Here is a 60,948-nt window from a genome sequence, read left to right on the forward strand (position 1 = left end):
TTTTTAGCTGGGGTACCCAAACTTTCGATCCCCACTGTAGCTCAACCTTTGTCAGATTGGATGGGGAGCGTCTGTGAACAGCAATTTTCAAGTCTTTCCACAGATTCTCAATTGGATTTAGGTCTGGAGTTTGACTGGGCCATTCTAACACACATGAATATGCTTTGATCTAAACCATTCCCTTGTAGATCTGGCTGTTTGTTTAGGGTTGCTGTCCTGCTGGAAGGTGAATCTCTGCCCCAAACTTAAGTCTTTTACAGACGCTAATAGGTTTTCTTCTAAGATTTCCTTGTATTTGGTTCCATCCATCTTCCCATCAACTCTGACCAGCTTCCCTGTCCTTGCTAAAGAAAAGCATCCCCATAACATGATGCTGCCACCACCATGTTTCACGGTGGGGATGGTGTGTTCAGGGTGATGTGCAGTGTTAGTTTTCCACCACATAGCATTTTGCTTTTAGGCCAAAAAGTTTAATTCTGGTCTCATCTGACCAGAGCACCTTCTTCCACGTTTTCTGTGTTCCCCACATGGCTTCCCGCAAACAGGACTTCTTATGGCTTTCTTTCAACAATGGCTTTCTTCTTGCCACTCTTCCATGAAGGCCAGATTTGTGGAGTGCACGACTAATAGTTGTCCTGTGGACAGATTCTCGCACATGAGTTGTGGTTCTCTGGAACTCCTCTAGAGTTACCATGGGCCTCTTGGCTGCTTCTCTGATTAATTAGGTGGACAGCCATGTCTTGGTAGGTTTGCAGTTGTGCCATACTCTTTCGATTTTTGGATGATGGATTGAACAGTGCTTCATGAGATGTTCAAAGCTTGGGATTTTTTTTATAACCTAACCCTGCTTTAAACTTCTCCACAACTTTATCCCTGACCTATCTGGTGTGTTCCTTGACCTTTATGATGCTGTTCGTTCACTAATGTTCTCTAACAAACCTCTGAGGGCTTCAAAGAACAGCTGTATTTATACTGAGATTACATTACACACATGTGGACTTTATTTACTAATTAGGTGACTTCTGGAGGCAATTGGTTCCACTAGATTTGTTAGGGGTATCAGAGTAAAGGGGGTTGAATACAAATGCACAAAGCACTTTTCAGATATTTATTTGTAAAAAATTTTGAAAACCATTTATCATTTCCTTCCACTTCACAATTATGTGCCACTTTGTGTTGGTCTATCACATTAAATCCCAATAAAATACATTTATGTTTTTGGTTGTAACATGACAAAATGAGGAAGATTTCAAGGAGTATGAATACTTTTTCAAGGCACTTTATAAGGTTTAAGTGTGCCCCTTCTCACTGTCAGTGCAGTGAGGCCCCACCCACCTTTTTCCATGTCGTGCTATATCATTCTTATCCTTAGAGTGCCTAAGGGTGTCTTAGGTCTTTCAAAATCCCAGCAATGCTCCAGTAATAAAGACTGATCCTCCCATTCAGGAATCTGATAGTATTTTCATCAGAACAGAGAGCTATGAACCTGCAAAACACAGTTTGTTAATTTCCTCACATTGTATGTAGGATTGTACAGCAGATATTTTTTTTTTCCTCAACAAAACTGAAGTTCTCAAGAAAGAATAGAACCAATAAAAAATATTAGTCTATCTTAGTGAGCCACCATATGGCCGGTTTGTGAAAATAAGCTTTGCTATCAGGTGACCTCAGCAAAATGTATGATTTTCTGGACTTGTGGAATGCGCAAATTTGTGGTTTTCTGGCCCTGTCATGCATTCCCAGACAGCAATGTTAACATCCTGCACATAATGAGAGTTGGAGCTTCTCCAGGTTGCTTGCTGTACATTGTGCTTTCTCCCCATCAATACTGGTCTTCTGGTAAACTAATATACCTTAACCTCTGCAGTCATTTCCACCTCTTATTTATTGTTAATGGGAAACTCTGGTCATTTTTTACATTTACATTGGGAAATGGTCAATTTATGATGGACCTAACATTTATATTGTATTTATACTTTAAGCGCTGGTTTACACTGGAACGCGTGGGGGAAAGGAGAGTTTCGTGCTAGTTTCCTGCACCACATATGAATGGGCTGCCCTTGTGAAATGGGCACAGGTGCCATTAGTTGGTAATGGCACCATAAATGCGTCTCGCAAACGCAGCATGTTTGCAGCCACTAAACTGCATCTGAAAAAGGAGTGCTTGCACTATTATTTGTGTGTTCCTATGAGTTTGGCAGCACATTCAGGGAATGGACCACACGGCAACACGTGCGTTCCAGCATGAACCAGACCTGAGTGCACATGGTAAGGATGTGCTCAGGCATGTTCAGTTCCTAGTCCGAATCTACTTGAGCAAAGCCCGCCAGGAAGCCATCACTGTACTAGACCAATCAAAGTGGCCGAGGCATTCATTGCCCCGCAGCTTCATATATATATACACATCCATTGTATACATGCAGCTGCGGGACAGGGAATGCCCCAGGTGCAGATGACTGGCCCAACACAAGTTACAGCTTGCTAACAGGCCCTAGAGAATAAAATGGTGGATGTTGCAATTTTTAATGCAACGTGGTATTTGAACAGCAGTTTTTCAAATGCAATTTTTTTTTAAATAAACTTTTTAGAATTTTAATGCACAAAAACACAATATAATACCCAATTGTTTGGTAATATTTAAAAGACGATGTTACACCGAGTAAATAGTTGTTGTTCACGACAATAGCTCATATGTGTGGGACGATTGCTGTTTGTGCACGTGTGGGACCAACAAGGGCGATCGCCTTTGCATGCAAGCACGGGGGAGACAGGGGCCCTTTTATTTATTTTTTTTAATTCTTATTTATTTTTACACTGTCGCTTTACATTTTTTTTAAATCACCTTTTTTGTTATCACAGGTAATAAAAATATACCCTGTGATAGCAGCAGGCAGGGAAAAATACTTTATTTTGAGAAATCTGGGGTCTATTAGATCCCAGATGTCTCCTCTGCTCTTAAAAGCATATGATCACACCGAGATCGGTGTGATCAGATGCTTTCCCAATTTAAAAATGTGCATTGTTTATATCTAGGGAAATAGGAAGTGATGAATGCTCATCACTTCCTGTTTCCTATAACATAGAGATGTTCACAGCCTTTCTGGTCTCTGATTACCTCTATGGTTAGCCTGTGAAAGTGCTAGCTGGTCTCTTAGAGCCTCCTGGTGGGATGGGAGAGCCCTAGAGAGCTCCGGAAGGTGGAGGTGGGAGAACATCCTTTAATTAGCAGCTAGGATTGCTTTTACAAGAAAGCTGACCATTAGCTCTAAAAAGCAATACTGGGATGATGTCTGTAGCTGCAGGCATCATTCCGGTATAACCATTAGAAGTCCAGCGATGTATGGGTACACCGCTGATCATCAAGTGGATACAGATGTGAGCTTACGCAGATCAGAGCTGCTGCTCAGTCTATGATCAGCTATTGTAAAAATCAATCACACTCTCAAAAACTAGCCCCTTGCTGAATGTTATCTTCTGACCTGTCAGAACACTATAATGAACACAGTTATCACTGGGGGATGAAAATTGAGGAGAGCTGCAAAACACTGATGAAATCATTTTACCAGAGTGTTTCTTTTATGCAAACCATGAGAAAGTGTTACTAGGCACAGTCACTTGACTGAAACTGAAGGACTGCAGCTTTCATTTTTAGTTGACTGTCGCTTTTGCATTGTGACCTGACATGACAGACATTATTTAGGATAATATATACTGGACCAGATCACTCAAATGTTGCGTAATCAAGGGGGCATTCTTATCTTATTGTATTGCTTATTAAGAACAGCCTTTCTGCAGTAATGATTGGCAAATAGAGACCATGTGATGTAGGCTGCCTAGGATAGATAAAAGCAGTTTTATTCATGGCAGCACATAAAAAAATAAATAAAAGAAACAAATGTAATTGTAAATTGGCAGCAAAGGGAATTATTTAAGCCACCATGGACACCCAGGTTATTTTTTTTGAGCAATATAAGAGCTAGTCTGATCAAAAAAAAGAAAAAAAAAATCAAAACTGTTTCTGAATTGGTTGTGCTATTGCGGTCACATATGGATTCTGGTTACTATGGTACAGCCAGGGGCGGACTGACCATTCGAGCACTCGGGCACTGCCCCAGGGCCCGGAGTCAGTAGGGGGCCCCATGAAATGCCCCTGGTACCTTTTTTATAGGCTTTTTTGAGTGTGGGCAAGGACACAGGGGCCCCATGATCCCCTATTGCTCGGGGGCCCCATGAGTTGTCAGTCTGCCCCTGGGTACAGCTGTCATGTTTCTTATGATTTACAGCTCTTAGTATAATACACATTTTGGCTAATGAAATATCAGTCAGCTAGTATATTATAGACAAGGGTTAACAGTTTAGTGCTGCAGTGTAACATGGCCTTTGTAAATCTCCTAGGACTTGGCACAGTGTCAGGAATTTAGACAGAGGATCTCATCTTCCTAATTTGGTGATATCTTTCAGAAGTTACCTTGCAGGGACTGAATCAAGTCTTTCCAAAGCATGAAGGTTGAGCACTGTTGACCTCTGCAGGATCCAGGCTGATACTGCACTCAGCTTAGCGCAACAGACAACATAAAATCCTCTGCAGTGCAGATGCACAATACTGCTGTTATTTTCATCCAGACTAAAACTACATCATGTGATTCTGTTTCCATTATTCCTAAATGGTAATAACCTCTCCAATCTGTGGTGCATGTGCCCATCCAAGAGTGAGCTATAAAGAAAAATACGAAAGACACACCATCATGGAATTTTTGTAACTCATTTATGTTTAACCACTTCAATACTGGGCACTTATACCCCCTTCCTGCCAAGGCCAATTTTCAGCTTTCAGCGCTGTCGCACTTTGAATGACAATTGCGCGGTCATGCTAAATAAAACAAAAAACACCTGAAACTTTTGAAAAAAAAACGAACTTTTCTTCGTTTCTGTTATAAAATTTTGCAAATAAATAACATTTCTTCATAAATTTAGGTCTAAATGTATTCTGCTACATTTCTTTGGCGAAAATAATAATAATTGAATTTGTATTTTATTTTCAAATGTTTTTAATATTTTTTTTATTACATTTTAAAAATTTTTTACTATTTTATTTTTCAGCACACTGTGATGAAAGCAATACAATGTTACCATAGTAACATTAAACTACTCTGGGCAAGTGATCAGAATTTGTTTTTTTAATTTAACATATTATGATTGCTAATAACCTGCTATAGGCCAGGTGGGAAGGTGTTAAGCACCAATACATGTAAATTAAACTGTACTAAACCATTCCTAATAGTCCCTGCCCCTAAGGTAATATGCAGTACAACACCCATGACATGAGAAAGCATATAACATTCCTGATGTAACAGTTGATTTGGATATTATATCATTCAGGCGCCCCGATGCATCACAGTAGCACATTCAGAAAGGCCTGGTTCACACAAGTGCAATTTCAGATGCAACTTCAGTTGCACAGGATCACATGACAATGGAAATCAAATTGTGCCCATTCCCATCAATACAGCACAATTTTAGAAAAGAGTCCTGTACTATTTTGGTGCAATTCTATCATGGGTGAGACAAACCACTTAATACTGGCAGAGGTGATTAAAATGATCAACATTTATTTATTTTTGTAAAACCTTTATCCCAAAAGGGAAAAAAAATGTTTTCTGTGACAAATTATAAAGCTGAAGTTTGGCTTTTATTTATTTAGTGGTATTTAATTCTGCTAGTAAATTTAACATTACCCTTTCCCCCAGGGGCGGACTGACCATTTGGAAACTCAGGCACTGCCCGAGGGCCTGGGGTCAGTAGGGGGCCCCATGAGATGCCCCTGGTACATTTTTCATAGGCTTTTTTTAGTTTGGGCAAGGACACAGGGGCCCCATGATCCCCTATTGCCCAGGGGCCCCATGAGTTGTCAGTCCGCCCCTGCCCCCCCCCCTTCCCGATTGACAATGCTACTATGCCCCCTGTGCTCCTTCATTCAGAGTGAAGGCACTGTAATACAGGAAAATGTAAAAATTTTTATATGCCTGAAACTTTTTTGCACAGTATTGAACGTATCTATTTATATAAGATGTCTTTATCAATCTAAGATGGTGGAGTTTGTAGGATATATATATATATATATATATATGTTTTAGGTCTATAGGCCCTGTTTACAGTAGCGCAGCACCATTTTTTCAATTCCCTTGTATTCTATCCAGGTGTATAGTCAGGTGACAGCTGCTTCCTAATTTTAGGTTATTATATATGTAATTTTTGGTTAGTGCAGATGGTTCATATACAATACAGGAGGTGTGTTACTGGCCAGATTTTTGGTTTTGGGTTTGAGTCCCTGGCCACACTGGATGCGAATTGGCATGCGATTTGTCCACAATAGGAGCGGTCATATCCAAATCGGAACTGCACCGATTTCTAAAGTAGTACATGCACTACTTTTGGTACGATTTGCATAAACATCTGTGTCAAATGTCTTGCAAATCGTGCCTGATATCGGCATGTCATCCGACTTTGAAATCGTGTGACTTCACTGTAAGTCGCATGATTTCAAAGTGGGGTTCAGTGTGACTGGGGTGTAATTTCACTTTAAGCACTTTTACATCCAGAATTCCAACTCGTTATATTGTTCTAGATTATTTACTGACACAACTAGATAAACATGTTAGCAGTGGTGTTTGATTTCAGTCTGAAGTGAACAGATGAAAGTGAATGTTTTCTTTGGCTGTGAAGGTACACAAAAGAGTACCTTTGCCCCATTACTCACAATGTACTGTTACCTAGAAACAAGAGCATGTAGAGGAAGGCAAAGCTTGCTTGAATTGATACTATAAATTATAAGATATTTTAAATATAACACTGTTTGCTGTCAAACCTAAAAATATGAAACCACAATTACTGGTTGTCTTACAGTATAAAGCATGTGCCTAGCCCTTACACAAACATTGCAATCTATTCCCAAAGCTTTGTAGCTGAAGTAAATAATCATTAGAGCTCTTGCACACGGGCCAGCCGAGACCGTTCAGTGTGTTTCCTCTGCCAGGCAGTGTACGGCCTATCATTGACATGAATGGCTGTGTGCTGCTGTACTCAGGTATACTGTGGTGCTATCATAAACATGAGTACATGTAAATACTCACCCTATTTCCAGCATTACTCCCATAGAAACTGTACAGCCTTCTGGATGAACAACAGCCAGTGTCCTTAGCCCCCATTCCCACTATGTAGTCAGTGCATTGGGTATATGTGCATTTTATTGCATGTTTCCTGATTCATGCATAGGGCAGCATATTCCTTTCAATTAGCTGCCCTACACGTGAAAAATGCAGCAAAGAAACTCAAGTGTCTTTTTCGGCATTAAGTGTTTTTTAGCCATGCATTTCTTCACATAAAACCAGGTAGCTTGCAGCATTTGGGATGCCATTAACGACAAATGAAACCCCAAGCATGACATGCATTCTTTATGCATTTCGTGTAATATTGCACACATTCCCGCACTACACAAAAGTGTGAATTCAGCATGAAATAAACCCTAAAATAAAGCTGTCACTGAGACACCATCTGGGGATGCTTTTTTATGTCAGAGAGTGGTTAGAGTTGAGATACGCTAGTACAGCAGAGAGTGTTAGGATGTCACTCAAAAATAGAAGACCAGAGAACCTCACACGACCTGCCAAGAGACTACATTAACCCCTTGGTGCCGGCACCTCCCGGCCCTTTAAGGGTTCCAGAAGCTGGGAGGTGGGCAGGGTTTTAGGGTCATGTGACTGCCCTGATTCGCGGTCACATGATTGGGAAAGGTCCCGATCACAAGAGGAGATCGGGACCTTTCCGTGAGTACTGAACGTGTGTGCTGGGAGCACGCAGGGCATGCACTCTCAGCACGTTTTTTTTTTAATAGAACGCAAATGTGCGGCCGCTTGGCATCTAGGCCCAAACGCTGGGAGGCCGCACATTTGCATTTGGCCAGTGCCAAGAGATTAAAAAAAGGTATGAATAAAGGAAATTTTTAAAAAACATGCAGGAGGGGAGTGGTGATGCAGCAACATAAACTTCTCAGACTTTTGGCTTTTGATGTTTTTTTCTACAGCTAGCAAACTCCCCAGCATGTTATCCTATGTGTCTATGTACACATAGACTTTATAAAGAAAGGTGAGTTTTTGTTTGGGATTTTTTAATTTGATGTTCTAGTTTGATTACAGGAGGGTTGCTAAGCAGTCTCTTTCATGAGCTATAAATTGGAAACTGCCTAAGGGCCAGTTCACACTACATGCGTTTCTGTTGCTTTTTTCAGCATCCGAAACACACAGAAAGTAGGTTATATGGTTGTCAATGTCATAGTTTACATCAGTGCTTGCAGTTCCAGTGCATTCCGGATGCAGAAAAAAAGTAGAACAGGATGCTTTTTTTCTGCACCGAACTGTACTGGAATGTGGTAAAACGCATAAAAAAATGCACCGGAACATACAAACGCACTTGAACGCACGTGTCCCTATTTAAATGGAAGAAAATCAGAGGGAAAACATGAACTGGAACGCACCAAAAATGCATCGGAACGTGTTAAATACGCATCAAAACCGCATAAAAAGTGCATGGAAAAACACATCCGGAACACATCTGGACTGCGTTTCTATAGTGTGAACTGACCCTTAAAGAAAATATGTAATCAGACCTTCAGGAGTGAGTAGACAAACTTGAAGCACTGCTCCAAGCTATATAGCGCAAGTTACACAAAAGCACAAGAGAGGTCACCTCTGAGACTAATCCCTGGTGGGCAGGGCAAAACACTTCAGGGGATGTGGCTGGAGTGGCAGCTGAGGCCAGCACATACATTCCAACCTGATTGGGTTGGTTAGAGTGGCCTCCGTCTTCTCTGAAGACCTGCAGGAATGATGTTTGAAAGATGCTTTAGATAGCCATGCAAGCAGCACTCAATCACAAAGAAAAGTGAAAAAGATTAGTTTAACCATTTGATGCCCGGCCAATAGCTGTATGGCGTCCTGAAAAATGTACTAGCTTTTCGGGAGGCCGCCATATGGTGTCCTCCCGCACATGCGCAGTTCCCGCAGTTGCAGAGCCGCTCAGCCGCGATCAGTCACCGGCCGTGTACCTCGGACACAGGCGATGACAGATCTGAGTACCGGCCCCCGTTGCCGGTACCATGTGACCTGCTGTGACCAATCACAGCAGGTCACATGACAGTTGTATACAATGGATGGCTTCATTCATGCCATCCATTGTATACTAGTATCTAGCTGTGAATGGTCACAGCTAATCACATGCACATGTCATGTGATTAGCTGTGGCCAAATCACAGCTAAGCACAAAAAAAAAAAAAAACCCTGAATGAATCGATGTCATTCAGGTAAATGCTTGCTTATAGCAAAGTAATTCTTTGCTATAAGCAAATTGTGTAAAAAAAAAAAAATACTGATCACTTCCCCAAAGTAGTACAATGTTAGTATGGTAACATTGTACTACTTTGGACATAGTGAAATATGAAAACAAAATCTTAAAAAAAAGAAAAAAATTTTTAAATATAAAAAATTAAAAAATATATATATTTTTTTTTCATACTGTCACCAGTCAGTGTCCCTGATCACCACCATGCCAGTTATATGAGGACGCTGTACTGCACTGGTGACAATATGTAAAAAAAATTGTGAAAATAATTTTTATTTTTTTATTTTCCAAAAAATGATGACAAAAAAAATACAACTTCAAAAAACTCGCCATGCCTCTTATGAAGTACGTTGGACTGTCTACTTTGCAAAAAGGGGTCATTTGGGGGATATCTGTACTATTCTGACATTCTTGGACCTCAAGAAATTAGATTGGCTGTCAGTACTTCAGGATTGATCAATATTCAGATCTATACCATAGTTTGTGAACTCTATAACTTTCCTACAAACTAAAAAATACATCCTAATTTGGGTTATTTTCACCAAAGACGTAGCAGAATACATCTCAGCCTAAATTTATTAAGAAGAATTATTTATTTGCAAACTTTTATAACAGAAACAAAGAAAAACGTGTTTTTGTTTCAAAATTTTCAGTCTTTTTTTGTTAATTTAGCAAAAAATAAAAACCCCAGCGGTGATTAAATACCACCAAAAGAAAGCTCTGGTTGTGTGAAGAAAATGCTAAAATTTTAGTTTGGGTACAGTGCGCAATTGTCATTCAAAATGTGAGAGCGCTGAAACCTGAAAAATGGCCTGGGCAGGAAGGTGTAAAATTGCCTGGTATTGAATTGGTTAAGTGCCAAAATTCTTAACTTGCTTAAAGCGGAGTTCCACTCGTTTGTGTTATTAAAAGTCAGCAGCTACAAAAACTGTAGCTGCTGACTTTTAATAAACACACGCTTACTTGTCCCAGGGTCCGGCGATGTGCTCCCCCGCGCTGTCCCTTATCTCCATGGCTCCGGCATCTCAACTGTGGGCACCAGGCTGTGACAGGGGTTCCCACTGTGCATGCGCAAGTCATACTTTGCCTCCTAGTTTGTCCGGCAGTCTTCTGGGACCCGTGAAAGTTCCCAGGAGACTGCGGGAGGAAGGAGGGGGCCGAACTTCTGGCTCGCTTGGCCGCGGCGAACTGTGCCAGAAGTGGGAGCGGGTACCTGTCAAAACCAGGTACCCACTCCCCCCCAAAAGGTGCCAAAAATGGCAGTGGAGGGAGGAAGGGAGGAGGCAAGCAAACAGAGCTTCCACTTTTGGGTGGAACTCCACTTTAAAGCCAAATTCCAGCCTCGCCTTCAGTCTTGCAGAGTTATACAGGCTCCTCTCTTGTGCTACAATAGCTTACAATGATTACACCACACGCTCTTAATTTCTCACAATGTGCATTATAAGTCAGATAGAGCCATATTCATTTCCTGGCTTCAGGATGTCCAGCATCGCTTACAGCCCTGGCAAAAAGTTTTGAGAATGACACAAATATTAATTTACCTGCATGGAAACATGTGTAGTCATCATTGATTTGCACAAAAAGGGATTCACAGGCAAGGATATTGCTGCTACTAAGATTGCACCTAAATCAACCATTTGTCAGATCTTTAAGAACTTCAAGGAGAGCGGTTCAATTGTTGTGAAGGAGGCTTCAGGGCATCCAGGAAAGTCCAACAAGCACCAAGACTGTCTCCAAAAGTTGGTTCAGCTGCGGGATCGAGGCACCACTCATGCAGAATTTGCTCAGGAATGGCAGCAGGCAGGCGTGAGTACGTCTGCACATACAGTGGGGTGAAGACTTTTGGAGGATGGCCTGGTGACAACAAGGGCAGCAAATAAGCCACTTCTCTCCAGGAAAAATCATCAGGGAAAGACTGATATTCTGCAAAAGGTACAGGGATTGGACTGCTGAGGACTGGGGTAAAGTCATTTTCTCTGATTAATCCCTTTTTAGATTGTTTGGGGCATCCAGAAAAAACCTTGTCCAGAGAAGAAAAGGTGAGCACTACATCACTCCTGTGTCATGCCAACAGTAAAGCATCCTGAGGCCATTCATGTGTGGGGTTGCTTCTCAGCCAACAGAGTGGGCTCACATCCATGAATAAAGAATGGTACAAAACATTCTCCAAGAGCAACTGCTCCCAACCATCCAAGAACATCTTGGTGATGGACAATGCCTTTTCCAGCATGATGAAGCACCTTGTCACAAGACAAAAGTGATAATTAAGTGGCTTGGGGAACAAAACATCGAATGTTGGGTCCATGGCCAGGAAACTCCCCAGACCTTAATCCCATTGAGAACTTGTGGACAATACTCTAGAGGTGGGTGAACAAAAAAAACACCACAAACTCAACTCCAAGCACTGATTGTGCAAGAATGAGATGCCATCAGTCAGGATGCGGCCTAAAAGTTGATTGACAGCATGCCAAGGGGAATTGCAGAGGTTTTGAAAAAGAAGGGTCAACACTGCTAATATTGACTCTTTGCATAAACTTAATGTAATTATCAATAAAACCTTTGACACTTATGAAATGCTTATAATTATACTTCAGTATACCATAGTAACATCTGACAAAAAGATCTAAAAACATTGAAGCAGCAGACTTTGTGAAAATTAATATTTGTGTCATTCTCAAAACTTTTAGCCAGGGCTGACGTTTTTCATTCCTAGATGAACAATCCCTGGCCCATCCCTTTCAATCATTGGATTTCAGTTCTTTCAATCCTGGAGGCTCAGAATAACACAGAGTTGGCAGTACCTGGAATGGTCTGCTGTTCATAGGAAACTATGTGCCTTCCTTCCCACAAGCCATGATTTGCTAGCATTGCATAGAAAAGCACAGAGACCCAGTGATAACACCACTGGTCTAAAATAACATACTGAGTGTAAATGGAATGTTTTTTTTCAAAATCTTATTATTATTGATGGAGGGGAGGGATGAACCAGAGAAGCCAAAGTATAAGAAGATTACATCTTAAATGAAATCTGGAAGCTGTGTCCAAAAAAAGGCAGGCAGAGGACAACAGATTCATTATCACTATTGCCTTTGGTCTCTCTACAGAAGAAATGTTCCCCATTACTGACTTGCCATGCCTTGTTCTGTCCCTGTGTGGAGGTTTCCATCATGTCAGAGGCTCCAGGAAGGGGCACAATGGTGACACCACTGCAGACACACCGTTCTGATGCTGTAGGCATAGCAGTGCCTAGACACAATCATATACTAGTATGTACACTGCTATTTTTCAGGCAAAATACCAGAAAAAGTAAATTTTCAGGTTGCTGCTTAGGCATAATTAATATTTCTATGGCTCCATTTACATACAGGCGATTTGAATCGCGAACAAAATCACCGCAATTCTGCCCGAGATTTCAAAACGCACTGTTAAAATGTCAAATCACCCATCAGCGTGTTCAGGTGCTCTTCATTTCAATGGCTCCTAAAAACACGGGGTGAATCTGCTGTGATTGTTACACAAACAAAATCGTGCGAAGCGTGTCACCCAAAAGAAAACTTTTGGCTACACACATAGTGGGACTGCATGAGTCGCCTGGCATTTTTAGGTGCCTTTGAAATTAACGGCACCTTAACACGCTGATGAGCGATTTAACATTGTGAGTTTTGAAATCGCAAACAAAACCGCCCGTGATTCAGAGTCTAAAGGTTCCCTATACCAGTGTTAATCTTTTTCATTTCAGGTCACCAGGGCTGGATAACTTCTGGTCGCCATGGAGACTGGAAAGTTATCTATTGGCACAGCCTGTCAAGACAATATAAACCCAAAAACAAATATTTATTATATTGTAATGTCCCGGTCCTTAGATGGGATGCATCTATTAGTTTTCTTTTTTTCACATGATAATCTTGCAAATAACACATTTCCTGTCCATATGCACCCAGGTTGGACTTCAAATATAACTGCCTTTGCTCATCTCCATTGCATTGTGGATTGAGGAGATTAGTAGTTTACATAAAGAAAGAGAACATGGTTTTTGCCTGCAGTTTATTTCACAGGAAGTGACAAGGACACTATTTCTGGTAAAAGCAACAGGTTAAATCATGGCCAAACATTGGTACCCCTGCATTTCTGTCAGATTACAAATGTTTAGGCATTCTCATGTTTATTTCTTTTGGTTGTATTGCTATGACACAAAAAAGTGGAGAAACAGAAAGCCAAATCTGACATTCCAGCAAAACCACAAAAATGGACTGGACAAAATTATTGGCACCTTCTCAAAATTGTGAGAAATGATTGCATTCCAAGTTTGTAATACTCCTGTAATTTGTAATTAACCACTTACCTACCAGGCACTTTTACCCCCTTCCTGCCCAGGCCAATTTTCAGCTTTCAGCGCTGTCGCACTTTGAATGACAATTGCGCGGTCATGCAACACTGCACCCAAACATTTTTATCTTTTTTTAGACATATAGAGCTTTCTTTTCTTTTGGTGGTATTTAATCACCACTGGGTTTTTTTTGCTACACAAACTAAAAAAAGATGTTTGTTCTTAGTTTCTGTTATATCATTTTGTAAATAAGTAATTTTTCTCCTTCACTGATATGCGCTAATGAGGCTGCAGTGATGGGCACTGATAGGCTGCACTGGTAGGTGACACTAACAGGCATTAGTGATGGGCACTGAAAGGCAGCACTCATATATGGCACTGATTGGAACTGTTAGGCATCACTGAATGGCACTGAAAGGCAGCTCTGAGGCATTGATGTGCACTGGTAGGCACTGATATGTGGCATTGATGGGCACTGATGGGGCCACATTGATGATCAGGGCCCTGATGATCATGTATATGTCCCCTCTAAGGAATTAGCGGGCTCTTCTCTCCTCACGCTGTCAGCGTGAGGACTGCCGATACCCAGTATTTCCTTGTTTACATGCGACCAGTTGTGATTGGACATAGCTGATCAAATGAAAAAGCCTGTGTTATCGGCTCTTTACTGTGATCGGTGACCTGCTGGGTCCCAAGGACACAGCGCACCACCGATCGCCGGGCCTCGCACCCCCGGGGTTGCGTATGTGCAGTTAGAGTGGGAGGATGTCAAATGACGTCCTCCCAGAACGAGAGAGCTGACGCCCGCCCGACCTTTCCTTATATGGTGGGTGGGAGGTGGTTAAACTCACCTGTATCAATTAAAAGGTGCTGACGATATAGAAATCACTCTGGCAACCGGTTAAAATGGTGAAAAATTGACTCCACCTTTCTGTTATGTGTCTCTGTATGCCACATGGAGAAGAGAAAGAGCAGCAAAGAACTGTCTGAGAAACAAAATTGTGGAAAAGCATGGACAATCTCAAGGTTACAAGTCCATCTCCAGAGAAGAAATTTACAGCCCATGGCCCTGTAGCTAATCTCCCTGGATGGGGATGAAAGAGAAAAATTGATCAAAGATTGCAAGGAAGGATTGTTCGAATGGTGGCTAAAGAATCTCAATCATCTTCCAGACAAATTCAAGCTGACATTCAGGCACAGGGTACAACTATGTCAGCTCACACTATAAGTCTCCATCTGAATGAAAAGGGATGCTATGATAGGAGACCCAGGAGAACTCCACTACTGTCACAAACATAAAAAAGACAGATTGGAGTTTGCCAAAACTTACTTGAGGAAGACAAAATCCTTTTGGGAAAATGTGCTGTGGACAGACGAAACAAAATTACAGCTGTTTGGTAAACCCCGTCATTCTGTTTTCAGAAAAAGCAATGAGGCCTCTAAAGAAAAATTACAGTCCTTACAGTTAAACATGGAGGGGGTCACTGATGTTTTGAGGTTGCTTTGCTGCTTCAGGCACTGGATGTCTTGACTGTGTGCATGACATTATGAAAACTGAAGACCATCAAAGAATTCTGGGATGCAATGTAGGGCCCAATATCAGAAAGTTGGGTCTCTGTCAGATGTTACAGCAGGACAATGACCCAAAGCACACATCAAAAGGCACCCAGAAATGGTTTCAGACAAAAGTGCTCGAGAGTACTGAGCTGGCCAGAAAGGAGTTCAGATCTCAATCCCATTGAGTACTTGTGGGGAGACCTCAAAACGGCAGTTGGGAAAAGGAACCCTTCAGACCTGGAGCAGTCGGTGAAAGAAGAGTAGTCTAAAATTCCAGTAGAGAGGTGTAAGAAACTCATTGATGGTTACAGGAAGTGATTGATTTCAAATTATTTTTTCCAAGGGGTGTGCTACAAATATTAAATTGAGGGTGCCAATAATTTTGTCCAGTCCATTTTTAGGTGGAATGTGTCAGATTTGGCTTTTTGTTTCTCCACTTTGTATCATACCAATACAAACAAAATAAATAAACATAAGAATGCCTAAATATTTGTAATTGCAACAGTTTTCTGGGTGAAGTGGTGCATTATCTGACAGAAATGCAGGGCTGCCAATATTTTTGGCCATGACTGTATATTTTGTACTTGATGAAAATGCTGTTAGCCAAAAAAATAAATAAAACAAAGGCAGCCAACACGTTAGGAGTAGTAAGGTGCAATATATCATGTTTTTGTAAGACAGGCATTCAGATGACCAGTTAAACTATTTGCTTTTCAGAAATGTTAGACATACTTTTCTCCACATTTAACATCATATGACTTTTCTGTCATATGGTTCGGAGCATAGGGGAAGCCAGATCCTGAACCTTTTTAGTAATATTAACCACTTCCTGACCACTATACAGGCCAGCTGCTGACAGAGAAGAAACATCCATTCCTTCCCCTCCTGTGTGACAATCAAAGCCGAAAGCGTCAAGGATTTTGTTAATTCTGGTTTTGGTTTGTTGCTGTTACTGGTTAAACAAGCATCTGATCTCAGTTTGATCAGATGCTTTTGAAGGCAGAGCTGAGATATGGGATCTAACAGAGCCCAGATCTCCATTAAAGAGTATCTATCAGAGTCCATGCTACCACAAGGGATGTTGTTTAGGTGTTATGATTGCAATAAAGTTAAATAAAAAATATTGTGCAAAATAAAAAAAAAATTTAAAAAATGTTGCAACAACCACCATTTTATTCTCCAGGGCATTGCATTCATACAATATATAAATGTTTGAGGTTTCCAAGTGATTTTCTAGCAAAAAAAAAAACACAAAACAAAAACATTTTTTACATATATGCGAGAAATGTCAGAATTGACTGGGCAGAAAGTGAACAATTATTGAAAATACCCTAAAAGAACATTTCCTTTCTGTTCCTCTACACATCTGTTTTCTCTAAAAACAGAAACTCGATATTTCACTATAGCAGAAAATGTAGTAAGTACAAGGTGATGATGATGATTAGTATTATTTCCAATATTACTAGTCTGCAAAGCAGACTTCATTTTTCAGAATGAAATATATCCCATAATATGGCTTATCTTCCTGAAAATGACTCAATGCCACTCTCACAGTCTGTTCAAGTAAGCCTTTAAGACACAGATCACGGGAAGACACATTAATGAGACACAGATAGTGGTCACCAAATATTAAAAATACATAAAGATAAGTACAAATGGAAGCAACATTTGGAGAGATTTATACATGTTCTGAGAGCAGATAAAAGGTTTCATAGAAACATAAGGTTTTGATGCCCAGAGGACAGTATGTCACTACTAGGTAAATCACCACAAATAAATACATACTTTGCTGTAGATTATTTCTTTAAAACACAAAGCCTAATGTACAGATACATTCAGCAGATTCGCAAAATAGAATCCACCATGTAAGAGCCAGCCGCTGCCTTCCATCCTTAGAAATCCATGGAACCTGTGGCCAAGTAGTCTTTTCTTCCAATGGTGCTGACTTGTTTTGTTTGCATTGCTTCCAGTTTGGGACAATCTGTAATACGATGACCCAAACCTCCACAAAAGGCACATCCTCGTTCTCCTAGAGACAGAGAAAATTAGGTTATAGTCCAAAGCTTTAATGCTGAAGTATCTTTTTATTATAGAGAAGACAGTAGCCACCATAGTTCATGTTTTGGATTAACCTTGAAAAGCGCACCAATATGTCAAGACACCCAAGTAACCATATATGCTATTAGGCTAGGTTCACATCTGTGCGGGTGGTACAAAAATATGTGCAGCCACACCACCCGCACAGAGAAATGCGGACCCGTGGGAGGGTGCCATTAGTTCTAATGGCACGCCGCCCGCACTGGAAAATGCAACCATACTGGGAACCGAGGTTCCCATGCGGGCTGCGTTTTCGGAAGAAGTGCAGGGACTTCTTCCCTTCATGTCACGGGAGTCCATTCAAATTAATGGGATCTAGTGCCTGCGCAAAACACGGCCCGCACAGACACATATATGTGAACCGGGGCTAAGAGATCATGGCGCACACCTTGCAGCATGCATGAAAATCATACGAAATGTAAGATGCGTTAGAACAGGTACACTTCAAAAAGTGAACCTCCACTGACAGTAATGACACAACACACCTCTATTCCATTGTTTACCCTACTCAAACTTTTTTGTTTTTAAGGTTTGAGGCAAGATTAGCATAACTGCATTTTCAGTCTTTGTTATGCATGACTGCAACAGGAGTAATAGTGTTAAACTTGAAACAATACATTCAGAAGTCAGGGGGATATTGGAAGATGTATGGGGTGGTAATATATTCAGTTTTTAGTTAGGAAATTAACAAAGGGTTAATAGGACAATGCTGTATAGGACAATACCCTTTAAAGCATGAAGGGCAAAGCTACAGCCTTACTTAACTTCCACCCTCCCAGAGATTAAACCAGTGTTTCTCAACCTTTTTTCAGACAAGGCACCCTTTAAATTTATGGACAATCCCAAGGCACCCTTTAAAATGGACAGTCTTGAGGCACCGCATTCTAAAATGTAAAACCTATCCTAAATAGTTTTATATAACGCAGCAACATCCACACATCCTCAGTTTTTCTCCATCACTGAGCTAATGTGACCCCAGCACTGATGGAGAAGGGCAGGGGAGGGTCAAACTAGGATGTTGTGCTACTCCTTATCAACTGATGTCACTGGTTGTCAGGATGCCGGCAGCTAATGTCGTAATGGTGCACAATGCAACCCTGCAACTTTGAGTAGCTAAAAGGTAGGCTTGTTCCACCCACTGGCTTGTATATAAATTTTGGGCAATTTTTAGACATTTTGCCAAGACACCCCTGAGGAAACCTCAAGACACCCTGGTTGATAAAGGCTGGATTAGACAAAGAATCAAATCAAAATATTCAAATCTAAAAAGTGGGCGTAGTCATCCTAACAAAAAGCACTATTAAAAAAAAACAAAAAAAAAACAAATGAACTGGCCAAAAGATTTTACAAAAAGGAGCTGGTCACCCAAAACAAGTTCAACTTAAAATAAATAAATTCATGTATTTTTGTAGGTAAAAATATTGTGCATTTGTTATTTTTTCTATTTAGGAGTCTGTAAAACATTGCACCCACGATCTGCAATGTCAGGCTCCTGCAGACTGTGAGTGTAGCTGTCTGCCCGTACATCATATGGGAAGGCAGTTACTAAATAACAGGCAGGATCAATGAACTACCTAGAGTGCTCATCATTCATTGAGAACTACAAGCCGTCTGACTGACGGTAGTTGTAATTCTCCCATTTACAGAACTCTGAATGAATGATGCATCTTAGTGGGCGGAGCCCCACATGGCCACATTTTTTAAAATTGTGACAGCGGATGCAAGGAGAAAATCTCATTGTTGGAACATGCAAGACAAAAAAAACAAAAACAGGAGAATGAAATCACCAGGTTGCACTTCTAACCAAACATTGCTTTTGAAACCCACAAGACTCAGAGTTCTGTACAGCTGATCAGGAAAAAAAAAAAACTTTTAAAAGTAAACCACTGAATACATGTCTACAACTGGTAACATCAGGAAAATTGATAGTATGCCAAGTTACACCTCCTGCAATTTATATGGGTGGAATTACAGTTTCTGTATTTCATTGAATGCCATCTTGCATTTATGTCAACTGAAGGACAACAGTACATTAATTACCATCCTTATATCAATCCAGCGATCTACTATGAAAGAGACTTTGGATTACATTGACGGGCTGCTAGTAGGGTGCAGTCTTTTAAAGTCTCTTTTTCAGCTTTCATAAGACAAAGAGGGACCAACATTGACTGCTCAGATCACACATTTTGGAGCAACGCCCTTTGCACTAATCTCTTTGCATCTCAGGGCATCATAATTACACCATTTAATCCCTAAATGTACAATGTAAGATAGGAATATAAGCTGTTCACGAGTGGAAATGCATAAAAACAATGGCAGACGTGTTAATACAGAGCACAGAGATATTAGTGGCAATGTTTGAGATTGCTCACCTTCAATATCCAGCATATCATCACTGCTATTGAGCACTTGCAGTACAGGAGGTACGCGCTGCTTGGCTTCCAGAAGCAGAGCCTTGAGGTCCATCAAAACAGATTCATCTGTGTGACAAAATGGTGAATTTGTCATTATGAATTTTAAGTCACCATAACCAAATAAAGTCACCAAATGAAGTCTAATGCCCACACACAAATATACTTACCGCATGACTTGTTAATAAAAGTGGTTGCTATGCCAGTGTTACCTGATCGACCCGTACGTCCTATTCTGTGGACTAAACAGAAGGAAGGAGATTTATTTAAAACATGATCTGTGTGCTATTCCTTTATAGAAACAGCTTATTTACCGCACTCCACCAAAATTAAATTTATAAGAAAAGAATCAGCACTCTCATTCTGGAAAATGTGTACAAAATATTGTACTGTTATTATACACCAGCCCATTTGGCATGCATTATTCTGCGGTATTCTCCATTTTGCTTCCATAGTTGTACTCAAACAGGCACAATGGCGCACATCTGGTGAACGTGCCCAATGGTGCACAGATTATGGATCAGGGTATACACGCTACTACGTACACTACTTCACTCTAATTTAAAAAAATTAAAAAAAAAAAAAATCACATACGAGGCTCTACTTCATAAACCAATCGATTCTCCCTTGCGTTCGGAACGTCAATTGGCAGCTCACCTCTTCACAGCTACTAAATTACAGTGCATGCAGAAACTATTCACAGCACTTAACGTTTGCCACATTTTGTTATGTTACGGTCTTATTCTAAAATGGATTAAATTCATTTTTTCACTCAACATTCTACAAAATACCCCATAATGACAACGTGAAAAAGGTTTGTTGTGAAATCTTTGCAATTTATTAAAAAAAACAAAACAAAAAAAAAAACAAACACACATGTACATAAGTATTCACAGCCTTTGCCATGATACTTAAAATTGAGCTCTGGTGCATCCTGTTCCCACTGATCATCCTTGAGATTTTTCCACAACTTGATTGGAGTCCACCTGTGGGAAATTCAGTTGATTGGACATGATTAGGAAAGGCATACACCTGTCTATATAAGGTCCCACAGTTAACAATGCATGTCAGAGCACAAACCAAGCCATGAAGTCCAAGGAATTGTGCGTAGACCTCCGAGACAGGATTGTATCAAGGCACAGATATGGGGAAGGGTACAGAAACATTTCTGCAGCATTGAACGTCCCAATTAGCACAGTGTCTTCCATCATCCGTAAATGGAAGAAGTTTGTGACCACAAGGAATCTTCCTAGAGTGGGCCGCCCGGCCAAAATGAGCGAGGGAGAAGGGCCTTAGCCAGGGATGTAACCAAGCACCCGATGGTCACTCTGAGAGAGCTCCAGCGTTTCTCTGTGGAAAGAGGAGAACCTTCCAGAAGAACAACCATCTCTGCAACACTCCACCAATCAGGCCTGTATAGTAGAGTGGCCACTCCTCAGTAAAAGGCAAATGGCAGCCTGTCTGGAGTTTGCCAAAAGGCACCTGAGAGACTCTCAGACCATAAGAAACAAAACGCTTTGGTCTGATGAAACAAAGATTTAACTATTTGGCATGAATGCCAAGTGTCATGTTTGGAGGAAACCAGGCACCGCTCACCACCTGGCCAATACCATCCCTACAGTGAAGCATGGAGGTGGCAGCATCATGCTGTGGGCATGTTTTTCAGAGGCAGGAACTAGGAGACCAGTCAGGATTGAAGGAAAGATGAATGCAGCAATGTACAGAGACATCCTTGATGAAAAACTGTTCCAGAGCGCTCTGGATCTTAGACTGGGGTGCCGGTTCATCTTTCAACAGGACAACGACCCTAAGCACAAAGCCCACATAACAAAGGAGTAGCTACAGGCCAGCCCTGTGAATGTCCTGGAGTGGCCCAGCCAGAGCCCAGACTTGAACCTGATTGAACATCTATGAAGAGATCTGAAAATGGCTGTGCACTGAAGCTCCCCATCCAACCTGATGGAGCTGCTTGAAAGATACTGCAAAGAAGAATAAGAGAAAATGCTCAAAAAAGGTGTGTGCCAAGCTTGTAGCATCATACTCAAAACAACTTGAGGCTGTAATTGGTGCTAAAGGTGCTTCAACAAGGTATTGAGCAAATGCTGTGAATACTTATGTACATGTGGTTTTTTTTTTTTCTCGTTTTTTTATTTTAATAAATTGCAAAGATTTCAAAACAAACTTCTTTCACGTTGTCATTATGAGGTATTGTTTGTAGAATGTTGAGGAAAAAAATGAATTTAATCCATTTTGGTATAAGGCTGTAACAACAAAATGTGGCAAAAGTTAAGCTCTGTGAAAAGTTTCTGGATGCAGTGTAACTATTGACACAGCGTGAAAAGCTCATACACTTAGTTTTGAGATAGTAAAACACCGTATGAATGACATTATGAATAAATAAAAATTTGACAGAAATCTTGGTGGACTCTCATGATAAGTTCCTTAGAACCTGGAATCCCTGAATTTATTATGCCCATCCATCCAAGTTTGGGCATAATCAATTTTTTACATATTTGATCCTATGTCTATTGAGATTCCCCAGGAGCTCTTTCTTCTCTCCTTTTCTTCTGACTCCTCTATTCTTCCCATCTCTTTTTTAATGTCTGATTCAAAGGTAACAGGTTAAGCTGCCACCTTAATAAAAGTAGTGTCCCTCTACCCTTTCTGCTGGAGATGCTCTGCTTTTTACACCTGGGTCATGATTTGACCACTTTGTGTGTTTAGCCCTAAATCCTACATGGCAGCCTTTTATTTAATCTCTTGAAAGTGTTTGCATACATACTTTGTTGCGTCATCTGTGGCTATGTCCTTAATACTTTATTCTGTGGATGTAAAAATTTTCTGCTATTTGAAATACTGACATGGCCTCTGTTGGGTTATACTTTCTGTATGTACAGTTTGTTTACTGTCAATAAAACCTTTGTAAAAAGAAAAGAGCCAGCACTGTTTCCACCCACATTTTCAAACTCAACATATTACTCTAATAATCTTCCACAAAAAGCCAGATGTTCAGCTCCGCTTGAAAAGAACACAGTGAACAAATAGCAGTTTCTTTAGCAGAACATGGAATGGTTAGCACATTGTTTACGGTCTTTTGTTGGTTCTCAAGATAAGTTTCCTAATGATCAAGAAAGGCCTAAACTCATTTCATCTCCTATAATAAAGACAGGGTAACACAAGCCTGAGAGAGAGCTTATTGTGAGAGTGACAGCCAATGAAATTAAGACGGAGGCTGAGCTCTGAATAACCCAAGAGAAGTGTGCTAAGCAGCCTTGGAGACAGCAGTCAGGAGCGATAATGAGGCTTGGACAGCTGAGAACAAAGACACTGAGATGCCACCAGGGCTTATGTGATACCAGGGTTGGTCCGCAAGGTACAGTGGATGAACTGTTCACTCTACGGAGGGAGATCATGAACCAATGAAACTTCACTAGACGAACAGTATATTCTCTATTGTGGCCAAGATGTAAGCCTGCAAATGTAACTGTTTTCTTGTGATACTGGGACATTTGTGTAAGATATTGAAGACACTGTGGATCCCTTGCTACTGTTAAGAGATAATTCTGCAAGTGTGATAGAATGTGAGATCTTTAGAACCTTGGATGGACGTTCGACTATTTGTGGAAGATTATTAGAGTAACAGATTAATAAGGCCGGAGGTGTGGAAAAAATAAGAAAACTGGGCCCTTTCTTTTAACTTCAGAAAAAAACGAGATGTTGCTGGAAACTAAATATTCAAACATATTCTATGACTGTTGATTCTGCATCACCTCTGTGCCAATGGGGTTAACCTACAAGAGTGAAATTCAGGTCAACTGAAAGGTCCAGCTGCAAATAATTACTGGTAACACAACTGCACGAACTGCTTGCAGTGTAGTAATGACACAGTCATACACAGCAAAACATTGCTCCCTTCTACCATGTGATAGTCAAGTGACCTGTGATCTGCAGTCCAACCCAAAACAAAGATTTAAACACCCCTGTCATAGGAGCAAAACAGGGGTACCACTGTTGGCCTCCTAAAAATAGTGGTTACCGTGGCCACGTCTGGCTTTATATTTCTCAATTACATTCCAGAACAAGCATGAATTAAAACAAAAAGGTCAGAAAATGCAGTATTCCTTATTGCTATACCCATTCCAGGTCTGTGGCTCCAAGTAATGAAGCTGAAACATCAACATGATATACTGATTTTTATTTTTTTGTTTCCAACATCTCTCAAGCAATGTGATGGTCTGCTCTCCGTATTAAAGGTTTATTTGGCATTATGCATTACATTCCTTACTTTTTTTTTTGTATAGTCAACTTTTCTCAAACGTCTTCAGGATGGTCAAGTGACATGCACATCTCTGGCACTGGGAAATTGTTCTTATAAAACCAATGCCATACAGTGCATTATTATCCCATGATAATAGGGTGTTGATATGCGCCACCCCCACCTATAGCTGAAAGCAAGCTTGGACTTTAATGGGCAATTTAAAAAATATATCACAGAATCTTCTGTGATTGGTCCTGTTTGATTTGTGAGCTTACTGTACATATCACACATTTTGTATACAGCAAGATCACAAATCAACCAGGACTAATCATGGAATCTTCTGTCATCCCTTTCTTCCATGGAAACAACATGTCTGCTTTACAGCATTAACTAGAAGCCAATCAAATCTAGACTCCGCTAATACACTAACCAAAAAATAGGGAGTACTTTCAACCCACATTTCTGTTTCCATTTATTAAACTACTCTAAAAAAATTAAAGTAACAAACCATTATAGGAAATATCTCCAGTTTTCACACATTAGAATAATTAATTTTAGGGCTTGAATATAACGGTCATGTTTTGGGTCCCCAAGACTCATGTTTAATCTCAAATGCTGCCTGCTTGTAGGCACCACTAACAGGAGGGGCGATGCAGTATCAAAGCTTGCCAGATGCTGCAGGTACAATTCCTCCTAACACAAAAGCAGTTTGTTGGCCTTTTACAAGTTATGTGTATTAAGGAATTTGGCTTCAAGCAGCTTTTTAGCCCCAGTGGCTGTAAATGTGCATCATTTCCCTCCAACTGTAGGAGCACTTAACTATTTGCTATCTTAACTATTACGACGCAACAACTAGGCGCACCCCTAAATCTTGCCTCTCAGAGGAAGAACCCTGCCCCTATAAAGAATGTATTGCATTTTCAGTCACAGCATATATCATTAAAATGTACTAGCAGAAAGGCTACACACAAGAACTGCAGAACACCTAATACTCCCTCACATTCCAGCAGCATTCATTTCAGTCTTCACACTCACCATAGTTCTCTATCTCCTCTGGCATATCATAGTTGACCACATGCTGTATAGCTGGAAAGTCCAGACCTTTGGAAGCAACATCAGTAGCAACCAGAACATCTTTCTTGTCTTCTCGGAAAGCCTCAATTGCTTTTGTTCTTTCCTCTTGATCTGAAAGAGCAAGACAAGGCTTGTTGACAGACAAGCAGTAAAATAAGCAGTGTGAAAAATGTACAAGCATAGCATGCCACCTGTTACTTTATTTGGTGCAAGCTGAATTAACATCATTAAGCAGAACAATGTCATTCTTGCATTTGGGTGTATGTTGTCTTAGATAGCACAGGACAGAGAACCAGTCAGAGGTGCATGTTTACATAAATAATTATGCGTACAAAGTGAAATACAAGGGCTGTGTGTGGTAAATCCATGTATCTGATCCATTTTTCATGTAGCTCCAACATCCTGACTTTGGATCAAAGGCTATGCACACCATGGTCAGGTTAAGAATGAATAATTATTCTATTCCCTAAACCAGGCATCACTAAATGGCGGACTGTGGTCTGGACACGGACCGAAGGACAGTTCTGTCTATACTGTGGCCGTGCCACTTAGCAGGCCGAGTTAAATCTCACAACACAGCAGAGGGCAGGAGACACAGCAGGGTGGATTTCTTTTCTGTATATGTATTCACCTGGCTGCCGACACTGCCATTAACTTCACAGCAAGGAAAAGGGCAGGAGATATGGCAGTTATACACAGGAAGCGGGAGCTGCCCAACCTTTCACTTGTTAACAAGAAAAGTTGGTCAGCTCCCACCCTTAGTGCACACCTTCCCTATCCCCCATCCTCTTCCCTGCTGTGAATTTAACAGCATGGGTAGGCAGGCAAATACATATACAGAAGAGGAATACACCCTGCTGTGTCTCCCGCCCTCTACTGTGCTAAGATAGGACTGTGAAGGGAGAAAAGCTGTAACTACAGCGGAGACTATGGTTTAATGAGGAGGGGGACTATGATGTGAGGAAATCAGGCTCTGATGTGGATGAGGAGGGGACTGTGATGTGAGGAGAGGGGGCTCTGATGTGAAAGGTGTAAAGGGGGCTGTGATGTAAAGTGGGCGGGGTTGGGACGCAAAGGACCCAAGTCATAGAACAAAAATGAGATTTGGACCTATAGAGAAAAAAAATGTTACTGACCAGACTTCTGTGAATTTTAATTCAGTACCCCTGCCCTAAATTGTCTGATTATACCATCTTTGTCATCAGTTTGGCCTAGATGAAGTATTTTCTTTTTACTCCAATCTCTATGTATACTACTTTACATTGCATTTGATTGTAGGCTGCCTTTGGACAGAATTGAAGACTGATGATGCTTCTTTGACAAACAGGAAATGTAAAGAAGTAACTCAGACTTGTCTAGATATTGTGTTCTTATTTATGGATATAGTAATACAAAGCCGTTCCCTCATTAGGGTATAATACACTTCAGCCTGCCTCTGCCTCTGATTGTTGACAGGAGATTGCTTTACAGGTCAGTGAATGGGTGCCAATTTTCTTCACTGAATATAGGATTATGCATTCAAAACAAGTTTCTGGTGGTGAATTACAAACTTTCTATTGAATGCTTCTGCTTTGCCCAATTTTCCCAAACACATACAGTATATAGAGGTCAACTACAATATAATCACCAATATTTATTCTGGTAAGTCAGGTGAGGAGGGGCCCTCCGGAAGATTTACCCCTCTTCATGACCAGGAAATTTTTTGCTATTAAACGTTACGCTACTTTAACTGACAATTGAGCAGTCATGCATCACTGTACACAAATTATATTTAGATAATTTTTTTCACACAAATAGAGCTTTCTTTTGGTGGTATTTGATCATCACTGGGTTTTTTATTTTTTGAGCTCTAAAGGGAAAAAAGACCAAAAATATTTTTTAAAAAACAAAATTTTTTTTTACGGTTTGCGATGAAACATATCCAATAAAAAAAGAAAAAACAAATTTCTTCATAAATGTAGGCCAAAATGTATTCTGCTACATGTTTTTCGTAAAACAAAATCTCAATAAGTGTATATTAATTGGCTTGCATGAAAATTTTAGCGTCTATGATATGTATACTGTTATTTTTATTTTATTATACTAGTAATGGCAGTAATCAGCAACTTATAGCGGGACTGCAATAGTACGGCAGGCATTCTGACACTGACGCTGGAGGAAACTGCCACCGATATCTTCATTGACACAAAACTGGTGATTGACACCCACGGGAGCCAATGACAGCATGGGTAGGACAGCACGCACGCCCCTACCTGGAAATGCAGAATCAAGTATACATATGTGATTCCTGTGTTCGCCCTGTAGCAGTAAAACAGCTATAGGGTGAACACCAAGTAGTTAAGGCTCCCAGTGCCTATCAGTGCTGAAGGCTCTGAAGATGCAGTATTTCCTAACTGACCTCTGTTTAATTATATAGTAGTGTTCTTGTTATTCTAAATGCTTTTTTTTTTCTAAAAAGAATAAAACAAATTTATACTTACCTGCTCTGTGCAATGGTTTTGAACAGAGCGGTCCCAAGCCTCCTTCTTGGTTCCCCTACCGGGCCTCCTGGCTCTTCCCCTCTGCTGAGGGCACCCAAAGAAAGCCACATTCTACGGGGGCACTCGTGGACTTGCTCCCGAGCCTCGCTGTCTGCATCTGAGACAGAGAGCAGGACTTGATCACACCCCCTCATCACTAGATTTGACTGACACCAGCAGGAGCCATTGACTGCCGCAGCAAGGTCAGTGAGACCAGGAAGTGAGGGAAGAGAAAAGCTGCAGACAGACACAGAGCTGGATCGAATGAGGGCTTGGGTAAGTAAAAGGAGGGTGAGGGGGGATAATGATGCCTAAACATTTTTTACCTTAACGCAAGGAATGTATTAAAGGTAAAAAAAAATGTTTAGGCTTTATAACCAGTTTCAGTTCCATTATCTTGAGCTTTTGAATTCGTATTGTCTGTATAAGTTAATCTCATATTTTCATTTATGGTTTCTTACATATATTAAAAGTCAGTAAAATCATCTCTGTTCTGAGCATTAAAGTTGAAAAAAAAAAAGCTTGTTGAAATACAAAAATTACTTGTTGTGGAATGGGTGGGCTCCAGGGTTGGCCTTCTCGCATTGTATTTACTGCTTAACAGGTGAGATTTTGTTCATTCTACTCTAATACATTACCAAAACTCCCAATTAGTGGCCAAGTATCCAATTGCTTCAGTAATGCTGAGACTAGAAATCCTGTTGTCCTGGAAGCTCTAAAATGTCTCACTTCTGCAAGCCTAATTGTACAACTGTAAAGACCAGGTACATGGAAACTTTCTGCTTGTGTGTTCAGCACAAAGAAATTCATAGACAGCAAAAAGACAATATTATTCTCACCTTTGCCTCCATGTATAGCCACTGCCTCCACCCCCTTAAGAAGCAAATATTCATGTATAGCATCGACATCTGCCTTCTTCTCTGCAAAGATCAGCACCTAGAAAAACAAAATCAGAAGGGATAATGGGTTGACAAACATGCAGGCTAAGGGCAGGAAAAGTCTCAGATAAAATATAGATTTTACACTGAACTAGTCATATTTCTGCTTCAATGCAAGTAACCACAACAAAGGAAAAAATAAATATAATTTGTTCTGCAAACACCATATTTATTGCTTAAATCAGAATTTTATTATTTCTTGAAAAACATGCTAGATTTTTACATTGTATTCACTTTTTTTGCTATTAGTACAGGAGCCTCAGGAACTCAGAATGTAATTTAATCAGCTTAATCATGTGTCAGAGAGATTGGCTACCCTTATCCTTTTTGTCCAGCTTAACACCTCCACTAAAGCAATCAGCAGGGATTCCTTTCTTGACATTAATCAGTTACAGCAGTAACATATGCAAAAGTAAAAAAAAATAAAAAAAACGTCACTGCTCCAGGCAGGCTTTTTGACAAAGGACCTCCATTATACTAGCTTATTTTGCCTACTAAAATGCTATGTTTGGCCATTTTTAATATTTGGTTTTATTAATATACTCACAGGAGGTGGAGTCTTCTGCAAACACTCTAATAAATAAACCATCTTTGCTTCCTCCTTCACATATTCCACTTCCTGAAAAAATGTAAAAGGCATGACTTGAATGTGATAATACCAAAACATTTTACATATTGTGTTTCAATAGCTATGTGTTCATGCCATTTACTAGACATGTTATATTGTACAAGCTTTGAAAAAGGAATGTATAGAAATTTAAACAGAAGTGTCTCACTTGTATCACATCCAAGCTGGCAGCTCCTGCTCGCCCCACGTTAATGGTGACTGGCTTTACAAGGGCACTCTTTGCAAAGTTCTGGATCTTCTTGGGCATGGTTGCACTAAAAAGCAGTGTCTGTCGCTGACCCTATATATGTATAGAGATATACAGTAAAGAAGTCATAAAAAAGACAGTGAAAAATTGGCCTATTTAAAGCCCAACTGTAGATTTTCTTTGACTCTAAAAAAGTTAAATTAAAGAGCATACACCTATTTTTAATGTATTACTATTTCTGATCAGATAGCACAACAGCACTTGCCACAAATTCTTAATTCCATCAGCAAGCTTCAGTCTTCTATAGATACCCGAAGTTTAGCTTTAAGAATATAAAAAGTGCATACAGTGGGTATAGAAAACAATCACCCCCCTTTAAAATAATCACATTTTGTTGCTTTGTAGCCTGAACTGCAAAACTGGTCAGAAAGGCTACCAAGAAGCGACAACAATATTACAAATTCTCCACAAATGTGGCTTGTATGGGAGGGTTGCAAGAAAAAAGCCACTCCTCAAGAAAGGCCACATGCAGTCAGAACTGAGCTTTGCCAAAACGCACCTTGAAGATTCTGAGGCCACATGGAAAAATGTATTACGGTGAGATGAGACTACATTTGAATTATTTGGCCTCTAAACAACATTTTTTGGCAGAAATCCAATACAGCTCACCATCCAAATAACACTATTCCTACAGTACAGCATGGAGGTGGTAATATCCTGGTTTGGAGGTGTTTGTCTGCAGCAGGGACTGCAGCACTTGTCCGAACAGAAAAAAAAAAAATAAGATGGGACAAAATACCATCAAATGCTTGAGGAAAATCTGCTGCCCTCTGTCAGAAAGTTGTCAATGAGAAAGGTTTATCTTCCAACATGACAATGGCCCAAAGCACACAGCAAAAATGGAGAAAAGGGTGAATGTCCTTGTATGGCCTAGTCAGAGCCCAGACTTAAACTTCATTGAAAATCTGTGGAATGACTCAAAGACTGCAGTCCACAAATGGTCGCCATCAAACTTACCTGAACTTGAGCAGTTATGCAAAGAAGAGTGGGCAAACATTGTCTAAAGCAGGGGTATTGAAATAAAATTCAAGGAGGTCCGGTCACTAAAATTTTCTTCTGGCCGAGGTTCGAATAGGGTGTGCCTATCAGTGTGCCCCCTTACATTAGGTGTCACCATCAGAGTGCAACTTTACATCATGTATTACCATCACATCAGGTGTGCCCATCAGAGTGCTCCTTTACATTAGTTGTCCCCATCAGAGTGCTCCTTTACATTAGTTGCCCCCATCAGAATGCCCCTTTACATCAGGTATCCCCATCACATTGCCATCTTACATCAGGTATCCCCATCACATTGCCACCTTACATCAGGTATTCCCATCAGAGTTCCCCCTTACACTCAAAGTACCCCTTTCTATCATATTTCCCCGGCATAGTGCCCCTTTCCACAGTATGTGCCCATTTGTGCCGCCTTAATATAAAATGGGCCCATCGGAGTGTCCCTTAACATAAAATAAGGGCACTCTGATGAGCACATTTCTATTAAGGGGCGCTCTGATGAGCACATTTCTATTAAGGGGCGCTCTGATGAGCACATTTCTATTAAGGGGCGCTCGGATGAGCACATTTCTATTAAGGGGCGCTCGGATGAGCACATTTCTATTAAGGGGCGCTCGGATGAGCACATTTCTATTAAGGGGCGCTCGGATGAGCACATTTCTATTAAGGGGCGCTCGGATGAGCACATTTCTATTAAGGGGCGCTCGGATGAGCACATTTCTATTAAGGGGCGCTCTGATGAGCACATTTCTATTAAGGGGCGCTCTGATGAGCACATTTCTATTAAGGGGCGCTCTGATGAGCACATTTCTATTAAGGGGCGCTCTGATGAGCACATTTCTATTAAGGGGCGCTCTGATGAGCACATTTCTATTAAGGGGCGCTCGGATGAGCACATTTCTATTAAGGGGAACTCTGATGGGCACATTTATATTAAGGGGCACTCTGATGGGCACGTTATGTTAAAGGCCACTCTGATGGGCACATTTTATGCTGTGCCCATCAGAGTGCCCCTTACCATTTAATGTGCTCATCAGAGTGCCCCTGTAAGACTACACCCTACACCTTGAGGTCAGACAGGAGCTGTGCCGGGATCCTTGCTGGACGCTTGTGTTCAGGCAGGGAGCGGCAGCCAGAGAGACAGTGAGCTGAAAGGGGCGGGGCGCACACGTGCTGTCATGTTGCCGTGGCGACCGCCCTGCTCAGCGGCGGATCTGTCATTGCGGGCTGGTGGTTCGAGAGGCAGTGCTACTGGGGCTGTTCGCGGACCACGGTCTGCCATTTCGTGACCGCTGGTCTAGAGTTTAGATGTGCAAGGTTAGTAGAGACATATCCGAACAGACTAAAGGCTGTAATTAAAGCAAAAGGCAGTTCAACAAAACTACCAACACAAGGGGGTGATCGTTTTTTCCAACTCTGTGATTGTTTTTGAATTTAAAAAAAACAAATTTCTGACATATTGGGTGTTAGATCTTTCACTTGAATGTTATACAGCTGGATAAAACAAAAAAACTGTGCCTGTCTTCATTTCAGGCTGCAAAGCAACAAAATGTGATTATTTTAAAAGGGGGGTGATTCTTTTCTATACCCACTGTAAATACTTTATGCTCTGATGGAATTTAAACCATGTGTCACAATGAAGACTAGTAGGGGAAAGGGATTGGCTGCCCCATGCAAATGGAAGCTGCTGATAACAACAGTCAACAGAAGAGGAAGCAGAAAACAGTCAATTTTATAATCGGTAGGGAAACCTTTATATTAAGAAAGACAGATTACGAATATGCTTGGAGATCTTAAATAACACTGTATAATTTCACCTATACTCAGTGTTTAGCTTTGATTGAAATGTAAAAAATGATGATGTATAGAAACCCACAGAAAATGTCTCCTTTTGTTAGAGTAGCAAAGACCTGAACATAAAATCAGGTCATGTGTAAGCATAAATTGAGGCGTCTCCCCCCACCCCCCACACACACAAGAAAAAACAAACTGCAGGTCAAAGTACAAGAATAGTAACCTTAAAGTATGAAAAAATGGTCCTAATATCCTCTTCAAAACCCATATCAATCATACGATCAGCCTCGTCCAGAGCCAGATACCTGCAGATATCCAGGCTAACCATCTTTTTCTGTAGGAGGTCCATAAGCCGACCTGGAGTTGCCACCATCATGTGAACTCCCCTAATAAAAAGGAAAAAAAAAAAAGTTTATATGTGTTTGGCAGTTTTTTCCAGGTGTAGCTTGCTTCTATTGTTGCTATACATTACACTTGAAAACAACATAAAAAGATTTTCTAAAAGCAGGAAGACCGCTTAATTGCAAAATATAGAAAGCTACAGATCTGGGATTAATTCATTTAAAGGATGTACTAAACAATTGTTTTAACCTGATAACTAGCCAATGCTGCTATGCCTATTGGTCCAACAATGATTCAATTATTGGTTATTAGATAAAGACTTTTTTCCCATCCTTTATTTTTCTCTTGGCTGTTTACCATTTACAACATAAACTTACAAACACATTCCCAGCGTACAGTAGAAAATACACTTTTTTTTAATTTTTTTTTTTTAAACTCTTATGACATAAGGCTGCATGTCCTACATTTGTTAATAAACTACAGGGCAATTTTAATGTTAAGACAAATTAAGATATCTGGACTAAATATTCTAGTAAAAACAGGCCCCATTTCTTAATGCATTGGCTTGTAAAAATCAGATTGGTAGTTAGAAACAACAGGTATATAATTACTCTTTGCACTAGTATTGATGCAGGTTTTAGTATTATCTTGTTAATTATACATTCAGCTACAGTATATAAAGTGCTACATGTGGCAAGCTAATGCTCTCAAAGAGGTATTAAAGTATTAAAGGTTATTAAAAAACGTTGAAAACACTAACAAGTCCTTACAGATACCTCACTACATCTAATGCAGAGATTGTATTACAAAAGACAAGAAAAATAAGTACATCAAATATCAGCCAAGCACCCTTCAAAGCTTCACAATAGTATAATCACAACGATTTATTAACTAAGCAGCACTGTTGAAATGACTGCTTACTCATATGGCAAGCCTAAGCATATGTACCACTTTACAGAAGAATGAAGGCCAGTAGTAACACAGCATGAGAAAGATAGATACATGAAGAATACACTAGAAGAAGACTGAGTCAGGGTCCTGAGTGCATAATGTTTGGTATATTTTTATGTTCAAGACAAAAATAAAAAGCTTTTGTATTTTTATTTCTTTTTAATTATTTACCACTACAAACAGGTAGCAAACACAAGACTATAACTCAGGTTTTCAGGTAGATTTTCTGCTTTATGAAAAGCCTGTGTTGTGAATAAACCAAAATAGCAGGGAAACCAATTACATATTCACAACTGAATTATGCCAATGAAGTGACACCACCTTCCAATCTCTTTGAAGAGAAGACCAATCTACAATTTTAATTTGCAAAGCAGTCAACAAGTGCACATGCAGTGCTCTGCTTTTTTTGCTAAAAAGCCAGGTATGCTCTGCAAGTACCCCTGTATTAAATATATGTATAATGAAGATTCAACACAGATAATGAATAAATACCGTATATACTCGAGTATATGCCGAGTTTTTCAGCACATTTTTTGTGCTGAAAAACGGCCCCCTCGGCTTATACTCGAGTCAACGTCTGCAGATGTCTAGCAGGGGGCGCTGCTTCTAAAGTCAGTGCTTCTCAAATAGTGGGGCGCGCCCCGGCTCCGTTAAGGGGGGCGCATACAGGGGTGGGCAGAGGGCTGCTGTCTCTTACCTGGCTCCCACGATGATCCATCCGTCACTCCGTCACTCCGGCCACTCCCTCACTCCTGCCGCTCAGCTCCGCCTCCTCACCGGTGATTGGCCGCCAGAACTGTAGCTCAGGAAAGGTACACAGGCGGCCAATCACGGGCGAGGAGGCGGAGCCGAGCGGACCCGCGAAAATCGAGTGAGGGAAAAGCCGGTAAGTGTGCAGTGCAGAGGTGCTGCTGCAACCACATATGCTGGCTGCAGCAGCGCCATACTGCAACAGGGGTCAGCAAGTGTCATTGGTGTCAGTGGGAGGAATAGTGCCGCATCATTGGTGTCACTGATACTAATAATGGGGCATTATTCCTCCCACTGACACCAACGATGGGGCACTATTCCTCCCACTGACACCAACGATGGGGCATTATTCCTCCCACTGACACCAACGATGGGGCACTATTCCTCCCACTGACACCAACGATGGGGCACTATTCCTCCCACTGACACCAACGCTGGGGCACTATTCCTCCCACTGACACCAACGATGGGGCACTATTCCTCCCACTGACACCAACGATGGGGCACTATTCCTCCCACTGACACCAACGATGGGGCACTATTCCTCCCACTGACACCAACGATGGGGCACTATTCCTCCCACTGACACTAACGATGGGGCACTATTCCTCCCACTGACACCAACGATGGGGCACTATTCCTCCCACTGACACCAACGATGGGGCACTATTCCTCCCACTGACACCAACGATGGGGCACTATTCCTCCCACTGACACCAACGATGGGGCACTATTCCTCCCACTGACACTAACGATGGGGCACTATTCCTCCCACTGACACCAACGATGGGGCACTATTCCTCCCACTGACACCAACGATGGGGCACTATTCCTCCCACTGACACCAACGATGGGGCACTATTCCTCCCACTGACACCAACGATGGGGCACTATTCCTCCCACTGACACCAACGATGGGGCACTATTCCTCCCACTGACACCAACGATGGGACACTATTCCTCCCACTGACACCAACGATGGGGCACTATTCCTCCCACTGACACCAACGATGGGGCACTATTCCTCCCACTGACACCAACGATGGGGCACTATTCTTCCCACTGATACTAATGATGGGGCTTATACTCGAGTCAATAGTTTTTCCCAGTTTTTTGTGGTAAAATTAGGTACCTCGGCTTATATTCGGGTCGGCTTATACTCGAGTATATACGGTAATATACAACAGTCTATAAATGTTTAACATAAAAAAAATATATTAATAAAATTGCCTTAAACCATTAAATACCTTTTTAGAAGAATATAACTTGGCTGAAGAAACCAGTAATTCAATTACATTTTAGGCTCAGCCAGTGACTACTGTATTAATAGGAGTGGTAGGGGTAAATATCCAAGCAGAGATCCCAGACAGCAGAAAAAAAAAATGTGCAGTAGAAGCAATATCTGCCTTTACTGCACTTACAAAAAGGAGAAATTTGTATTGGGTGGCCATGTTTTCTACTGACATGCAGATCGATATATGTTGTGTCTTTGACACTTGTGTAAGAAATGAAGACTTACTGCTTAATGGTTTCCATTTGCTCTTTGACAGACATGCCACCTATACAAAGCGCTGTACGCAAAGTTGGGAAGTTGTCTTCTTGCAACAATTTGCAAAAATACTCAATGATGCTGTGTGTCTGACGTGCCAACTCTCTCTGTGTGAGACAAAAAACAGATACAAATAAAAAGTAAATCATAAGAAAAGATATTAAAGCTTGGTATGGCAAAGTGAAATCTTCCAACACCTTGTAGATTCCTAATTAATGCCAAAACTGTTTGGATAGACTGGGGAAGGTTTAGAGTGCTCATTGGGAAAGTTTTTCCCCATTTTTTGGCACATGTGTAGAATCCCTAATTTGAGCCTGCACTTTGCCCATACCATAAAAACCCCAACAAGCTGCACATACTTACCTTTCCTTTACCCCCATCCACAAGGTTTTTTTTTTGCTCCCATAGACTAAACAGTGTCCTGCATGGGCAATGCTCAATCAGTGTTTCTATCAGTGTTCAGTAGAGCACTGGTTAAAGCTGATAGGAGTTTTCTTTCTGCTCTAAAGGAATGCAGAACCCCTGACCTCTGTCTGGACATTGCTGATAGGCCCTGTGATCACATGCACTCTGCAAATGCTCAGTTTGGGGTGTATTGCTAGAGAGGTTTGTTTTTTTTCTTGGCAGAGTGTCTCCACAGAAATGTCTTATCAGGAGAATGGGGGGGGGGGGGGCACTGGAAAAAGGGGAGGATCAGAGAAGTTGGGATTGTAACAATTGTGCGCAATAGGGACATGGAACCTGTACGCGACAGCCATTTTTGTTTTTCATGAGCAATGACCTTCATCACCTCAGCCCTCCCGAAAACTATGGAATTTGTAGCTGTAACTTAAACTTCAAAAGAAACTCTTATCTTAATTTAAACACAGAGCTGGCCAGGCTGTAAACAGCTACTTAGTCTTGGCAAGATGTCTGTTTCCACCAACCAAGGAAAACAGTATCGTAAAACAATAATAACTCAGTCAAGCCTTCACACATGATCTGTAAGGCCATTAAGGCTCCACATACAAGTCATAAAATTAAACAGGAATGGGACACATTAATATTAAGTATATATTTGAATGGGGAATATCATACCGAACAAATCAAGGTCATACATGACTATGTTAGCACATAGGAAAGGGAAGAAAGCAATCTCCTGCCTCCTGGGTGACAAGGTACGCTGTGTTTGGTATCCCTGTGTTCGAAATACAATTCTGAATATTAATCTGCCAGTTGCTAGAATACCACCTGCATATTCTGGAAGTTATTAATATTAGTATGAAACTGTAGTTGAGACTTGGTCATAAATTTGGTGACCTCCTAGCACCCATCCCCTAAACCAGATGATTGGTCAGTTGGTCTCTGGCGACACCCCTTTGATATCATAGAAAAGGGACTGACTGGATCTAGTAACAGAGCTCTCATTTAACTTCAACCAAGGAACATTCGCGGCCTCGGCTGTCAATCATCGGGTCCCAGCCAGTGATTAGTCGCTGGCACCCGGTGATTGCCAAGCATCTCCAACGGGGGAACTATTTGTAAACAAAACAGTTCTCTCACCTGTCAGCTCCTGCACACTGCTTTGCATGGCTGTGCAAAGCAGTGTTGCATACTGGGCTGTGTTTGTGCTTCACTGTAAGCAAACAGCACACAGTTAACCCTTTGATCACCCCACTTTAACCCCTTCCTGCCCAGTGCCATTAGTACAGTGTCAGTGCTTTTTATTAGCACTGATCACCGTATTGGTGTCACTGGGGATGTCAGTGACACCAAGTCAGTTCCCCCCAGTGTCAGAATGCCCGCCACAGTCCCGCTATAAGTCGCTGATTACCGCCATTACCAGTAAAAATAAATAATAATAAAAAAACAACAGTATATATACCGCCAATTGTAAATGCTACAACTTTCAAGTAAACCAATTAATTTACATGTATTGGGATTTTTTGTTTTTTTAATCAAAGACATGTAGCAGAATACATTTTGGCCTAAATTTATGATGAAATTAGATTTTTAAAATTTTTTTACTGGACATGTTTAAAAGTCAAAAAGATTTTTTTTTTTAATAGCGCAAAAAAAAACGCAGAGGCAATTAAATACCTGCGAAAGAAAGCTCTATTTATGGGGGGGGAGGGGGGAGGAGGAGAAGGACATAAATTTCATTCAGGTACAATTGTAAATCCTCAGGAGGGCAAGTGGTTAAAGCAGTAGTAAACCGCATGTATGTGTATATATGGCAAAATGTATTCTTGCTTCCACGTTTGGGGTGACACTGAAAGTGCGACTAGCTCAATTTAGGTGTATAAACGTGGCCATACACTATATAATCTGAATGTACAAACTCCTTTAGATTTACCAAAACTATGCAATAGAAAGACCCACCCATCTATCCATTCACTCTGTATCCAATCAGACAGGACCTTGCACTACGTCAGGGGTGTCCAATTCACAGCGCAGAGAGTTTAGCATGTGGCACAGGCCCTTTTGGAGGAACGCTGGGCACTTTAAATTGACTAGCCAGTCAAATGAATGTGTGGAGGGATGCTGGGATACCGCCCAAACCAAGTTGATGTGTGCAGGGTGTGCATTAATGAGGTCAGCTGGTAAACAGCTTCCGGTGTCTTATGTCCCAAATCTACATATCAGGAAGTCTCTGATGCTTTCTAAGGAACACAGCAAGGACTAAGGTAAGGCCTTGATTTGAAAATCAAAAGAAAGCTTTTATTTTTCTGCAACTGAAGAACATTAAATTGTATACTGGTACATAGGGGAGCTTCATTTTGGGGGGGGGAAAAAAGGTTAGCCTTAAGGTATGAAAAATGTCCTGTTTACCTGAAGGATTTGAACAAAAAACAGGCAAAACTATTTCCTGCACCCGATGATAGCTCGTGGCCACCTTGGGCAGAAATCCCAGATCTGATCTAAAGACCACACAGTCCAAGTAAACTTGCAAAAGCAGAGCTTTAACTGAAACAGCCTCCAATCCACTCATCCTCTGGGCTGTCATCACTGCAACTAAAAAATACTGTGTTAAGGGTCAAACTTTATAAAAACAGACTTGACTAGCTCAAAAGGGACACTATGTCTATGCCTGCAGCACTACTGCCAAGTCCCATTTAGGGAAAGGTGGAGACAGGACTGGCCTCTGCCTGAACAGAAACTTGAAAAAAGTATAACTAAAGGCTCCTTGGCTCAGGGTTCTTCTAAGAACACACTCAGAGCTGTCATCTGGACCTTTAGAAAACTAAACACTAACCCCTTGTTTGCTACACTCTGTAGGAACTCTAACACCACCATAGAGCTTGGAGTATCAAAAGTTTTCTTACTGCACCATCTATTGAAAAGTTTCCAGACCTTTATACAGACCCCGTCACTATTTTCCTACTCCACAATAGGATGATCACAAGTTGATTTGAAAATCCCTTATCCTTTAGCAGCTGCTCTTCCGTAACCATGATGCCAGATTTCACTTCTTCACCTGAGGACATAGGACCCTGACCCAAGGAGGATCTACTGCTAAACTATTTAAACCAAGCTCTCTTCTGGACCAGTGAGGAGCAACCAGAATTAAGGAGGTCCTCAGTATCGCTGCCGCTAAAAGGGTGGGGGGGAGGGGGTATAGCACAGGGGAAACTGCCAAGTGTTGAAACAGAGCATCCACCCCGAGAGATCCGTCCCATCGGTTTAGAGAAAAAAATAACAGCACCTTGGTGTTCTCCCTCATGGCAAATAGGATTACCTGAGGTGTAGCTTTGAACACCTTCCAATTCAGCACCCATTCAAACACTCTCAGCTGACACCTGCTGAGGTAGTCTGCCAGCTGATTTACTTCTTTTTAATGTACAGCTGAAAAGAAAGCTGGATTTAATTCTGCCTATTGGAGCAGTTCCTTCTCCACCAGCAACAAAGCCCTGCTTTTGGTGCCCTCCCCCTTGTTTACAATACACTAAGACAGTGGACAGTTGTCCGAGAGGACCTGCACATGCTAACCCACCAGATCTACCTACCACCTTTCCGGTCTCTCCAGTTTGAGGACTTCCTTGCCTCCCTGTCCTCCCATGTGCCCCGAGTAAATTTTGACCCTAGATGGGCTCCCCATCCTTGCCTCCGTTGTAACCTGCTTGGCGATAGGAAGAACCCAGAAGAGCCCCTGAAATAGGTTTGCAGACTTCCTCCACCACTAGAGGGCCCTCTTGACCTGGACTGAACTCTAGTGCAGGGGAAGGATACCTTAAAGAGGTGGAGAGCTACCTAAACAACATGGGAGAAGTCAAAGATCACCAGGTACAGTGTAACCTCCTTGCACCAGATTTAAACCTAATTGCCGTACTACCACATCAAAATTGCGTGCATTGTACGTCAATCATGGGTTTAAAATCGCCTCCTCACCACCTGTCAAACACACTCGGATCATTTTTCAGAAGAGCAGTAGTGCTTACTGCACTTGTAAATGAGCCCTTAGTTGCATTTGGCAGCGGTACCCTTAGGGCTCATTCACACGTAAAGTTGGAAGGGGGTAAGACCCTACAGTTGAGTTGCAGTTCTACCACACCCAATTCCTACCCCCTTTAGGTGCTGAGGCAGCAGCCAAAAGGTGTACACATGCTGTAGAAGGAATTAAACCCCTGTTGCTTTTGTGGGTGCTACTGCCTGCCAATTGCAATCCATTTCAGTATATGGGGTCACTCTGCAAGTGCCCTGCAACTATATGCTTCTGCCTGCTTTAAATCCTTGTTTGCTTGTACTGCACAAGGTAGCAGGACACTTGCAGAGTGGCCTTATTCACTTGAATAGGTCATGCTTGGCAGGTGCTACACCCACCAACCATGACAGGGCGTATAACTCTTGCTGCAGCTGCAACATGTGCAAATCCCTGGCCACTGCAGCTAAAGGTGGTGCGGTTGGGGCAGTAAAACCACGTCTTAACTATGCAGTTTTACCACCTCTCAAACTGCAAATGTAAAATGATCTCTTACTGTTCTGAACTCCCTAGAAGGCTGCTTTTACATAGATGCAGCGCAGTCCATCTAGGACTTTCCTAGGTTAGCTGTGCTTTTCCATAAACTTTTATTATGCTGCAGGTGTAGTGCAGTTTGACAGTTCACCAAAACTCCAGCATTTAGGAGTTTTTGTGCGCTTTCAGAAAGTGCACCAAACCCACAAGATATATTAGAAGTCTATGGCTAAGCACAGCAAACCCCCAGGAAACTAGCAGGTACACTGCACCTGCAGTGTGAGTAAACCACAGCACATCAGTGTAAAAGCAGCCCTATACTATTATACCCAGTGTATTGCTTCAAACTGACCTGAAGATCTCTCCTTTCCTGCTGCTGGCACCACTTTGGAGACCTCTAGCTAGGATAAGAGGTGGAGTGCAGTTGGTATTACATGGGACAGGAACCAGCACTACAGAGGAGGCATCGGCTTATGCTGCTTACTATGGCTCCAACTTTACAAGCAGTTCCACTACATTACACTCTGTCTGATGCTCTGGCATGGCAGGTCAGTAAGACCAGTTACCTGGCCACGATCTACGGGTTGCTGACTCCCACACTAGGGACTCATGCTGATGATCCCATACCCTGTGGATAATGTGCTGCATGGGACGCAAATGCAGTCCCACCCATCAAACAGCAAGGATCGAGAATGTCAGCAGTCCCAGGGCTGATATGGCCACCCTTATGGACTAGGGCAGATTCCACTGAAAGCAATGTCCTACTGTGTCCATCTTTGAGATCTGTTCCTCAGGTAAAATCACTTTCTGTTGCGTGGAGTCCAACACATTGCCCAGAAAAGTTACTACCTTTCCATTTTGTTTGCCAAGCTTCTTGCACGTGTAAACATAACATTTGATCTTGTATTAGTGTTTATTATTCCACTAATACTAATTTTTGAGCTATAATTTGATGCCACTTATTTTGTATTGGACAAAGGTGATGCGATTCCTCTGCTATCTAGTTTGAGCCCCGCTCAGGACCCAGGACTATTACTTCCTGGTCACTGTGGTAGCCTCTGATTGGCTATCAAAGTGATTAGTCACTGTGAGCCCTCCCCTGTGTTTACTTGCAGGAGAGGAAGATATAAACAAACAAAAAAAAGTGTGTAAAAAAAAAAAAAGAAACAAAATTAAAGAAAAAAATAACTAGATTAAGGCCTGCCAGGGTTAGTACTGGGGATAAAGGTAAATGTCCCGGTCCATGTCAAAGATAATGGTCAGTATATTTTGGGTAGAATTAGGTAAAAAATAAAAAAAATTTCAAAAATTAGTACCAGGGTCGGTTAGTGTCTGCGTGAGTGTGTTTTAGACAGGATAAGAAAAATGCAAAATGCGCACTATTGTTTCTGGGCCTTACTACCAGTACAAACAACAACTAACACTTCCAGAAATGTTAAACTTTTAAAACTTTGCCAGTGGCTGCAGCAGTGGAGGATGAAGGAATTCAGACATGCTGCCCATCGGAGCAGTAGGCATTTCCCAGTCTTTACTACGCAGAGACATTGCTTAGATTTTGTTTTATTGGAAGCGAAGGGTGCTTCTTTTATAGGAAGTGTTTGTAAAGGCAAAATTTTTATTTTTTAAATATAAACAAATATGTTCTACTTATCTGCTCTGTGCAAACTGTTTTGCACAGAGCATCCCCAATCCTCCTCTTCTCAAGTCCCCCGACAATGCTCCTGGCTCCTCCCCCCCACTGAGCAAGCCTTTTTCTATGGGGCACTCATGTGTGCTTGCTCCCAAGCCCTGCTTTCTGTGTCCATTAGACACAGAGCGTGGCTCAGCCTTGCCCCTCGCTCTCTTCTCACTGGCTGCGATTGACAGCAGTGGGAGCCAATGGCTCTTGCTGCTCTCAGCCAATGAGGAGTGAGATCAAGATCGGGCTCAGATAAGGATTAGGGGGGGCTGCACACTGAAGGTTTTTTACCTTCATGCACAGAATGCCTCAAGGTAAAACATCTTCCGCCCTTAGAATCACTTTAAGTTGTGGAGGGATAAGGTTAGGTAGGGTTACAATAATTAAAACTAGTAATAATCTTGGGGGTCCCAAATCAATTCGATTAAGTTTGATTGGAAATTCATAATGAATGGTGAGCCCAGCATGGGATATATTTATGGGCATGTTTGGTTATTTACTGCAACGAATCCACAATCCGGATAAAAGCGAAGTTTGCTTTGATTATACATGGGAGAAGCAGCTCAGCCCCTGGATTCCCAAAACTAAACAATTTTTAAAATGTATCCTTGTGGATATATTGGGTTTATGGTGTGCTATAGCTTCAGTCCAATGATTGTGTTTTAATAATTTCTGGGAAGATAAAGAATTAATTTTATGATGTGCAATGATAGGAGATTGCTCACCATTTTCTAAATTTATGTATCTGTAGATGATACTTAACTAGTTTGTATTTTACACACTGTAAAAAGAGAGTGGCACAGAAAGTACAATATCTGAAGATTGAAATACCGATGGGCAAATGATGAGTCCATAGGGCCCTTCTCTCTTTGTGAAAGGTAATCTCTTTTCTTGCTCCAAACAAAACATAATGACAGGCAGGGTGAACACCAGCGTTTTTCCAGAGCCAGTAAATGCAATGCCGATCATATCCCTTCCTGATAAGCTGCAATAAAAGTTAATAAAAGTCAATATAAAACTTACTGTACTCACTTCAACCTTTTTGGCTGCCAGGGCCATTTATGCATTTTTTATACACATTTAAAAAACAATTTTAGGCCTGAAAAATGGTAAACCCCCCCAAACAGTATATATTTTCTAAAGCAGGCACCTTAGAGACTACAGTAGTGGTAGTTTCAATTTCCAATGTCACACAATATTAGCATACTGGTTTATGAAATGCTGAATTTCTGTAAAAATACAAAGTTAATTGTAGGGCATACAAATGCACTATATTAGCCAATTTTCTGATAAATTATATGATTAGATTGCCCTAGTAAATAGATACCCAACATGTCAAGGTTAAAATTGCATGTGCCTGTGAAATGGAGACAAACATCAGTATCTATACAGGAAATAAAACAAAACAAAAAAAACTTTAAAAGCCCCTAGAGGTCATCAGTTTACAGTTATAATGGGCCTAGAATTATTGCTCTCACTGTGGTGCACATGGCGATACGTAACATGTGTATCAAAATCAATGTTTTTGTGTGTGCGTGCGTTGGAGTGGAAGCTCAATCATTTTTACTGGGTGTTTGAAGTGCTTGGGTGTAACTTTAATTTTTTTTTTTTTTACTTTTTCAAAACTTTTTTCACTAAACTTTATATTTCATCACGTGATGATTTTTTTTTCTGTGACAGGCTCTGTTTAATGAGACACCAGGGGCTAAGGAAAGTGACACCAGGACCCAGAAGTGACATTTTATACCTTTCCCTCTACCTGGTGGCACCTGCTATGTTGGTCCCAGGTCCACCGATGGGCGGATAAAGCCAGGGAAACATGGCAGGTGCATGCAATAGAAGAACGCAGGTGTGTGGAGGCAATCTAATAGCTGCACAGCTGCTTTGTCAGATTTACACTCAGGGCGGCTACCTCCTAACATCTTCTGGGACCTCTCAAACCTCTCCTTTCTTTTCCCCCATCACTTCCATATTTTTGGAAAGAGCAGTGTTTGTTACAGTGCATCCAGAAAGTATTCACAGCGCTTAACTTTTTCCACATTTTGTTGTTACAGCCTTATTGCAAAAAATTGATTAAATTCATTTTTTTCCCTCAACATTCTACAAACAATACGCCATAATGAAAGAAGTTAGTTTTGAAATCTTTGCAATTTATTAAAAATAAAAAAAACCACATGTACATAAGTATTCACAGCCTTTGCTCAATACTTTGTTGAAGCACCTTGAGCACCAATTACAGCCTTAAGTCATTTTGAGTATGATGTTACAAGCATGGCACACCTATTTTTGGGCATTTTCTCCCATTCTTCTTTGCAGTACCTCTCAAGCAGCTCTATCAGGGTGGATGGGGAGCGTCGGTGCACAGCCATATTCAGATCTCTCCAGAGGTGTTCAAATCGGGTTCAAGTACGGGCTCTGGCTGGGCCACTCCAGGACATTCACAGAGCTGGCCCGTAGCTACTCCTTTGTTATGTGGGCTGTGTGCTTAGGGTCGTTGTCCTGTTGAAAGATGAACCAGTCCCAGTCTAAGGTCCAGAATGCTATGGAACAGGTTTTCATCAAGGATGTCTATGTACATTGCTGAATTAATCTTTCCTTTGATCCTGACTAGTCTCCCAGTTCCTGCCGCTGAAAAACATCCCCACAGCATGATGCTGCCACCACCATGCTTCACTGTAGGGATGGTATTGGCCAGGGGGTGAGCGATGCCTGGTTTCCTCCAAACATGACACTTGGCATTCAGGCAAAGAGTTAAATCTTTGTTTCATCAGACCAGAGAGTTTTGTTTCTCATGGTTAGAGTTCCTCAGGTGCCTTTTAGCAAACTCCAGGCGGGCTGCCATTTTCCTTTTACTGAAGAGTGGCTTCCGTCTGGCCATTCTACCACACAGGCCTGATTGGTAGAGTGCTGCAGAGAAGGTTGTTCTTCTGGAAGGTTCTCCTCTCTCCACAGAGAAAAGCTGGAGCTCTTTCAGAGTGACCATCGGGTGCTTGGTTACCTCCCTGGCTAAGGCCCTTCTCCCTTGATCGCTCATTTTGGCCTGGCAGCCAGTTCTAGGAAGATTCCTGATGGTTCCAAACTTCTTCCATTTACGGATGAAGGAGGCCTTATATAGAGAAGTTTATGCCTTTCCTAATCATGTCCAATCAACTAAATTTCCCACAGGTGGACGCCAATCAAGTTGTGGAAACATCTCAAGGACGAATAGTGGGAACAGGATGCACCAGAGCTCAATTTTGAGTGTCATGGCAAAGGCTGTGAATACTTATGTACGTGGTTTTTTTTTTTGGTTTTTTTTTTAATAAATTGCATAGATTTCAAAACAAACTTCTTTCATGTTGTCATTATGGGGTATTGTTTGTAGAATGTTGAGGAAAAAAAAATGAATTTAAACCATCTTGGAATAAGGCTGTAACATACCAAAATGTGGCAAAAGTTAAGCGCTGTGAATACACTGTAGCTGCAGTCATGTGCACTGAACTATACACACTAAAATACCAGAGTCTCTAGGCCACCTCAGGAGGAGGCTGGCTATATTCCTATATAAAAAGTACATACATACAGTGGGACCATATGGAACAACCGTAGCCACCCTCCAACAGGAAGTCTGATCACAATAGCAAAAAAACAAAAACCCACAAACATTTTAATGAGACTTTAAGCCCCTAAGAAACTAGAAAAAAAACAACACATATGGGTCAACTCTACAGCGTCTACCAAAAAGTAAACACACTTTTGGTAGGACTGACCCATTTAAGTGTTCAAACTTCCTCCTTATACCAAAAATGTAGGTTTAACCTTTGCTCTCAGCTTTGAGCAAAACACTGAAATAACAAGAAATCTACTCACATGGTAGGAATACCCTGGATCTGAATTGGAGTAGGATGCAGAATTCCTTTTTTCTTCAGCCCTCGTAAAATTGCTGAATACAAAATCGAATGCATAAGAAAAATGTCTATGGCAGCAATACTAAATGGGCAAATATAGCTATTCGTACTTACCAGCAGGAAACTTCATTTCCTTAAAACTCTTAATAGGTGGTGGAATCCCCTCACCTTCAACCAATATGTGGTATTTTCGCCGAACACGTTCATGGCGTGCTTGAGACATTGCTAGAATATTACGTGGAGCTCGCCAGCTGTCAGGATAGAAAAGAAAAAAGAAAAAAAAAAAAAAAAAAAGATATTTGAACTGAAAGAACTACTACAATATCTACAGAAAAACACTTGCTAAAATAAAATAGCACATTGGTGCAGCAGAAAAATAAGAGAAAAACTGTACTACAATAATATCTACAGATGTTCAAGATAAAGAAATCTCTGCTGCTGCTTGGGAAACCGCAATTTATACCTACCCCCAACTTTTATGTTTGTGAGAGTTGGACAGTTTAAAGTAAATAACACAAATACAACTGGTCTCAGCTAACATCCTAATGAGCTTCACATCAAAAAACCGTAATCATAGGCCAATTACTATCCAAACATCACAAATGTCTCTATGGATGATCTTTGCATTCTATCACTGTGATATAAAAAAAAATGAAAAGATGGAAAAAAAGACAACATATAATTGCAGGCTCACTCCTGCTGTTATCAGTTTTCAGGACACCCACATCTAACAATTTCAAGAACGGTAAAAATCAAGACTCACCTAGTCTTTATAGGATCATCATAAGTGATTCCTTTAGCCATTTCCTTTACAGACATCAGAGCTGCAGAAAGTAAAAAATAATTAGAGAACATCAACTATCACAAACAAATCCCCAAGAATCAATCCATCTTGAAATAAATGTTGCAGAGATTTTGCAATGACTGAAAAGTTAGTGTCATAAATATAGGACTCTCCCTTCAAAAGCTATTGTAGAATGCGTTTTTGTTCTAGTGCTTAGTTTCTAATGTTAGAGAACTGCGAACAAGTAAAATAGAAGTTAAATATTATAGAAGATGCACAAAGTAACATCTGACAGAAAACCCTAATTTTGGAATAAAGAAATACACTTAAATAAAAAAAATCTAAAACACCAAGTGCTTGCACAGACTGGTGTTGCTGCTTTTTACATCTGAATGTAGTGCTGTATAAATATTTCCCTTCTTGTGATAGCTTGGGTAGTAACAGATACTCTTTAAGGAGATATCAGGGTCTATAATACCCCTGATCCCTCCTCTGCCCTCCATGGCAGCCAGTCAATCAGAGATCTGTTTGATCAGCTGCTTCCCTTGCTGTACTGGCCAGGGAAAGACAGCACTGAAACTGGAAAGGGACAAAATCTTTATCACTTCCAGCTTAATTTGCAACAGAGGATGAGGGAATGGATGTTCCTCTTTCTGATCTGTGCACAGCCATCCTGACTGCTTGTGGTGGAACAGGAGAGGCCTGGGAACGGCGGCAGGAAAGGGGAAGCTGTGATCCTAATATAACGGCTTCCTGAACTGTAATGATACATCATGTTGTCATCTGATGTGTATATCTATGTTTTGTATGAGGAACAAACTGTATTCTACTTTTCGTTTATAACTAAAATGTTTGAAACTCAATAAATATTACTTGATATTATTTAAACTGAACACATTTACAAATAAAAAAAGTGCCATTTTCTTTAGTAGAACCCAACTTCTACTGCCCAGACAGCCAAGCTTGTGTATGTATCTTATATACCCAATTAGCACTACATAGTAGACAGTATCTGAAACTTACGGTTTGACAGTAAATTAAATATGCCCAAAATACTCACCTCTTCCTTCTGTAACACTCTCCAAGATCTTCTCTTCTTCTTTCAGCTGCTTCTCTTTGGCAGATTCTTTTCTAGCTGTGAAATATATTCAATAATTATTACAGCACACAATGCTTGTTTAATTATCATTCATCAAAACTTGTGCAGATAATGACTTAGCACATAGGAAACGTTCACACACCTTCTGCTTTTTCTTTTAGATGCTGATGCTGATCCAAGAGACTGACATTAGACCGGGGTCCCAAAGGAATGTCATCTTCATCCCCTCGCAGATCACTTCCACTGTCCTGCTCTTCTTCTACAACACCCTTCTTTCGTATCTGTAGTCGCTTTCGGAGCTGCAATTTTGGCAATCATTAACATCCATCAAAATGTAAAAATAAATTTTGATGACCAATCTATGCTGTGATATTTAAAAAAATCATCTATATTTGAAAAGTCTCCAATATGCACTCTCGACTGCATATCTATCCAACCAAATTTCTACACCAAGCTTCTATATGAACAAAATTCTGAACTGACTCTTGGAATCCTGCAGCAAGCTCTATGCCACTGTATCCAAATCTCTAGCATGCTTTCAATACACATTCATTCTAGAAGCTGAAATCAAATTTCAGAATGCTTAGTCTGAACCTGCCAATGCCACCAGGTGACCTTTTAGGACAGAGAACAATTGGGAAAAAAGAAATAATGTGCCCTTTTGCCTCACATTTACTGTGGAATTTATGTAGAAACCATTCAAATGTTAAACTTAAATTTCAACTTGAAACCATTATAGAGTGCACTACTGCATTGCCCAATTCCAGGTTTATTCTCATGCCCACAGAAACTTGCTACTGATCCATTTATTGCCACTAAAGCGTGCTATAGCCAGGGATTGGAAGACAGTAGTGAAGAGCAACCCAACCACCTTGATGATAAATGAAAAGATGTCTGGCATTTTGCATGACTCCCATGCTACATTTCTTAAAGTGTGGACCTCTTGGTGGTCATACGCTCTTCCCACTCTGCACCTGACCAGCCTGAGCAACTGTTGACTGCTGAAGCCACCACCCAAGCCTGCAGGAACCCTCCCTTTCCAGTAACCAGTTTCTCAAGAGAACCCCCTCTCCACTTTTCCTGTTCCCTCCACCCTCCCTATCCCCTGCTACACTGTACGCTGTTCCTTATGCATACATATTCCATGCACAGTAATTCACCTCAGATATCCCAATACACAAAGTATGAATACATAAAGTTATTCTACAATATTTCATATTTCCACATAAATTATCCTGACACTCACTTAAATCAACAAAAGGAAATGTGGATTGTGAAATACTATTATGTAGTCATACTTTATGTATTGGGATGTCTGGGATGAGTTACTGTGCATGAAATACAGTCAGGTCCATAAATATTGGGACATCAACACAATTCTAACATTTTTGGCTCTATACACCACCACAATGGATTTGAAATGAAACGAACAAGATGTGCTTTAACTGCAGACTGTCAGCTTAAATTTGAGGGTATTTACATCCAAATCAGGTGCACGGTGTAGGAATTACAACAGTTTGCATATGTGCCTCCCACTTGTTAAGGGACCAAAAGTAATGGTACAGAATAATAATCATAAATCAAACTTTCACTTTTTAATACTTGGTTGCAAATCCTTTGCAGTCAATTGCAGCCTGGAGTGTGGAACGCATAGACATCACACAACGCTGGGTTTCATCCCTGGTGATGCTCTGCCAGGCCTCTACTGCAACTGACACACATACACCTACCTCCTGGAGAGTGTTCTTGATCTGGCCAACTGTTGTGAAGGGTGTTTTCTTCACCAGGGAAAGAATTCTTCGGTCATCCACCACAGTTGTTTTCCGTGGTCTTCCGGGTCTTCTGGTGTTGCTGAGCTCACCGATGCGTTCCTTCTTTTTAAGAATGTTCCAAACAGTTGGTTTGGCCACGCCTAATGTTTTTGGTATCTCTGATGGGTTTGTTTTGTTTTTTCAGCCTAATGATGGCTTGCTTCACTTGATAGTAACAGCTCTTTGGGTCTCATCTTGAGAGTTGACAGTAACAGATTCCAAATGCAAATAACACACTTGAAATGAACTCTGGACCTTTTATCTGCTCATTGTAATTGGGATAATGAGGGAATAACACACAACTGGCCATGGAACAGCTGAGAAGCCAATTGTCCCATTACTTTTGGTCCTATAACAAGTGGGAGGCACATATGCAAACTATTGTAATTCCTACACCGTTCACCTGATTTGGATGTAAATACCCTCAAATTAAAGCTGACAGTCTGCAGTTAAAGCACATCTTGTTTGTTTCATTTCAAATCCATTGTGGTGGTGTATAGAGCCAAAAATGTTAGAATTGTGTCGATGTCCCAATATTTATGGACCCGACTGTATGTATGCATAAGGAAAAGCTAGAAATACACATTTATTTCATATAATCAGTTTCTGATTTGGTACCTTTAAAGTCATTTAATTTCTTTTCTGGTTAGGAAGCTTACACGTATTGCATTGAATCTCACAGATAAAAATTTAAATCTGCCAAAAAAAAAAAAAAATCAAGCTCAGTCTGATAAAACTGAAGTTTCCATGGTCAGACTGGATCTTGCAGAAAATACAAGCAATAAACTTATTATAGATTACAGAAAGTGGAACCAGTTTCCAGGGCTTTGATGGCACTAGATATTCTGCTACTATCAAACTTCACACTGGCTTTATCGTAACACAGCTGATGGTTGGCTTGACTGTAAATGTAAACAACTGAACTTGCTTCTTGGTTGCACAAATTATCAATTAATCCAAAAATAAGAAACCAGAAAACAATATACCATCTGGGCTTTCCTCTCCTTGACAGTAATATAGGGTACATAGTCATCATCATCTGAAGATTCAGGCTCTTCATCCTCTGGATGGGCTCTCTGTGGAAACACAGGCATTAAATCACAGTAAGCTATGTCTCAACATCTTCTGCTTTATAAAATCAACAATAACCCTCACTGTGTTTTAAATATACAAATGAACACTATACACTGGGCTGTTTCAATTTGTTTCATTCTTCTGTTTAAGCATGTAAGCGTTGCTTTGAATAAATAGGTTAGACATTTAGAAGAGTCTTTCTTAACCTATGTACCCCAATGAAAGTCTTGAAACAATTTTCAGGTCTCAAGGAACCCTTGCTAAGATTAGCTCATCCGGGGTCATTAGGAAAATGCCCTTTACATTGGTGGTCAGTAGAAAGAATGCCCTCTTTACAGTGACAGTTTCATTATCGCTCTTGGAGTTAGCTAAAAAGATCATTGTTGTCATGATGTTGGCTCTGCCAAGTGGCAATGGAGCTGGAACTATGCAAGCACCATTGGATGGGAGGACAATTAGCCACAGCTCACTGAACTGCTAGCAACCTCTGAAGGAATCATGGCAGAGGAAGGCTGTTTTAGAGGGTTAAATAATTATTCTTGATCAAACTTAAAGTGCCACCACAAATGGAAGGTTCTCCCACAAAAACTACAGTGTCTTGAAAAAGTATTCATACCCCTAGAAATTTTCCACATTTTGTCATATTACAACCAAAAACGTAAATGTATTTTATTGGGATGTTATGCGATAGACCAACACAAAGTGGCACATAATTGTGAAGTGGAAAATGATAAATGGTTTTCAAAATGTTTTACAAATAAATATCTGAAAAGTGTGGTGTGCATTTTTATTCAGCCACCTTTACTCTGATATCCCTAACGAAAATCTAGTGGAACCAATTGCCTTCAGAAGTCACCTAATTAGTAAATAGAGTCCACCTGTGTGTAATGTAATCTCAGTATAAATACAGCTGTGCTGTGAAGCCTTCAGAGGTTTGTTAGAGAACATTAGTGAACAAACAGCATCCTGAAAGACAAGGAACAAACCAGACAGGTCAGGGATAAATCTGTGAAGTTTAAAACAGGGTTAGGTTATAAAAAAAATATCCCAAGCATTGAACATATCATGGAACACTGTTCAATCCTTGATCCAAAAATGGGATGAGTATGGCACAACTGCAAACCTACCAAGACATGGCCATCCACCTAAACTGGCAGGCAGAGTAAGGAGAGCATTAATCAGAGAAGCAGCCAAGAGGCCCATGGTAACTCTAGAGGAGCTGCAGAGATCCACAGCTCAAGTGGGAGAATCTGTCCACAGTACAACTATTAGTCGTGCACTCCACAAATCTGGCCTATATGGAAGAGTGGTAAGAAGAAAGCCATTGCTGAAAGAAAGCCATAAGAATTCACGTTTGCAGTTTGCGAGAAGCCATGTGGGAGACACAGCAAACATGTGGAAGAAGGTGTTCTGATCAGGTGAGATTTAACTTTTTGGCCTAAAAGCAAAATCGTTATGTGTGGCGGAAAACTAACACTGCACATGACTCTGAACACACTATCCCCACTGTGAAACATGGTGGTGATAGCATCATGTTGTGGGGATGCTTTTGTTCAGCAGAGAAAGGGAAGCTGGTCAGAGTTGATGGGAAGATGGATGGAGCCAAATACAGGGCAATCTTAGAAGGAAACCTATTAGCATCTGTAAAAGACTTGACTGGGGCAGAGGTTCACCTTCCATTAGGTCAACGACCCTAAACATATAGCCAGAGCTACAATGGAATGGTTTAGATCAAAGCATATGCATGTGTTAGAATGGCCCAGTCAAAGTCCAGACCTAAATCCAAGTGAGAATCTGTGGCAATACTTGAAAATTGCTTTTCACAGACGTTCTCCATCTAATCTGACAGAGCTTGAGCTATTTTGCAAACAAGATTGGGCAAACATTTCACTCTCTAGATGTGCAAAGCTGGGAGATACATCCCCAAAAAGACTTGCAGCTGTAATTGCAGTGAAAGGTGGTTCTACAAAGTATTGACTAAGAGGGACTGAATACAAATGCACACCACACTTTTCAGATATTTGTAAAAATTTATCATTTTCCTTCTACTTCACAATTACCCTATTTTTCGCTCCATAAGACGCATCTGACCATAAGACGCACCTAGAGGCTGAAAACAGGAAAAAAAATATTCTGAACTAATGGACTGCAGCCACAGTACAGGGGATGACCAGAGACTGCGGACACAGTACAGGGGATGACCAGAGACTGCGGACACAGTACAGGGGATGACCAGAGACTGCGGACACAGTACAGGGGATGACCAGAGACTGCGGACACAGTACAGGGGATGACCAGAGACTGCGGACACAGTACAGGGGATGACCAGAGACTGCGGACACAGTACAGGGGATGACCAGAGACTGCGGACACAGTACAGGGGATGACCAGAGACTGCGGACACAGTACAGGGGATGACCAGAGACTGCGGACACAGTACAGGGGATGACCAGAGACTGCGGACACAGTACAGGGGATGACCAGAGACTGCGGACACAGTACAGGGGATGACCAGAGACTGCGGACACAGTACAGGGGATGACCAGAGACTGCGGACACAGTACAGGGGATGACCAGAGACTGCGGACACAGTACAGGGGATGACCAGAGACTGCGGACACAGTACAGGAGATGACCAGAGACTGCGGACACAGTACAGGAGATGACCAGAGACTGCGGACACAGTACAGGAGATGACCAGAGACTGCGGACACAGTACAGGAGATGACTGCTGACCTTTGGGAAGGGGGGGGAGCAGGTACCTGAATTTGACAGGTACCCGCTCTTACTTCCGCGGAGTTGTTCTTTGACCTTACCTGTTCCTCTATCCAGCCAAGCGCAGTCTTCCCGGCTTCTGTAGTGTGGGCGCTCGGCTTGACAGCCGGGTACCCAGTGCGCATGAGCGAGAAACGCTGCGCTTTGTGATTGGTCCGGCGGCTTCTGGGACCTGTCATGTGTCCCAGGTGCCACCTTACCATTCACAAAGAGCACCGCTTCTTGCGCATGCGCACTTGGCACCCAGCTGTCAAGCCCAGCGCCCACACTACAGAAGCCAGGAAGACAGTGCGCCGCTGGATAGAGGAACAGGTAAGGTCCCGCTGCAGAGCTGAGCGGCCGGCCCGGTATTCTGACACGGCGGCGGTGGAAATACCGGACCGGCCGCTCCATATTCGCTCCATAAGACGCACTGACATTTTCCCCCCTTTTTTGGGGTGAAAAAAGTGCGTCTAATGGAGCGAAAAATACAGTATGTGCCACTTTGTGTTGGTCTATCACATAAAATCCAAATAAAATACATTTACATTTTTGGTTGTAACATGACAAAACGTGAAAAAATTCAAGGGATATGAATACTTTTTCAAGGCACTGTACATCAAACGCAAGCTGAAAAAGAAAAAAAAGTGTAAAACAGGCAATAACGTCCTTTAAAATAAAAGGTATATATTTACAAAGAATTATTTTTTTTTTTTTTTTTAATCAAAAACGAAGTAGCACTACAAACAAGAAATTGCTTGTACCATACAAGACACCCTTCAGTTTCTCCAAGACTTAACCAGTCTTGGTCATCAAGAAATACAATTAAATTGGAGGAAATGCTCCCTTGGCTGATCAGCAGAGCAGCTTTTACTTTCATAAGGAATCTCAGTGTAGCATAATCGAGCTATAAGATCTGCATGCTAACATTGCTTTAGTTCCTTGCATAGGAAGAAAAAAGCAGCACAGCCAAAGCAAGGTTAAGTGACAGAGCTCACTTTAAGTGTCACATAAAATGTTAGGGTTGGGGGACAAAAGGCTGAATTCAGTTTAAGGGCCCATAAAAACTGCTGCTTGTAATGGAGTTTTGTGTTTTGCCTGAAGAAACACCTAAGTATTATCCTTTAGTTCCATTTTAATTAGGACATTTAGAGGCATATTTTAAGCTCGGCATTTAAAGGCAGAAAAAAAACCCTTCTGGTTTGTGTTTTTGAGAGGAGTTTTCTTGCAAGAAAGAAACACTAAACACTCCTAAACAACTGTACAAAAACACTCAATATGAGTGTTTTTTCTGCCAAGCAAACTGAACTTTTTTAAGCCCAGTGTGTATTGACCCTAAAAGAAAAATTATCTCCTAAAACTTGGCCCACCACTTTGGCATAATCACATCCTGTGCATGCATGTTCTTGCTTGAAGTCCTCTTTCATCTGGATCGATTACCAAGCTATTATAGCAAGAACATGAACTGTTATCATAATGGGTGGGGAGCTTACCTCACCCCATTGTGAAGTGCTCATTCTGACAGCTCAATAATCCCGAAAAGTAAGAACTGTACAAACTCCTCTACTGTATATGCATTGTATCAACATTGCAGTTCCCCTCCATTTTTGTAAGTCAAAGAAGTTAAAAATAGTGAGCAGTCTGTAAGTATCTTGCTGTAAAGCAGGGGTAGGCAAACTTAAAGAGCTGAAGATCTACCTGAACAACATGGGATAAGTCAAAGTTCACCAGGCACAGTGTCGCCTCCTCACACCGGATTTAAACCTTGAATTGATGTAATACCGTGTCGCAATTGCATGCACTGCACGGCAATCATAGGTTAAAAAATATCGCCTCCTTACCACCTATCAAGCACACTCGGATCATTTTTCAGAGGAGCAGTAGTGCCTACTGCACTTGTGAATGAGCCATTTGGAAGCAGTACCCTTAGGGCTCATTCACACATGAAGTGAGGGGAGGGGAGGTAAAACCCTGCAGTCGAGTTGTGGTTTTACAACCCCCAGTCCCTACCCCCTTTAGCTGCTGAGGCAGCAGCCAAAGGTGTGCACACGCTGCAGCAGGAATTAAAGCCCCTGTTGCTTTTGGTGGGTGCTACTGCCTGCCAATCGTGACCCATTTCAGTAAATGGGGCCACTCAGCAAGCACCCCACGCAACTGCATGCTTCTGGCGCGGCCAAGGGGTGAGAAAGCAACACAACGCTGCCTGACTTAACTCCTTGTTTACTGTACTGCACAAGGTAGCAGGACATTTGCAGAGTGGTCTCATTCACTTGAATGGGTCATGCTTGGCAGGTGTTACACCCACCAATGACAGGATGTATAATTCCTGCTGCGGCATGTGTACATCCCCGGCCAATGCATCTAAAGGTGGTGAGGTTGGGACTGGGGCAGTAAAACCACATCTTAACTATGGGATATTACCACCCCCCAAACTGCAAATGAACTCTTACTGTTCTGAACTCCCTATAAGGCTTCTTTCATATGGATGCAGCACAGTGCATATGGGACTTTCCTAGGTTAGCTGCGCATTGCCACAGACTTATATTATATGCTGCAGGTGTGCACTTTTTGAAAATGCACCAAAACTCCTGCATTCAATGCTAATGCTGGCCACACATGTATCAATTTTCGTAGGAAAATTCTTTATACATTCAATGAATGGACGCATGTTGCTTATAAACTTCACTTGCTTTTAACATTCAATTTTAAAATGAATGTAATTTCTGAACAAAAACTACATACACTGTCTGAAAATGTATTCGATTGAGAAAAGTTTTCTATTCTGCTCCTTTGAATCTTCCTGTCACCGTGGTTGAAAACGAACATCAATTTGACCCCACTATTATTATTATACAGGATTTATATAGCGCCAACAGTTTGCTCAGCGCTTTACAATATAACGGGCAGCACAGTGGCTAAATGGTTAGCACTTCCGCCTGGCAGTACTAGGGTCTCTGGTTCAAGTCCCGACCACGGCACCACCTGCCTGGAGTTTGCATGTTCTCCCTGTGCGGGTTTCCTCCGGGTACTCCGGTCTCCTCCCACTCTCCAAAGACATGCTGGTAGGTGAATTGGCTCCTGTCTAAATTGGCCCTAGTATGTGTATGTATGAATGTGAGTTAGGGATCTTAGATTGTACGGCCCTTGAGGGTTAGGGACTGATGTGAATGTACAGTATATATGTAAAGTGCTGCGTAAATTGACGGCGCTATATAAGTACCTGAAATAATAAAATAAATAACGGGAGACGATACAGCAACAATACAGTTCAATACAAGAGGGTTATGAGGGTCCTGCTCCTTGGAGCTTACAATCTAAGAGGGAGGGGCTAGTAGTACAAAAAGTAGTAACTTTGGGGGATGGACTGGTAGGAGGAGTAGAAGATTCCATTATAAGCCGAGGGCAGGATAGGCTTCCCTGAAGAGATAGGTTTTCAGAGATCGCCTAAAAGTGAGCAGAGTAGGCAATAGTCTGATAAATTGGGGTAGAGTTCCAGAGGATGGGGGAAGCTCTTGAGAAGTCCTGGAGATGAGCATGGGAGGAGGAGACAAGGGAGCTAGAGAGAAGGAGGACTTGCGAGGAGCGGAGAGTACGGTTTGGGTGATATTTGGAGACAAGAATGGTGATGTAATTTGGGGCAGAGTTATAAATGGCTTTATACGTTATTGTTAATGTTTGAATTTTATCCGTTGGGCAACAGGAAGCCAGTGGAGGGATTGACAGAGAGGGGAGGCAGACACAGAACGCTTAGTAAGGTGGATAAGTCTGGCAGCAGCATTCATGATAGACTGAAGAGGGGATAGCCTGCGATGAGGTAGGGCAATGAGGAGGGAGTTACAATAGTCAAGGCGAGATACAACAAGGGAGTGAATAAGTTGCTTAGTGATTTCAGAGGTTAAGAACGGACGTATCTTGGAGATGTTGTGGAGGTGAAGTCTACAAGATTTGGACAGTGATTGGATTTGGGGCTGAAAGGACAGATGGGAGTCTAGGATTACACCTAGTACCCTGGCATGAGGGGAGGGACTGATGATTGTGTTATTGATCTAGATGGAGAAGTCAGAGGAGGGGGCACGGGCTGGGGGGAATAGTATGAGCTCAGCTTTGGAAAGATTGAGTTTGAGGAAGTGGAGTGACATCCATGCCGATACGTCACTTAGTAGGTTAGTAATGTGAGAGGAGACTGAAGGGGTGAGGTGAGGGGTAGAAAGATAGATTTGTGTGTCATCAGCATAGAGATGGTACTTAAAGCCATATCAAGCCATAGCAACTATCAATTAGGAAATCGAGTGAACTTTCTTAAAATAAAAAATTTCGAAGGAAAAAGTATAGTTAGTATTATCCTCTTCAAGCCGGCCAAACGCAAATGTGCGGCCTCCCGGCGTCTGGGCCTAGACGCCGGGCGGCCGCACATTTACATTCTATTAAAAAAGAACATATGTGCTGAGAGCGCGGGCCCTGCGCGCTCCCAGCACACATGTCCGGTACTCACGGAAAGGTCCCGACCTCCTCTTTCGATCGGGACCTTTCCCGGTCATGTGACCGCCGTGACGGCCGCCTTCTGAAACCCTTAAAGGGCCGGGAGGCGCCGGCGCGAAGGGGTTAAGCTAGGTACACAGTATAAGAAAATCATGCAAATAATCATCCGGTTTTCCTCAATGTTTCCCAAGAAGTCAAACCTGAGGATTGTACTAACTGAACAAATATTCTCAAACGACAAGGGATTTTTGTTGTTTGACATAGAAGCATTGTAGCATAGATTATTGTGATTTATTGTTTCTGATCACGAGCAGACTTTTTTATCCAATTTTTCTTGTACAAAAACAGTACACATTAAACAAAACGTACGTTCTGTTCACGTATAAGAAAAGTTTTGTAGTTTTTCCTTTAAGAAATGTATGTTTGGAAAGTCTGAATCGCATGTTGAAAGTTGTGTATACACTATATGAAAATCGAACCATTGTTACGAAAACTTAATTTTTCTTTCGATTTTCTTATAGTGTGTGCCTGTGTATAAGGCATCGTTCGCACCAAACGTACAGAAAAACTGATGGAAACTGATGCACAGATTTCACTTGCAGAGACATCAGTTTACATCAATTTTCAATGAATTTTATACACGTTGCAGATTCCTGCGCAAAAAAAAAAATCTGCATGTGATATTAGCACTTCCGCCTGGCAGTACAAGGGTCGTAGGTTCGATTCCCAACCACGGCACCACCTGCCTGGAGTTTGCATGTTCTTCCTGTGCCTGCGTGGGTTTCCTCCGGGTACTCGGGTTTCCTCCCACACTCCAAAGACATGCTGGTAGGTTAATTGGATCCTGTCTAAATTGGCCCTAGTATGTGTATGTATGCATGTAAGTTAGGGACCCTAGATTGTACGCTCCTTGAAGGCTAGGGAGTGATGTGAATGTACAATATATATATGTAATAGCGCTGTGTAAATGGACGGCGCTATATAAGTACCTGAAATAAATAAAATTAGTGTTATGGTGAGAACAGGGTACATAGAGAACAACTGATTTCATTGTGCCCTTGCAGAATATGTTCAGAAAAACTGACCTCTCTGCACCATGGTGTGAATGATCCCTTAAATTCATTGAAACGAGCATGTAAACTGATGTTTCTGCAAGTGAAATCTGCATGTCAGTTTCCATCAAGTTTGGTGTGAACCAGCCCTTACAGCAGAACTAAAACCCATCGATATAACAGTTTCAAAAACCAGTTACATGCCAGGAATGCTAACTGTCAAAGTTGCTTGTACTTTCAACCAAACTGTCAAACCATCAAATGGCTGATGGCATAACTGATCACATGTGCAGCACCATGGCAGTTGCAGATAAGGGGCCGAGATAGCAGCTTCCTTGTATGAAAAGGACAGGAGGGTTTAGTTCCACTATAATTTGAGCGCTCTGACCAGTGGTACTTGTGATCCTACGACTTCCAGGGGTGATACATCCACAAAGTGCAGTGTAGTAAAGGAAACAGAGGTGATTGTAGCCGTATTGCACTTGCGACAGAAACAATTGAGTACTGACATGATACGTTTTGTATTTGCACTAACATACAATTTTGAGGACAAGCTTTCGGGGTATGTCCCCTTCTGCAAGGTCCAGGCAGAACTATTGTAGTAGTACTGCCTGGACCTTGAAGAAGGGCACATACCCCGAAAGCTTGTCCTCAAAATTGTATGTTAGTGCAAATAAAAAAAGTATCACGGACAATACTCAATTGTTTCTAAAGGAAGCAGAGAAAAGTCTCACAAGGGATACAGGACTGAGATCGGCCTATCTGGCTATAGACAGTGTCACTAAAGTGTGTGACCCCGATACACTCACATATGGCCCAGTTACAGCACCACCACTAGTCTGGGGTCTGATACGCTGGATACAACTAAACAGGCTTATAACCAGGGGTGGATTGACCATTTGGAAACTCAGGCACTGCCCGGGGTCAGTAGGGGGCCCCATGAGATGCCCCTGGTACCTTTTTCATAGGCTTTTTTGAGTTTGGGCAAGGACACAGGGGCCCCATGATCCCCTATTGCCCGGGGGCCCCATGAGTTGTCAGTCCGCCCCTGCTTATAACTGTGACCGACCAGCACCGTTACAAGACACAGTATTACCCTTGCTGTACCAATTTACTCCTTTGAAAAACTTCTCTCTCTCCTCCTGAACCCCCACTTACTTTCCTCTCGTTGTGGTTGTTGTTCTCCATGGTATAAACAAACAGCTTCCTATGTAGCGACACTTCCACGACCAGCCGCTCACTTCCGGCGCTTTCTAATCGTCACCACCCTGCAGCCAATCACTACAGCTGTACGCAGGATCCGATGCACGTTCACGGCCAGGACGTACGGACGTGTATGGCGCTCGAGGAGGGACAAACAGTGAACTCCTTGTGATGGAAAAGAAATTGGAGACGACGTTAATGTCGTTCTTGTCTCGCATCCCTGTTGTGATATTCAAACAATACACTTCAAGTTTCAATAGTCTATCATTATTCAGACAAGTATAACAAAAACCTGAAGTCCTTACAATATAAAACTGCATAAAGCAGACTGTATACATAGCTCACAATAAAGTACAAAAA

The 60,948-nt window shown here is 41.5% G+C and overlaps 1 protein-coding gene across 1 annotated transcript; it reads right to left on the reverse strand.

Moving 5' to 3' along the window:
* Positions 1 to 16,432: 16,432 nt before the first annotated feature.
* Positions 16,433 to 60,658, reverse strand: DDX41 (DEAD-box helicase 41). Its single transcript, XM_089671138.1, has 17 exons — positions 60,544 to 60,658; positions 51,013 to 51,102; positions 48,358 to 48,514; positions 48,177 to 48,251; positions 47,096 to 47,156; positions 46,447 to 46,583; positions 46,295 to 46,367; positions 43,277 to 43,430; positions 35,805 to 35,941; positions 32,466 to 32,628; positions 29,351 to 29,482; positions 29,122 to 29,193; positions 28,476 to 28,572; positions 25,079 to 25,228; positions 19,956 to 20,027; positions 19,747 to 19,854; positions 16,433 to 17,306 (listed from the first exon to the last, which is right to left on the reverse strand). Exons 1-17 carry the CDS (start codon positions 60,571 to 60,573, stop codon positions 17,170 to 17,172), a joined length of 1,845 nt encoding a protein of 614 aa, XP_089527264.1. The 5' UTR covers positions 60,574 to 60,658; the 3' UTR covers positions 16,433 to 17,169.
* Positions 60,659 to 60,948: the final 290 nt, after the last annotated feature.

This window comes from Staurois parvus, unplaced genomic scaffold, assembly GCF_062004578.1.
Source record: "Staurois parvus isolate SC_StPar_1 unplaced genomic scaffold, SC_StPar_1.0 ptg000099l, whole genome shotgun sequence".
NCBI lineage: Eukaryota > Metazoa > Chordata > Amphibia > Anura > Ranidae > Staurois > Staurois parvus.

Excerpts from the sequence above, each read along its gene's own strand:
- DDX41 (XM_089671138.1), bottom strand. The coding sequence starts at position 60,573 with ATGGAGAACAACAACCACAACGAGAGGAAA. Across the intron at positions 25,229-28,475 it reads GGCTATACATGGAGGCAAAG|ATCAAGAGGAAAGAACAAAA; the intron begins GTGAGAATAATA and ends TTGCTCTTTCAG. Across the intron at positions 17,307-19,746 it reads TGATATGCTGGATATTGAAG|GAGAACGAGGATGTGCCTTT; the intron begins GTGAGCAATCTC and ends CTCTGTCTCTAG.